The sequence below is a fragment of the Mesoplodon densirostris genome, chromosome 15 (genome assembly GCF_025265405.1).
Source record: "Mesoplodon densirostris isolate mMesDen1 chromosome 15, mMesDen1 primary haplotype, whole genome shotgun sequence".
In the NCBI taxonomy this organism is placed as follows: Eukaryota; Metazoa; Chordata; class Mammalia; order Artiodactyla; family Ziphiidae; genus Mesoplodon; species Mesoplodon densirostris.
The window spans coordinates 68,041,316-68,113,404 of NC_082675.1; the positions used below are offsets into that span (position 1 = coordinate 68,041,316).

Sequence of the window (72,089 nt, forward strand, 5' to 3'; positions counted from 1 at the left end):
ATGCTGTAGGTTAAGTGCTCTTCCTCCTGATATAATTGCTTTCAGGAGGAGTGGGTCACTGAAGAAACAAAATATTAATTCAGAAGGGTGAGTTTCAGGGTGTAGTTTAAGCAAATGAAAGTAATTCCTCAGATTAGTACAGAGCTTTATAGTTGACAAAAGTACCTTATGTCCAACACTTTATACACCTTTTAGAAAATTTCCCTTATACTTCCTCATCTTATCACCCCAAGTTCTCACTTCCTGTCACCTGGAATAATGTTACCCCACCTCTGTGTTTGAATCTGATCCATTCACTGAGGCCCACATCAAATGCCATTTGTGAACCTCACTTGGAAATACAAGCACATTCTCGTTGCTCAGAGCACCTTAGCTGCCCTTTCTGATGTGCTTAGAAGGCCCTTTGGGGGCTTCCCTTGTGGTGCAGTGGTTAAGAATCTGCCTGCCAATGCAGGGGACACGGGTTCGAGCCCTGGTCTGGGAAGATCCCACATGCTGTGGAGTAACTAAGCCTGTGTGCCACAACTACTGAGACTGTGCTCTAGAGCCTATGAGCCACAAATAATGAGCCTGTGTGCCACAACTACTGAAGCCCGTGTGCCTAGAGCCCGTGCTCTGCAACAAGAGAAGCCACTGCAGTGAGAAGCCCCCGCATCGCTCCGAAGAGTAGTCCCAGCTCACCACAACTAGAGAAAGCCCACGCACAGCAACGAAGACCCAGTGCAGCCAAAAATAAATAAATAAAATAAATTAATTAATTAAAAGAAAATAAGGGGAGAGATCCCCTTCCCTTTAAAAAAAAAAGGCCCTTTGGAAGCAGGAGGGTAATGAAAAGAAGGCTTAGCTCCAGACAGACAATGTGGTAGGAGAGGGATTTTCTCAGTCCTTGGGGTCTGACTCTTCTCCTTAGGGTTTAAGACAGTCCCTGGTTATAAGCCAAGATCACTGATACTGTCTTGGGCAGAGATGATACATATGCTCAGTAGGTAACTGATGTTTAGATGCTTTTTGTGAACAACATAATATTGAACAATGCTGGCATTATTTATAATTTGAAGGTGTGATTTGAAATTATACTTTGAAGGGAGAGAGTTAGAAATCAAGTTGTTAGTCAGAAATGGGTAGGGCAGGGGGAACTTATTAAGCAGTTGGCTGGTAGAGCCTCTTGAGGGCAGGGGCTCCCTGGTATAGTCACCATATCTGGTGCCTTCCATGGCACTTGGCATATAGTAGGCCATTTAAACCTGTTGACTTAGATGGTACTGGCATGAAAACAGACACATAGATCAATGGAACAGAATAGAGAGCCCAGAAATAAACCCACGTACTCGTGGTCAATTAATCTACAACAAAGTAGGCAAGAATATACAATGGAGGAAAGATAGTCTCTTTAATAAGTGGTGCTGGAAAAACTGGACAGCTACATGTAAAAGAATGAAATTAGAATATTTTCTAACACCATATACAAAAATAAACTCAAAATGGATTAAAGACTTACCTAAATGTAGGACCAGAAACCATAAAACTCCTAGAAGAAAACATAGGGAGAATACTCTTTGATATAAATCATAGCAATATTTTTTTGAATTTGTCTCCTAAAGCAAAGGAAACAAAAGCAAAAATAAACAAATGGGACCTAATTAAACTTAAAAGCTTTTGTATAACAAAGGAAACCATCCACAAAACAAAAAGAAAACCTACGGAATGGGAGAAAATATTTGCAAATGATATGACCAATAAAAGGTTAATATCCAAAATATATGAACAGCTCACACAACTCAACATCAAAAAACACAAACCAATTAAAAAGTGGACAGAAGACCTTAGTAGACATTTTTCCAAAGAAGATATACAGATGGGTAACATGCACATGAAAAGATGCTCAACATCGCTAATCATCAAAACCATATTGAGATATCCCCTCACACCTGTCAGAATGGGTAACATCAAAAGGACCACAAATAACAAATGTCAGCAAGGATGTGGAGAAAAGTGAACCCTCGTGCACTGTTGGAGGGAATGTAAATTGGTGCAGCCACTGTGGAAAACCGTATGGAAGTTCCTTAAAAAACTAAAACTAAATATAGAGCTACCATATGATCCAGCAATTCCACTCCTGGGTATATATCTGAAGAAAATGAAAATACTAATTCAGAAAGACACATGCACCTCAATGTTCACAGCAGCACAATTTACAACAGCCAAGATATGGAAGCAACCTAAGTGTCCATCAACAGATGAATGGATAAAGAAGATGTGATATATATATGTATATATATACCACACACACACAGCAGAATACTACTCAGCCGTAAAAATAATGAAACTTTGTCATTTGCAACAACATGGGTGGACTTAGAGGACATTATGCTAAGTGAAATAGGCAGAGAAAGACAAATACTGTATGAGATCACTTTTATGAAGAATCTAAAAAATAAACTAGTGAATATAACAAAACAGAAAGAGACACAGATATAGAGAACAAACCAGTGGTTACCGGTAGGGAGAGGGATGGGGGAGGGGAAATATACAAATAGGGGATTAAGAAGTACAAACTACTATGTATCAAATAAGCTACAAGGATATATAGTACAGCACAGGGAATATAGACAATATTTTATAATAACTATAAATGAAATATAACCTTTAAAAACTGTGAATCACTATGTTGTACACCTGAAACTTATATAATATTGTAAATCAACTATACCTCAATTAAAAAAAAACTGTTGACTTTAGTCCTTTTGTTCATTCACCTATTCTTTCCCTTTTGGGGAGAGGATGATCCTTGAAATGTAAGGCCCTTGAAGATAAGGTCTACCATCGACATTTGTGGTGGACCTATGTAAACATATAATTCATTCTCCAAAAACATTTGTTGAATGATTGGATGAATAGAGGGAGAGAATGTGAACTTTGGAGTCTGACAGTCCAGTGCTTAAATCCCATCTCTGAAAGGGAACCTCCTACACTGTGGTGGGAACGTAAATTGGTGCAGCCACTATGGAAAACAGTATGGATGTTCCTTAACATACTAAAAATAGACCTACCATATGACCCAGCAATCCCACTCCTGGGTGTATATCTAGAACAGATGAAAACTCTAATTTGAAAAGATACTTTCACTCCAGTGTTCATAGCAGCACTATTTACAATAGCCAAGATATGGAAGCAACCTAAATGTCCATCGACAGATGAATGGATAAAGAAGATGTGTTATATATAGACAATGGAATACTACTCAGTCATAAAAACAAATGAAATAATGTCATTTGCAGCAACATGGATGGTCCTAGAGATTGATTATAATACCAAGTGAAGTAAGTCAGACAAAGACAAATATCATATGATATGACTTGTGGAATCTACAAAAATGATGCAAATGAACGTATTTATAAAACAGAAATAGACTCACAGACATAGAAAACAAACTTATGGTTACCAAAGGGGAAAGGTTGGGGGAGGGAAAAATTGGGAATTTGGAATTAACAGATATACACTACTATATATAAAATAAACACCAAGGACCTGCTGTATAGCACAGGGAACTAAATTCAATATCTTGTAATAACCTATAATGGAAAAGAATCTAAAAAAGAATATGTATATATATATATTTGGCTGAATCACTGTAGTGTACACCTGAAACATTGTAAATCAACTCTACATCGATAAAAAATATAAATAAAAAATAAGTAAATCCATCTCTGGCACTCATTAGCTGTGTTTTCATGTAAATAAGGGAGATGGATAAACCCAACTTTATAGTTTAGTATTAGACACACTTAATAAGTTAGACACACTTAATAAGTGGCAACTGTTATTTATCCATCAAACAATGATCAAACCTGAACAATGTGCAAAGCACAACACAAGCAACTCCCCTTGACAACTTAAAATCATACATTCCTGTGCTTTGGTCTCATGAACCTGGCTGAGCTTTCATTTAGTCATTCACCCAACAGCTATTTATTGAACTCTTGCTGTGTGTCAGGTACTGTTCTAGGAGCAGTGGGGAGCCACTGGAGGGTTGTTACAAGACGTCTACTCAGATGAGTGTGTTACCAGGATCCCCCTGCTTTGCTGTGTGAAGAATGGCCTAGAGGCTGGCAGGATAGAATGATGGAGAACAAGAGAACGTTCCTTGCAGTTGTCTTTTTTTTTTTTTTAGAACTTTTTAATCATTATTATTATTTATTTTTATTTATTTCTTTTGTCTGTGTTGGGTCTTTGTCACTTCGCATGGGGTCTCTCTAGTTGCGGCGAGAGGGGGCTTCTCTTCATTGTGGTGCGTGGGCTTCTCATTGCGGTGGCTTCTCTTGTTGCAGAGCATGGGCTCTAGGTGTGCAGGCTTCAGTAGTTGTGGCATACGGGCTTCAGTAGTTGTGGCTCATGGGCTCTAGAGTGCAGGCTCAGTAGTTGTGGTGCATGGGCTTAGTTGCTCTGTAGCATATGGGATCTTCCCGGACCAGGGCTAGAACCCATGTCCCCTGCATTAACAGGCGGATTCTTTTTTTTTTTTTTTTTTTTTTTTTGCGGTATGCGGGCCTCTCACTGTTGTGGCCTCCCCCGTTGCGGAGCACAGGCTCCGGACGCGCAGGCTCCGGACGCGCAGGCTCAGCGGCCATGGCTCACGGGCCCAGCCGCTCCGCGGCATATGGGATCCTCCCAGACCGGGGCACGAACCCGTATCCCCTGCATCGGCAGGCGGACTCTCAACCACTTGTGCCACCAGGGAGGCCCCAGGCGGATTCTTAACCACTGCACCACCAGGGAAGCCCTTGCAGTTGTCTTAATGGAGAGAAGGCAGCTTAGGCTAGAGTAGAGGCAGTGGAGCTGGAGAGGAGATTTGAACTGTATACTGGAGGCTGAACAAAGAGGACTTGATGGGTTAGACATGGGTGGGGGTGAAGGAAAGGAAGGCATAGGTTTGTACCTCATGTAACGGGAAGAGTGGAGCTGCAGTTTCCTGACAGGGTGGACGCTGTGGGAGGAGGAGACTTAGAAAGGAGTTCTGACCATCACAATTTAGATGTGATATTTTTGAGATGCCTATTGGATATGGACAAGACTGGAGCTGTACACATCTATTGAAAAGTTGGTATAAAAGGTACTTAAAAACACAAGACTAGATGAGATCCCCTTAAAAGAGAAAGAGAAGAAAATAAGGGACTGAATTGTGAGAGGCTTCTATATTTAGCGATGGGGTAGAGAAGGAGCCCAGCCTGTGTGCTCGTGGTATTTAAGGGAGAGTGTTTAGTAGGAGGAGTGAACGTCTATATCAGTTGCTGCTGAGAGAACTGAGTAAGATGAAAACAGAGAAAGGACCACTGAAACTGGCATCGTGGAGATCCCTTGCGACTTGGTAAAGGATGTTGCAAGTCAGTAAAGGGCATGGGAATCCCAAGGGAATGGGTGGATGGACCAATGGGAGGTGTGGAAATGGCGCCAGTGTGGACCGCTCTCTCGAGTTTTCTGTGATGTTTAGTGATGTGGGCTGGAAGCTCAAGGCAGATGTGGAGCCTGGGGTGTTTTGCTTTGTTCAATGAAGAAAAAACCCTGAAGCATGTTTGTCAGTTGGCAAGGAGGATCAAGAAGAGGGAGAGGGCTTCCCTGGTGGCGCAGCGGTTGGGAGCCCGCCTGCCGATGCAGGGGACACGGGTTCGTGCCCCGGTCCGGGAAGATCCCACATGCCGTGGAGTGGCTGGGCCCGTGAGCCATGGCCGCTGAGCCTGCGCGTCCGGAGCCTGTGCTCCGCAACGGGAGAGGCCACGACAGTGAGAGGCCCGCATACCGCAAAAAAAAAAAAAAAAAAAAAAAAAAAAAATAGAAAAGAAGAGGGAGAGATGGATGCTTCAGAAGGAAGAGGCAATAACTGCATGAGCAAAGCCCCTGAGAAGGTGAGCGAGCGACAGATGCAGCCCACAGTCACAGTGTTGTGTTTTGAGAGGCTCTTCTGGAAAGATGGAGAAAATAGGTAGTGTCCATTTTGAGAGATTCTGGACATGAGAGTAAAAATTACTTGAGGGAAGTGAAATTTATGGACCATACCCCCCTAGCAGAATATGGGGACAACCACACGTGTGCGCACACACACACACACACACACACACACACCCTGTATAGACCTGTACAGTGCCTGGCACACACTAGGTGCGTAATCCCTTTCTTTAAACAAAACGTGATCTTGTAAGTAGAGGTCAGCCGCCTCCCACTGTAAAGTATTACAAGGAGATCTGATGCTTCTAGGCCTGAGGTGTAGGGAAGGGAGATGGAAACTTCTAGGAGGGGAAGAGTGGAAAAGGAGGAGCAAGAGTATGGGGCCAGGGAAAGAAAGCAGAAAGGGAGAAAGAGAAAAGATGGAGGAGGCAGGGAGAAAGGGGTGAGCAGCTGTGTCAGAGGCAGCCTGGGGCACCGGTGGCTTTGCCCTTGAACCAACTCAACTGCACGAGTCACAGGATACAGCTGTAACCAGCACAGGTGCGACGATGCAGCCCAGCCCGGCTCCTGCCCTGCGAGAAAGGAAGTGCTGTGACGGGCCTCGCTATAATTAGCAGCCGGTGGTAGCCTAGAAAGCTGCTTGCTCTGAGGTTGGTGAGTTCAGAGCCAGCACATGAGCGCAGGGGGGTGCAAATCGCCTGTGGGAACTCCGCGGGAGGCTGGCCTCCGAGTCAGTGTCTCTGCTGCCTTGGCTCTGAGAGCGCAGCCCTGCAGGCTGGTCGCGCTGGGCATGGCCCTGAAGCCCGCAAGGCTAATTGAAGATCGAGGCGTCCAGAATTCCTGGACTATCACTTCTCTGTCTGGGCAGATGTCCTTCACGTCTGGCATTCTCCGGCTCCTGGGGCAGCCCCAGCCAGTGGGAGTGGCACTGCCTTGGCAGACACGGGAGACTGGCCTTGGCAGACACAGAGGGCGATGCTTTCCCAAGGCCTCGTCTCCTTGGAGAGTCTTTCTAGTGCTTTGGCACATCCATGCTGTTCTCCCCCGTGCTGGCCCATCTTTGGCTCTACTGGTCATCTACTGTCCCACGTGGGGGCATCTTTTTAAAATCACTACAGTGAAATAGGGAGGGAACCCTTCCCAGAGCTTTTCTTTGCGTGTGTGTGTGTGTGTGTGTGTGTGTGTGAGTGAGTTTGGAATTTCGGAGGGAAAATGTAGAAGGCACAATTTGTTTTTGCTTCACTCTTCAGCAGTGAACCCAAATGTCCTCCTGCTGTTACTCTGTATCAGATTAAGTAAATCCAGCATGGGGCAGCCTCTATTTTCTCCTCCCAGCCCTGATGAGTGGTGTTCAAGGCAGAGCCCTGCCCTCTTTCTAAGGCAGGCGCTCCTTCCTCCAGCCTGCCACCTATGGAATCTTAAGAAAATTGTTTTGTATTGGGATATCATGTTAATCTCCTTGTAACTTTCCATCTCCAATCTTGGTTTTTTCCTGGGCATACCCCAGATCTAGTTGACTTTCCCCTCCAAATAGGAGCCTTTCCTTTCTAATTGTGAAACAAATCATTATTTCCTGCCTGTTTTATCTTTTCTAGACTCATCATCCCAATTACTTTGACCACACATTAATTCACCAAATATTTGTTTCTGACCAGCTGAGTGCCTTTACTAGGCTAGGGACTGGGATGTATCCATTAGCAAAATGCAGCCCTGGGAACTGGAGGAACTCACATTTTTGTTTAAAAGAACACTGTGGGCAAAATAGAAACATGTTGTAAAATTAGAATATGAGGTTATAAGAACCGTAATGGAGATTAAAAACTTCTATTGCCTCTTGAGGGCTCATCACACCCCAGTGCTAAGTGCACTGTGTACATTATCTTACTTAGAACTCAGGACAACATCATCTACTTATAGACAGGTCAGGGGCTCTCCCCAGATTCACAAGGCTGTTTAAGATGCCTGCCAAGCTTAAATAGAAGGGCAGATTCAGGGTTTCAAACCACAGAGACAAATGCAAAGTTTCACCCTCAAGTTCATATACCACAAACAAGGATTTGGACTCAGGTCATCTGGTTGCAGAGCGCATGTGCTTGACCACGATGCCATCTTGCTTTCCTGGAGGGCTGTGGGGATTACCGAGGAAGCATAGATGTAAGAGTGTCCTTAGCAGGGCTACTACCTCTGACCTGGGCTGCAGAGATGTTTTTATTTTTAAAGAATTTTATTTAATTAATTATTTAATAATCTTTATTGGAGTATAATTGCCTTACAATGGTGTGTTAATTTCTGCTGTATAATGAAGTGCATCAGCTCTACATATACATATATCCCCATATCTCTTCCCCCTTGCGTCTCCCTCCCTCCCACCCTCCCTATCCCACCCCTCTAGGTGGTCACAAAGCACCGAGCTGATGTCCCTGTGCTGTGTGGCTGCTTCCCTCTAGCTATGCAGAGATGTTTTTAGATACTCCCCCCCGCAGGAAGCCTGATATGCCAGCTCTGACCTTGCTGTGGTTCTTGGCACTGGACAGTCCGTTTCACGTTACTGACATCTCTGCTGCTCTGAATACATGCTTTCTTCCAGCTTTCTCTTCACACTGTAATAGGAGCTAGCGTGCAAACTCGAGGCCACCCCATGCACCTCCAACAACGATCCATTCTTAGAGGAATCGACTTGCAAAGCCATCCTGGGAGCTATTGGATTAAATGCTGTCGCTTGGAAGGCAGCCTTTGTCCTGGAGAGGATGGGTGGAGCTTTATGCCATCCTCTGGCAGCCTTGTTCAAACTGTGTGGGGAGACTGGATTGTCCTGGGCGCTTCTGTGACATGACTGCCTGACACCTGTTCATGGTGCCCACTGTGAGACGCACGGGGGGGAACCTGACAGCTGTCTCCGTTCACCCCGCCCTTCCCTGACGGGCCCTGAGCAGGCAGTTCTTGGCAGGGCTTGTCAGGGCTCTGCACGTTGGAGCATACCAACGAGTCCACATTCTCTTCCGTTCTCCTGGCTCCAAGCAGCTTTTCTGATGATTGCATCAGAGCATGACATGCAGGAATAATTACTATTATCATCATTATTTTTAACATCAATTGTTCACCATTGAGACCAGCGGGCATCTTCAGGGAACAGAATCAGACCTGTTTCCTCCCCCCTCCTCCCCCAGTCGGCTCTTCATTTAAATTAAACAGAGATTGCTCACCAAGAGGGGGTTAGGATGGTGGTGCTGGGGGGTGTTTGGTGCAGGAAGATATAATTCAATTTTTTTCTCTGTTTTTTGGGGGGCAGATATTAACCCTTGTATTTCTCCCTTCTGATTTGGATGATTTTTCTCTTTTAATAAAACCCCACAATAATCATTATATTATGTAGAAGTTGGACCTCTCAGGTGACATTTTTGTAATTATTTCATAGCTCTGGGCAAACCAAAATTCATTAAATTTGAATTCACATCTGCAAGAGATAGGGGAAAAATGCCTAAATGGTCTTGCGAGAGCCTGGGCTGATGGGGGTCAGAAACTTTGCTGCTCTGAATCTTGTTTGCTTTTCTCCTGAGCAAGTATCTCTCATGATTTCTTTGTTGATAAAGACATTTATGTCTCCCTCTGTTCCTTGTCTCCTTCCTGTGAACTGCTGTCCCCACCCCAAGCAACAGTTCTAGAGGAATCTTCCCAAATTAGCAGTCACACCATCCCCTTTCTCAAAACTCTTCACCCTTTCCCCACTGGGCTGCCCCCTCAGAGCTCAGGGTTTCTAAGTTTTTATGGATCTGCTTCCCTCCCATCTCTTTAGCATCACATTGTACTCTTTGGTCTCAAAAGCTCCATTTCCTCAACAGCCCACAGGCTCATCCTGCTTCCCTCTGTCTGGGGCCCTGGTCACGTCACTTCTCTTGCCTTCAGTCACCTCCCTGCCCCTCCACTCATCCACGCCACCCAGTGGCCGGGCCTGTCCTTCTGGAGGCCTTTCCTGGTGCCTCAGTGTTCTCAGCCTCCTTTGAACACCTCTGGTACTTATAGTGGGTGATGGGTGTGTTATGTCCACATTCCTCTGTTGAAGCTCTAACCCCCAGCAGAAAGTGACTGCATAGGAAGATAAGGTCTTTAAAGAGGCTATAAAGTGAAAACAAAGCCCTTAGGGTGGGCCCTCATCCAATCTGACTGGTGTCCTTACAAGAAGAGGAATTTTGGACACAAAGAGAGAACTCAGGGTGCGTGGGCACAGAAAGAAGATCATGTGAGGACACGGTGAGAAGGTGGCATGGGCAAGTCACGGAGACAGCGGCCACAGGAGACACCATCCCTGCCTCCAGCTCAGACTTCTAGCTTCCAGAACGATGAGACAGTAAAGCTCTGCTGTTCAGGCCACCCAGGCTGAAGTATCTGGTTGGGGCAGCCCGAGCGGACTAACACATGATGGGAGCTTGTATTACGGTCCTCGTTATTGTCTCTTCCCCTCCTTTTATGAGGATGTGCGTCCTTGCTCTTGTCCATGACTGTGGTGCCCTCCCTACGCTCCTGGGAGAAGTGGACAGGCTGGCTGTTGGACTTGGCCGTGTGACTCACTTGACCCATGTGTTTAGAGGGGACGCAGTGTGTGCTGTGTCCAGCAAGGGCTCTAAGGTCCACCGGGTGGTTGCCTCTTGCCCTTTTTCCTCACTGAAGGAACAGCATGTCCTGGATCGTTGCTGCTCCTTCGGCCTGGGCCCTGGAATGTGAAGACACATGGAATAGAGCCAGAGACACTCCCAGCAGTAGCTGGCATGGAACAGGAGTGAAATTAACTCTTGTTGGAAGATTTGGGGCTTGTTATTGTAGCAAAGCTACCACATAGTTTATACTACAATTTGTTCTTTAATAATAAGGAGTTGTTATTTCATGTGCCATATCATCTTTTCTGGGAAGGCTTCCTGAACCCCCAAGCCCCTCATACATGCTCTGTTATATCTCTATGCAATCACTCATCGTTACTGCACTCATGAATACAGTAAATATTTAATGAGCATCTACTTTGCACCAGGCATTGACCTGGTGTATTTCTCTCTTAACTCTCTTGTCTTCTCCACTAGACCACGAGCTGCTTTAGGTCAAGAACTTGTCCTTATTCACCACTGTATCCCAGTGCCTAGCGGGGCAACTGGCACATGGTATTACTCAATAAATATTTGTTAAATAAATAAATGACTCTGCATGAGTCTGGACAATTGGATTATAAGATCTTTCAAGGCTGGTGCTTGTTTTCTCCATCTTCTGTGCTCTTCCCCAAATCTGCCACAGAGCTGAGCATGGAGTAGTAGGTCATTAGGACCTAACTCACCTATTGGGACTGAGTCAGACTTGTCACTTCTTTGGGATCCTGAGTACTTATCGAATGGGAATATTTTGATACCCACAGAGATGGGTAATAATGTTTGTGAAGGCACATGATAAAGGGTGATAATGCACTATCCACACCTTCTCTATTTTTGCAGTTATGATCTGTCAGTGCTCTCCTGGAAATGGATAATTATAGCACTTGGGAGAACATAAATGTGTGTACTCTTGGAATGAAACTTTTCGTGATTCCAGGTAGGGAGGTACCACGTGGCCCTAGAGGATCAGAGGCCCAAACCTGCAGATTCCGGAGTGTGTATTTCTCTAGCCATCACTCTCAATGGGCTAGCAGCAGCCTCCCCCATTGAACTCCAAGGAATCCTGGGAGCAGAAACAGGAAATATGTTTGAAGGGAAGGGGAAGGCTAGTGGCCACTTCCATTGAGGAAAGCGTATGTTTAGTTTGAAGCTCAGCAATAGATTGGTTTCTTCCCCCTCATCACTGCCCCCACCCCCTACCAGCCTCTCCCCACCTCCTCTCCATCACCTGACCAAAAGACACAGGACACCTTCTATGGGACAGGACAGTGCAGAGGAAAGGAGCCTGAACCCAATTGGGACACTTGGGTTTGAGTTTTTTGGTTTTTTTTTTTTTTTTTTTTTTTTGCTGTACGCGGGCCTCTCACTGCTGTGGCCTCTCCCGTTGCGGAGCACAGGCTCCGGATACACAGGCTCCGCGGCCATGGCTCGCGGGCCCAGCCGCTCCGCGGCATGTGGGATCCTCCGGGATCGGGGCACGAACCCGTGTCCCCTGCATCGGCAGGCGGACTCTCAACCACTGCGCCACCAGGGAGGCCCTTGGGTTTGAGTTTAACTAGTTATTGCTTTATTAAATGAGCTGGACCTGGTGGGGTGCAAGCAGGAAGCTGCTTTATTCCAAGCAAAGCCTTTTCCCTCTACCAGTCTTCCCTTGATGGGGTCATGGGGAGGTCCAAGAGCTTTTGCCATCACTGTACAGAGTTCCAGTCAATGTGATATCAAAACTCTAAGCTCTCATCCAATTGAAACATTTTTCTCCCTCAGCCAGGGCCTATCTCAGCTTATAAAACCTGAGTATGGAAGCAGGATGCGGTCAGCCTCTTCTCTCTTCTTCTTCCCCCTGCTCCCTCACTTGGTTGTCATTTTTGGCCCCTCCAGGTTTGCAGGGAGGAGAGATTGTACGGTGGTCATTAGATGCTGGTGTCCTCTGATCATGCTGGGTTTTTCTCTCATAAGGTTTGTGTAACCAGCCTCCAAGATGGTCTCCAATGACGCCTACCTCCTGACGTTACATTCTTGTGTGGTACCACCTCCTTTCCTCCATTGTACCCTGGTTGGTCTGTGTGACCAATAGACTATGGCAGGAGTGATGGTGTCACTTTGGAGATTAGGTTACAAAATACACTGTGGCTTCTGTTTTGCCATCTCATTAGCTCTGCAAGAAGTGCGCTGTCTTGTGAGGAGCCCTGTCAAAGACCCATATGCTGAGGAACTTGAGCTTTCAGTCAACAACCAGTGAGGAACTGAGGCCTGTTTCCAACAGCCTCATGAGTCCATTTGGAAGTGGATCTTCCAGCCTCGTCAAACCACCAGATGAGATTGCAGCCCAGCTGACATCTTAACCCCAACCTTGTGAGAGACTCTGAGGCACAGCCATCCAGTTAAGCTTCTCCCAGTTTCCTGACCCTCAGAAACAGCATCAGATAATAGCGTTTGCTGTTTGAAGCCACCACATTTTGGATCTTCTTTCTCTGTTGGACTCCTGTCTCCCTCAGGTCCATCCCCATGGGTTCTGGTGATGTGCTGCTCTGTTGGGATCTTTTAGCCCATCCATAGAGGAATCTCTCTCCTGAGGACCTGGTCTGACTTTTCTCTTCAGGAGACCACTCCTGTCCATGAGAGCATGCATGCCTCCCTGCCCAGACAAACCCTAAAAGAGCAGGTTTTCCCCAGTGTGGCCCTGTTTGCACATCTCCACTACTTCACTCCTTCAGACTTTGTAGGATTCAAATTGTATTCTGGTCCCTGTGTCTCCCAAGCCATGGGAAACACATGTCAACCTCTTGGATTATTCTTTAAAGGTCCTCCCTTTCCCAGGTGGAAAGCCCCACCCCCTTCCCATAAGTGTGTGTGTGTGTGTGTGTGTGTGTGTGTGTGTGAATACACAGTACATCAACTGCAACACTCTCTATATAAGAAATTCACACCTCCGGTGAATTCTCCAGTGCTGGGTTGTGGCAGAACTTGTTTTTGTTCATTTCCCTTGTATGTCCTGCATGGATGGTCCAGCACCTTGTTCTGGAATATGGGAGCACATGGCCTATGTTAAAATGCCAATTTGTTTCAGTCAGGAAATGTATGGTTTTCAGATCTGGCACTATCTAACTGTGTGATTTTAGGAAAGTCATTTAACCTCTCTGAGCTACAATTGAGTGTGTATGTATGTGTATGTGTGGAATCCTGATGATCTCTTCCAGCTAGAAAATTATCTTCTGTTTTATCCTTGCTCTTAGTCTTTACCCTTCTTACAAGGGGACACATATCTTCTGAGTCATAGCATCTCACTCTGGGGCCTGTGGCAGACTAAACAATGGCCCCCCAAGATGTCCATATCCTAATCCTTGGCCCTGTGAATATGCTAATTTAGGTGGCAAAAACAAAGACTTTACAGATGTGATTAATTGAAGGATTGTGAGATAGAGAGAGTCACCTGGATTATCCAGGTGAGCCCAGTGTCATTGTAAAGGTCCTTACAAAAGGGAGGCAGGGGCTTCCCTGGTGGTGCAGTGGTTGACAGTCTGCCTGCCGATGCAGGGGACACAGGTTCGTGCCCCGGTCTGGAAAGATCCCACATGCCGCAGAGCGGCTGGGCCCGTGAGCCATGGCCGCTGAGCCTGCGCGTCCGGAGCCTGTGCTCCACAACGGGAGAGGCCGCAACAGTGAGAGGCCCGCGTACCGCAAAAAAAAAAAAAAAAAAAAGAGGGAGGCAGGAGGGTCAAAGGAGAGAAGGAGATGGAATGAGGGAAGCAGGGGTCAGAGTGATGTGAGGAGGAGGTCATGAGCCAAGAAACGCGGGAGGCCTCTAGATTCTGGAAAAGGCAAGGAAACCAATTTCCCCTGAAGCTTCTAGAAGAAATGCAGCCCAGCTGACACCCTGATTTTAGACAAAGTCTGACTTCCAGAACTATTAAGATAATAAATGCATGTTTTAAGCCTCTAAGTTTGTAGTAATTTACTACTGGAGCAGTAGGCAACTAATGCAGACCTGGATGAAGAAAGGGCCTATGGGTCTGTGTGTCTCTAGATTGACCGACCTCACAGGCTCAGGTTGCTCTGTTGATGTCACAGGTCCTGCTCCACTCATTCTTCTAGCTGAGTGACACTTTTCTCATCCAACTTCCTCTTTTAAATGTATGAGAGTCTGGTTTTGTTTTGAGGTATTGTTTGAAGTATTTTACAGATGGACCTGTGAGGGCACCAGAGGATATGGTGATGCTTTCCTAAAGTAGGTCATAAAACCATTACAGGGACACACAGGCATAATGGGGAATTTGTGTTGGTCAGGCCGTTCCCCCAAATTCTCCATGATCAGTTCTTGATGGGGCCTCATTACGGACAGGGTCATCTCCAAGAAGAGAGAGAAGGCAATGAAGGGATTGCTGGACTGACCTAGTTCTCACTAAAGAGGGGGTTGCTTGTTAGGGAAATAGCTGGAAACCCAGGGGAAAAATGCCATTGTGAAGTCTGCAACTGCCAAGTTAGCTGTTGCTAACTGGACTGTTGGGTTAGCTCTGCATATACTCCAGAATTTTAAAAAACAGTGTTCAAGAGGAAAATAAAACTAAGCCCAAGGCTTGAGACTCTAAAACGGCAGTGGTTCAAGGTAAAAAAATGATTCTAGTGAAGATAAAAAAGGCTACCCAGGCAGCTCTCTGGTAAGTTTTGATGGAAAAATATACCCCCTTCATCCCCAAATGTATAAAATATGGGGACAAATGACCACCAAAGGTAAATACAAAAAAAATGGTGTGTGAGAAAAGTATCAGGAGGACTAATGAGGAAAATAAGTGGAGCCTGTGAAAAATGCTGAGAATAAGAAAAATAGCTTATAGTTTGTGGAGCCTGATGAAGAATCAAGGATGAACAGGTGTTGGGCCAGGTAACATTATAATATCCAGTGTTGCCCTGATGTGGAGACTAGTGGCCAAATCAGAAAGGGATGGGCAAATAGGATTATAAGAAAAGTGAAAGCCTAGTGAATTGAGAAAGTAGTAAGGACATCTCCTAGTAGTTTTCAATTATATTCAAACCTCCAGGGCCAGGTGGATTATATCCTCAAGTAGTGGTTCCCAAAGTGTGGTCCCCAGACCAACAGCAGTAGAATCTCCTGGGAATTTCTCAGAATTGGAAATTCTTGGGTCTATCCTAGACCTACTGACTCAGGCACTCTGGGCCTGTGTTTTAATAAGCCTTCCAGGTGATTCTGACATGAGGGAATTCATAACCTGGACTCCACGGGTGGACTTCAGTGGGTCCCTTAACCCTGTGGTATAAGACACAAATATTTTTTTCAATGTTCATTGGCCGGGCGGTGGGAGGAAAATGGCTTTTATCAGATTTTCAGAAGGATTTGAGACCCCCAAAATTTCAGAATCATTCTTCTAGCATATTGAAAGAATTTATCGTTATCATTACAGACTACTGTTGGTGCTCCAAGAAACCGCAGAGAATCATATTTTGGCAAATAAAGTCTTTCTAGTTTTTTAAAAATCAGAATTAGATGGCTCCTGACAGCTACAGTTTGGTTAACTTTACACTGATTTCTGGCAAAAATCTAGAATGCTTTATTAGGTGGGTAGGGTGTGAACACTTAACAAGGAAAACAGCTGAGCTGTAAAGAGCCAGATTATACCAAATCATCCTTGTGCTGTTTCATTTCTGCTTTTAAAGAAAGTTCCTTATGTTTAAATACAGAAAAGTGTAAAAGAGAAAGCAAAGATGGCCCGTAATCCCACTGTAAGATAACTGAACTCCCCTCCCTCACCCATTGGCTTTCTTAAAGGTTTTGTGTATTCTTGTGGAAAAGAAAATTTATTTTATTTTTTTTCCTTCTTAAAAAAATACTTGGGCCTCCCTGGTGGCACAAGTGGTTGAGAGTCCGCCTGCCGATGCAGGGGATACGGGTTCGTGCCCCGGTCTGGGAGGATCCCATATGCCGCGGAGCGGCTGGGCCCGTGAGCCATGGCCGCTGAGCCTGCGCGTCCGGAGCCTGCGCGTCCGGAGCCTGTGCTCCGCAACGGGGGAGGCCACAACAGTGAGAGGCCCGCATACCGCAAAAAAAAAAAAAAAAAAAAAATACTTAACTTTTAATTGAAGTATAGTTGATTTACAGTATTGCATTAGTTCAGGTATACAGCCCAGTGATTCAGATATGTATATATATGTGTGTATGTGTGTGTGTGTGTATATATATAGTTTTCCAGATTCCTTTCCCATATAGGTTATTACAATATATTGAATATAGTTCCCTGTGCTATACAGTAGGACCTTGTTGTTTATCTATTTTATACATAGTAGTTTGTATACGTTAATCCCAAACTCCTAATTTGTCCCTCTCCACCCTTTCCCCTTTGGTAACCATAAGTTTGTTTTCTATGTTTGTGAGTCTATTTCTGTTTTGTGAGTAAGTTCATTTGTATCATATTTTAGATTCCACATATAAGTGATATCATATGATATTTGTCTTCCTCTGTCTGTTACTTCACTTAGTATGATAATCTCAAGGCCTATCCATGTTGCTGCAAATGGTATTATGTCATTCTTTTTTATGGCTGAGTAATATTCCATTGTATATATGTACCACTTCTTCTTTATCCATTCCTTTGTTGATGCACATTTAGGTTGCTTCCATGCCTTGACTATTGTAAATAGTGCTGCAATGAACATTGGCGTGCATGTGTCTTTTCAAATTATGGTTTCCTTTGAATATATGCCTGGGAGTGGGATTGCAGGATCATATGTCGCTCCATTTTTAGTTTTTTAAGGAACCTCCATACTGTTCTCTGCAGTGGATGTACCAGTTTACATTCCCCTCAGCAGTGTAGGAGGTTCACTTTTTCTCACACCCATTTATTATTTGTAGACTTTTTTGATGATAATCATTCTGACTGGTGTGAGGTGATATCTCACTGTAGTTTTGATTTGCATTTCTCTCATAATTAGCGATGTTGAGCATCTTTGGAAAAGGAAATTTACATGTAAATGGATTGCTCTCTTTCTGCAGGTACACTATTCTGTACTTTGCCTTAAAAAAATTAATTGTATATCTTAGAGATCTTTCCATGGTAATACTCATAGTGTTACCTCATTATCTTTAATGGTTGTATAGCCTTCCTTCATATCTTTTACTGTTTAGAGATATGTTTAAAAAATTGATATTATTTATGTTTGTTTTTTAATGTATTGCTAGCAATGATGCAATAAATAATGTTGTACATATATTTTATATGTACTTCCAAGTATATCCATAAGATAAATTCCTATAAGGAGAGTTACTCAATCAAAATGTACATGCATTTTAATATTTCAAAATGCCCTCCAATATGATTCTGTCACTTTATTCTCATTTGAACAGGACATGAGAATGCTTGTTTTTTCCCACATTATTGCTACTACTAGGTTTTAGCATTAAAAAATTGACAATCAAATAGGGGAAAAAACCCATCATATTCTTGTGTTTTATTTGCATTTATTCATTAATAAGCTTAAGCATTGTTCCAAAATTCTGTTCACCATTTATACTTTTCTTTTAATGAACTCCTCTTCATAGCATTTGTTCATTTTTAATATGTTGCTTAACCTTGTATTATTGATTTGAATGATATTTATAAGTAAAATTATCCTTTGTTCATTGTATGTTGCAAATATTTTTCCAGTTTTTGATTTGTCCGCTAAATTTGCTTAATGGCTTTTTCTTCTGCCACATTGATTTTAAAAAAATACATAGTCAAGTTTATTGTTCTTTTATGGTCTCTGAGCTCATGGTTTTTAAAATGCAAATGGTGCTTCTATAACAGTAGGTTAGGGAAACTCTACAAAACCCCTTAAATAAGGACTTCATCCATGTTTTATAAAATTTGCCATGATATCCTTGTGGACAGAATGGAAAAATGAGAGTTGGATGATGTATATACATCAAAGTGCCTTTATAGTATACTGAATGAAGAGTGCTGATTAATGGACCCATGTCAGCTTGGATACCCTTGGCCTTGATGAAGACATAATTCTCATATTTCACACAGAAGAAAGGTCAAGATGGGATATTTAATTTCCTGGATAACAAAGTCAAGATTCAAGAAGATCTTGACAGCCCAGAACAATGAGTTTAAAACTAACACAACAAATGTAAAAGAGATAAATCAAAGATTTGTATTTTTCTAAAAGTTTGAGTATATGAGGACAGATGGGAAAGGCCGAGATAGCAGATACTCACGTAAATAATATCACAACAGTGACACAGCTCAGTGTGAGTTAATGGTGTACTAAGAATACCAAGAAGGTCAGGGTGGTCTTAGGTTCTTTCTGGATTATCCAACATTTTTTTTTGTTGCTGTTGTTGCAGCTTCTTTTATTTTGGGTTTTATGTATATATATATATATATATATATATATATATATATATATATATATATACACACACACACACACATATATATTTTTAACATCTTTATTGGAGTACAATCGCTTTACAATGGTGTGATAGTTTCTGCTTTATAACAAAGTGAATCAGCTATACATATACATATATCCCTATATTTCTTCCCTCTTGCATCTCCCTTCCACCCACCCTCCCTATCCCACCCCCATAGGTGGTCACAAAGCACTGAGCTGATCCCCCTGTGCTATGTGGCTGCTTCCCATTAGCTAGCTATTTTACATTTGGTAGTGTATATATGTCCAGGCCACTCTCTCACTTTGTCCCAGCTTACTATTCCACCTCCCCATGTCCTCAAGTCCATTCTCTTGTAGGTCTGCATCTTTATTCCTGTCTTGCCCCTAGGTTCTTCATGACCTCTTATTTATTTATTTATTTATTTTTAGATTCCATATATATGCAGTAGTGTACAGTATTTGTTTTTCTCTTTCTGACTTACTTCACTCTGTATGAGAGACTCTAGGTCCATACAGCTCACTACAAATAACTCAATTTTGTTTCTTTTTATGGCTGAGTAATATTCCATTGTATATATGTGCCACATCTTCTTTATCCATTCATCTGTTGATGGACACTTAGGTTGCTTCCATGTCCTGGCTACTGTAAATAGAGCTGCAGTGAACATTGTGGTACATGACTCTTTTTGAATTAAGGTTTTCTCAGGGTATATGCCTTGTAGTGGGATTGTTGGGTCATATGGTAGTTCTATTTTTAGTTTTTTAAGGAACCTCCATACTGTTCTCCATAGTGGCTGTATCCATTAACATTCCCACCAGCAGTGCAAGAGTGTTCCCTTTTCTCCATACCCTCTCCAGCATTTATTGTTTGTAGATTTTTTGATGATGGCCATTCTGACCGGTGTGAGATGATATCCCACTGTAGTTTTGATTTGCATTTCTCTAATGATTAATGATGTTGAGCATTCTTTCATGTGTTTGTTGGCAATCTGTATATCTTCTTTGGAGAAATGTCTATTTAGGTCTTCTGCCCATTTTTGGATTGGGTTTTTTGTATTTTTGATATTGAGCTGCATGAGCTGCTTGTAAATGTTGTAGATTAATCCTTTGTCAGTTGCTTCATTTGCAAATATTTTCTCCCATGCTGAGGGTTGTATTTTCGTCTTGTTTATAGTTTCCTTTGCTGTGCAAAAGATTTTAAGGTTCCTTAGGTCTCATTTGTTTATTTTTTTTTATTGCCAGTACTCTAGGAGGTGGGTCAAAAAGGATCTTGCTGTGCTTTATGTCATAGAGTGTTCTGCCTATGTTTTCCACTAAGAGTTTCATAGTGTCTGGCCTTACGTTTAGGTCTTGAATCCATTTTGAGTTTATTTTTGTGTATGGTGTTAGGGAGTGTTCTAATTTCATTCTTTTACATGTAGCTGTCCAGTTTTCCCAGCACCAATTATTGAAGAGGCTGTCTTTTCTCCATTGTATATTCTTGCCTCCTTTATCAAAGATAAGGTGACCATATGTGCGTGGGTTTATCTCTGGGCGTTCTATCCTGTTCCATTGATCTATATTTCTGTTTTTGTGCCAGTACCATACTGTCTTGATTACTGTACCTTTGTCATATAGTCTGAAGTCAGGGAGCCTGATTCCTCCAGCTCCATTTTTTGTTCTCAAGATTGCTTTGGCTATTCGGGGTCTTTTGTGTTTCCATTCAAATTGTGAAATTTTTTGTTCTAGTTCTGTGAAAAATGCCATAGGTAGTTTGATAGGGATTCCACTGAATCTGTAGATTGCTTTGGGTAGTAGAGTCATTTTCACAATGTTGATTTTTCCAATCCAAGAAAATGGTATATCTCTCCATCTGTTTTTATCATCTTTAATTTCTTTCATCAGTGTCTTATGATTTTCTGCATACAGGTCTTTTGTCTCCTTAAGTGTTTATTCCTAGATATTTTATTCCTTTTGTTGCAATGGTAAATGGGAGTGTTTCCTTAATATCACTTTCAGATTTTTCATCATTAGTGTATAGAAATGCAAGATATTTGCATTAATTTTTGTATCCTGCTACTTTACCAAATTCATTAATTAGCTCTAGTAGTTTTCTGATAGCATCTTTAGGATTCTCTATATATAGTATCAAGTCATCTGCAAACAATAACAGCTCTAGTTCTTCTTTTCCAATTTGGATTCCTTTTATTTCTTTTTCTTCTCTGATTGCTGTGGCTACAACTTCCAAAACTGTGTTGAATAATAGTGGTGAGAATGGGCAACCTTGTCTTGTTCCTGATCTTAGTGGAAATGGTTTTAGCTTTTCACCATTGAGGATGATGTTGGCTGTGGGTTTGTCATATATGGCCTTTATTATGTTGAGTTAATTTCCCTCTATGCCTACTTTCTGGAGGGTTTTTATCATAATGGGTGTTGAATTTTGTCGAAAGCTTTCTCTGCATCTATTGAAATGACCATATGGTTTTTATCCATCAGTTTGTTAATATGGTGTATCATATTGATTGATTTGCATATATTGAAGAATCCTTGCATTCCTGGGATAAACCCCACTTGATCATGGTGTATGATCCTTTTAATGTGCTGTTGGATTCCATTTGCTAGTATTGTGTTGAGGATTTTTGCGTTTATGTTCATCAGTGATATTGGCCTGTAGTTTTCTTTCTTTGTGACATCTTTGTCTGCTTTTGGTATCAGGGTGATGGTGGCCTTGTAGAATAAGTTTGGGTGTTTTCCTCCCTCTGCTATATTTTGGAAGAGTTTGAGAAATATAGGTATTAATTCCTCTCTAAAAGTTTGATAGAATTCACCTGTGAAGCCATCTGGTCCTGAGCTTTTGTTTATTGGAAGATTTTTAATCACAGCTTCAATTTCAGTGCTTGTGATTGGTCTGTTCATATTTTCTATTTTTTCCTGGTTCAGTCTTGGATGGTTGTGAGTTTCTAAGAATGTGTCCATTTCTTCCAGGTTGTCCATTTTATTTGCATAAAGTTGCTTGTAGTAATCTCTCACGATCCTTTGTATTTCTGCAGTGTCAGTTATTACTTCTCTTTTTTCATTTCTAATTCTATTGATTTGAATCTTCTTCCTTTTTTTCTTGATGAGTCTGGCTAATGGTTTATCAATTTTGTTTATCTTTCAAAGAACCAGCTTTTAGTTTTATTGATCTTTGCTATCGTTTCCTTCATTTCTTTTTCATTTATTTCTGATCTGATTTTTATGATTTCTTTCCTTCTGCCAACTTTGGGGTTTTTTTGTTCTTCTTTCTCTAATTGTTTTAGGTGTAAAGTTAGGTTGTTAATTTGAGATGTTTCTTGTTCCTTAAGGTACAATTGTATTGCTATAAACTTCTCTCTTAGAACTGCTTTTGCTGCATCCCATATGTTTTGGGTTGTCGTGTTTTCATTGTCATTTGTTTCTAGGTATTTTTTTTTTTTTTTTTTGCGGTATGCGGGCCTCTCACTGTTGTGGCCTCCCCCGTTGCGGAGCACAGGCTCCGGACGCGCAGGCTCCGGACGCGCAGGCTCAGCGGCCATGGCTCACGGGCCCAGCCGCTCCGCGGCATATGGGATCCTCCCAGACCGGGGCACGAACCCGTATCCCCTGCATCGGCAGGCGGACTCTCAACCACTTGCGCCACCAGGGAGGCCCTAGGTATTTTTTGATTTCCTCTTTGATTTTTTCAGTGATCTCTTGGTTATTAAGTATTGTATTGTTTAGCCTCCATTTGTTTGTATTTTTTACAGATTTTTTTCCCGTAACTGATATCTAGTCTCAAAGCATTGTGTTCCGAAAAGATACTTGATACGATTTCAATTTTCTTAAATTTACCAAGGCTTGATTTGTGACCCAAGATGTGGTCTATCCTGGATAATGTTCCATGAGCACTTGAGAAGAAAGTGTATTCTGTTGTTTTTGGATGGAATGTCCTATAAATATCAATTAAGTCCATCTTGTTTAATGTATCATTTAAAGCTTGTGTTTCCTTATTTATTTTCATTTTGGATGATCTGTCCATTGGTGAAAGTGGGGTGTTAAAGTCCCCTACTATGATTGTGTTACTGTCGATTTCCCCTTTTATGGCTGTTAGTATTTGCTTTATGTATTGAGGTGGTCCTATGTTGGGTGCATAAATATTTACAATTGTTATATCTTCTTCTTGGATTGATCCCTTGATCAGTATATAGTGTTCCTCTTTGTCTCTTGTAATAGTCTTTGTTTTAAAGTCTGTTTTGTCTGATATGTGAATTGCTACTCCAGCTTTCTTTTGATTTCCATTTGCATGGAATATCTTTTTCCACCCCGTCACTTTCAGTCTGTATGTGTCCCTAGGTCTGAAGTGTGTTTCTTATAGACAACATATATATGGGTCTTGTTTTTGTGTCCATTCAGCCAGTCTATGTCTTTTGGTTGGAGCATTTAATCCACTTACATTTACGGTAATTATCGATATGTATGTTCCTATTACCATTTTCTTAATTTTGGGGGGTTTGTTATTGTAGGTCTTTCTCTTCTCTTTTGTTTCCTGCCTTGAGAAGTTTCTTTTACATTTGTTGTAAAGCTGGTTTGGTGGTGCTGAATTCTCTTAGCTTTTGCTTGTCTGTAAAGCTTTTAATTTCTCCATCAAATCTGAATGAGATCTTTGCTGGCTAGAGTAATATTGGTTGTAGGTTTTTCCCCTTCATCACTTTTAATATGTCCTGCCACTCCCTTCTGGGTTGCAGAGTTTCTGCTGAAAGATCAGCTGTTAAACTTGTGGAGATTCCTTTGTATGTTATTTGTTGTTTTTCCCTTGCTGCGTTTAATTTTTTTTTGTATTTAATTGTTGATAGTTTGATTTATATGTGTCTTGGCGTGTTTCTCCTCTGATTTATCCTGTATGGAACTCTCTGTGCTTCCTGGGCTTGATTATTTCCTTTACCATATTAGCGATGTTTTCAACTATAATTTCTTCAAATATGTTCTCAGTTTCTTTCTTTTCCTCTTCTTCTTCTGGGGCCCCTATAATTCAAATGTTGAAGCATTTAATGTTGTCCCACAGGTCTCTAAGTCTGTCTTCAATTCTTTTCATTCTTTTTTCTTTATTCTGCTCTGCAGTAGTTATTTCCAGTATTTTATCTTCCAGGTCAGTTATCCGTTCTTCTGCCTCAGTTATTCTGCTACTGATCCCTTCTAGAGAATTTTTCACATTTATTGTGTTGTTCATCATTGTTTGTTTACTCTTTAGTTCTTCTAGGTCCTTGTTAAACTTTTTTTTTATTTTCTCCATTCTATTTCCACGATTTTGGATCATCTTTACTACCATTATTCTCAATTGTTTTTCAGGTAGCCTGCCTATTTCCTCTTCATTTATTAGGTCTGGTGGGTTTTTACATTGCTCCTTCATCTGCTGTGTGTTTCTCTGTCTTCTCATTTTGCTTAGCTTACTGTGTTTGGGGTCTCCTTTCTGCAGGCTGCATGTTCATAATTTCCATTGTTTTTGGTGTCTGTCCCCAGTGGCTAAGGTTGGTTCAGTGTGTTGTGTAGGCTTCCTGGTGGAGGGGACTAGTTCCTGTGTTCTGGTGGATGAGGCTGGATCTTGTCTTTCTAGTGGGCAGGTCCACGTCTGATCATGTGTTTTGGGGTGTCTGTGGCCTTATTATGATTTTAGGTAGCCTCTGTGCTAATTGATGGCGTTGTGTTCCTGTCTTGCTAGTTGTTTGGCGTAGGGTGTCCAGCACTGTAGCTTGCTGGTCATTAAGTGGAGCTGGGTCTTGGCGTTGAGATGGAGATATCTGGGAGATTTTCACTGTTTGATATTACTTGGAGCTGGGAGGTCTCTGGTGGACCAGTGTGCTGAACTTGGCTTTCCCACCTCAGAGGCACAGCCCTGACGCCTGGCCAGAGCACCAAGAGCCTGTTATCCACACGGCTCAGGATAAAAGGTAGAAAACAGGAAAGAAAGAAAAAAAAGATAAAATAAAATAAAAAGTTATTAAAATAGAAAATTAAAAATAATTATTAAAAAATTTAAAAGGTAATAAAAAGAAAGAAAGAAGAGAGCAACCAAACCAAAAAACAAGTCCAACAATGATAACAAGCTCTAAAAATTATGCTAAAAAAACAAAAACAAAAAAACAGAACCCTAGGACAAATGGTACCAGCAAAGCTATATAGACAAAATCACACAGAGAAGCATACACATACACACTCACAAAAGGAGAAAAAGGGGAAAATATATATATATAAATCATTGCTCCCAAAGTCCACCTCCTCAATTTGGGATGACTTGTTGTCTCTTCAGGTCTTCCACAGGGTACATCAAGTTGATTGTGGAGATTTAATCCGCTGCTCCCGAGGCTGCTGTGAGAGATTTCCCTTTCTCTTCTTTGTTCGCACAGCTCCCCGGGTTCAGCTTTGGATTTGGACCCGCCTCTGCGTGTAGGTCGCCTGAGGGCGTCTGTTCTTCGCTCAGACAGGACGGGGTTAAAGGAGCAGGTGGTTCGGGGACTCTGGCTCACTCAGGCCTGGGGGAGGGAGGGGTACGTAGGCGTGGTGAGCCTGCGGCGGCAGGGGACAGCGTGACGTTGCACCAGCCTGAGGCGCACCGTGCGTTCTCCCGGGGAAGTTGTCCCTGGGTCACGGGACAGTGGCGGGCTGCATAGGCTCCCCGGAAAGGGGGCATGGACAGTGACCTGCGCTCGCACACAGGCTTCTTGGTGGCGGCAGCAGCAGCCTTAGCATCTCATGTCTGTCTCTGGGGTCCGCACTGATAGCTGCGGCTCGTGCCCGTCTCTGGAGCTCCTTTAAGCGGTGCTCTTAATCCCCTCTCCTCGCGCACCAGGAAACAAAGAGGCAAGAAAAAGTCTCTTGTCTCTTCGGCAGGTCCAGACTTTTTCCTGGACTCCCTCCTGGCCAGCCGTGGTGCACTAACCCCTTCAGGCTGTGTTCACGCCGCCAACCCCAGTCTTCTCCCTGGAATCTGACCTCTGAAACTGGAGGCTCAGCTCCCAGCTTCCACCTGCCCCGGCGGTTGAGCAGACAAGCCTCTCGGGCTGGTGAGTCCTCTGTGCAGGAATCTCACTGCTTTGCCCTCTGCATCCCTGTTGCTGCGCTCTCCTCCGTGGCTCCGAAGCTTCCCCCCTCCGCCACCCGCAGTCTCCTCCCGCGAAGGGGCTTCCTAGTGCTCCCTTCCACTGGTGCAGGTCCCGTTCCTATTCTTTTGTCTCTGTTTATTCTTTTTTCTTTTGCCCTACCCAGGTATGTGGGGGAGTTTCTTGCCTTTTGGGAGGTCTGAGGTCTTCTGCCAGTGTTCAGTAGGTGTTTTATAGGAGTTGTTCCACATGTAGATGTATTTCTGATGTATCTGTGGGGAGGAAGGTGATCTCCATGTCTTACTCTTCTGCCATCTTGAATCCTCTCCCTATCAACATTTTTTTAACTCTAAATTTTGAAATAATTATAGACTTACAGAAATTTTCAAAAAGAATACAGAGAGGTCCCATCTACATTTTCATCTAGATTTTTCCAATGGTAACATCCTACATAAATACAGTACATATTGAAAGCAGAAAATTGACATTTGTATACTTTATATGCCTTATGTTTCACCAGTTTTAATATTCACTCATTTGTGTGTATGTGTAATTCCATGAAATTTTATCAAGTGTATAGACTCATGTATTCATAATGATTTCTAATTAGTATGTTAAGTACGAATAGATTTATCTGTGGAAAAAATGTGTTCCTCTATTTCAAACAAATCAAGCCCAGGATTTTACAAAGGTGATTTACCTCAGACAGAAGCGTGCATGGGGTGAACTTGCACAAAGTACTCTAATTGTACCTTAATCATACTATATGGTACATTCCTAAAGCTATATTTCAGCTGTATATTGACACATTATAGAATTGAAGGGAACAGGGACATCAAGCAATGATTTTCAAAGCTCCTGTGAGGACCTGTCACACAATAAAGGGGTTAGGCTTATTCCATGTCAGTAGAGTGGCTGTTAAGAGAGGTTGGAGACAGTTACAAGAAACAGCCTCCTTGAGACTTTGACTCAAGGAAATTTTTTCCAGGAAGGAAAGCTGTGAAACAGTGGAATTTGGCTGCCATGGGAGCAATAGGCAGGAGTTTTCAAACAAAGGCAGAGTGACCACATGTCAAGAGGGGCTTATAGGGGATTCTTAAAGTCTGGATTAAAAGACCACTAAAGTTCTTCCCAACTCAGGCTCTGGGATTTTATATTATATTCTAGAGTATATTATATTCTAGACTATTCTGGAACATTCTAGGATCCTAGAGTGTATTCTATATACTCTTCCCGGAGGAGGCAAGGGAGAGAGAAGAGGTGGAAGGAAGTGCTAGTGGTCCTAGGGGCACTCATGTAGTAAAGAAATAACCGAAAGCAGTTATGAAGGTATATCTTCAAATGCTATCTCTGTTGAACTCTTCCCATCAGCTTTGTAAAGAGCGTGATTGTATTCAGCTACCTATTAATTATGAAGACATAGAGGTTTGATAGTTATTTCTGTTACTCTTTGTCATTCTCTCTTCTTTGCCTTTGTCTCTTTTCTATTGATAAATTGGTGATACTTGTTTTACTCTAAAGAATGCTTATCTAGCAGGCTCCTGATACTGTTTTGACTGCTTTGCTTCTAGTCTAGCTTGAATAGACCTAGGTTATTGGCTGGTGAGTTTACAGTTCTTTAAGTCACAAATGTTTGTAGATGGTAAGGATCTAAGGAGCCTGGGAGGTACTGAGAGGTAGCTGCTGTCATGCTCTGAGACATGGTGTAATTAGGAACCTGTGTCAGAGTGGAAGCCTGTCCCATGGAGCTGTAAAGGAGAACATCTGCTCCAAAACCATTTACAGGGAAAGAAACGTCATGTATATCTGTTTGGGTTCCATCCAATTTAATAAAATGGGACACTCAAACACAGGGACTTAAGCAAATGGAGATCTATTTATTTTTCACATAACAAGAATTTGAGAGGTAGTGATTGCCAGCTTTAGTTCAGTGGCTCTATTATGTTAGGGCTGTGTGTCTGCAGTTTTCTTGCCTTTTTCCTCATGGTTACCTGAGGGCTGCTGCAGCTCCAGTCAACATATCTGTATTCAAGGAAGGAAGAAGGGGGAAGAGACAAGGGGAAAGGAGGAGAGGGAAATTGGAAGGGTTGACATAAATTTTTCAGGAAATTCATGAAAATGCCCTCCCAATGTCTTCCCTCATATCTTACAGACCAGAATTTTCTCTTCTACCCACAGTTTGGGGTTACACAATTTGACTGAGCCATTTGTGTGATGCTTTAATAATACCATGAGAGGAACCAAGAGAGGGGGAATGGAGAGTTTTCTAGAATGTGCAGATGGTTCAAGGATATTAACCTGGGAAATGGACTATGGATCTCCATTATAACTCCAAATGGACTATAGCTTGCCATTTATTTGTAGCATCCTCCTTATATACTCATTTATGTCTGAGATTAAGAGAAAGCGTGTAGGGGTATTGGATTCTGATAACTCTCCACTGAACTGAAATGATCTGCAGTATAGGATAGGAAATTGGTCCTAAAAACTCTTCTTGTGATTTTGCTGCAGCCATTCTCTGGAAAATGATCAGTTTAGAGCAATTTCTTCATCCTCTCTCTGTTTGTTTGTTTTTGTTTTTTGTTTTTTGTAAACATGGTGAGATGACGTTCTGGGCTGTTGCATTCTGGAGCCCAACTATGTTTCAGGAGATTGTTCTTCTCCATTTGAGAGTTGTATTTCAGTAATTGAGACCAGAGCTTGACTCTTTGGGTCTACAATGTGACTAAATTAAATCAGGGATTTAATGGAAAGAACAATAAAAGCCCAAATTCTGTTACTATGCTATTTTCTTAATATGTCTGAGCAGGCAGATCTTTTAAGTGGTGATATGAAACAGGCACTATATTCTTGGGCTCTTAAGTGCTGGTTTTAGAAAATGTGTCTGGCAACATAACGCTGATTGTTTAAGGGGACTTTGAGCATCTGATGAAGGAGGTTTGAATTAGCCCCTTTTTATAAATGAGGCAAACCAAGGGTCAGGAGAGTTGACGAACTTGCCCGAAGTTTCTCGATTCGAGCTGAGATTCATGGACCTTCCTCTTCATTAGGAGGATGCCCTATGCTACTGCTAAACTCCACAAAGTGAGTAAAATAGGGTGCATGTAGGTAAAGAAATGAGGCCCAGATTGAAAAATTGTTCTGGAGGCCCGAGGTCACTGTGGTTTGGTGTTGGTGTTCTGCCCTTGTGACTTAGTGTATGTGTGTGATGGAGTGATTTAGACGAGAATCCTTGAGCTTAGTCTTCCAGTGGATGTGGGTGCTGCCTGTCTGCTACTGCATCCCAGTGCAAAGAGGACACTAGCCTCACATGTTTGTCCTCCTGGATGTCCACCAGGTCTTGACAAGCCCTTGCCCTGTGACCACTATTACACATCTGGCTACTAGGGGCACACAGACCCCACTGACCTGGCCTTGCAGAGGGAAGACACAGCCCTGTTCTCTCTTAGCTCCCCAACCCCGAGAAGAGACTGAACATTTCCAAACAAGCTTTCACTAAGGCGGCGGGGTCAGGGTGAGGGTTTAAAAAGATGGGGAAGCTTAGAACGAGAGATGCCTTTAGCAGTAGCACTTCGGACCACAGATGGGCTTGGCTGGCACAGCCTCATTTTTCTTCATTTCCATCATGTCTAAGGGACTCTGTCCAAGGCTCCTATTCCAAAGTCTGTCCTTGGAAGTTTCTCCTTTCCCTTCTCCCTTGTGGGTGCCTGTCCTGCCCATTGTGGAGGTTCTGCAGGTGGGATGGAGGAACATGGGCCAGGGCAAGTATGTATGTATTCACTTCACAATCAAAGGCTTTTCTTCATGGATGGCAAAAGCTGGATTTCCCATATCTTTAAAATGCCATGATTTTGAGGGGATATTGATAAAATAAGAATAAAGGGCACAGAAATGTTTTTATTTACATTCTTGTTTTCATCTCCAACTCTCTAGTATCAAACTTGACATTGCTCAAAACATACTATTATATATTATGTATATGCATATACATGCGTATATATCCACACACATGCACACATGTATTTTATGCATATACACACATATCTCTGTGTTTGGGATGTAGTTGCTTAGAATACTGGAGTAATGGATTGAGCATACTTTTATCCATTTGCTTTCAATTTAAGCAATTTAGCTTATAATAATAGGTATTACCATGAGTCATAAAAACAGACAAACTCTTGGACACAGTCCTCCTTGGGAAATGATACCAAGGAAATCATTTAAAAGAAAAAGAAAGTTATAAAACATATTGCTGTGGTTTTTTTGTTTAACATACAGGTTTTTTTTTTTTCACTTACAGTGTATAAGTCCTTTTCACACGTATTATCTTATTTCATCTTCACAACAACCCTCCAGGACAGGTGGTTTTATTTTTCCTCCTTATTTTAGAAATGAGGGAACAGGCTTAGAGAGGTGGTGTGGTTTCTTTAAGGTTGCACAGTGAGAATGAGAGGGAGAGTTGGGAAACTTTTGCTTAGTTTGGAAAGCAGAGAAAGCTAACCCAGAAAGATAGGACGCTGGTCAAAAAGATCCACAACAAAGCATTTGGATGTGCATGTGCTTTGGAAGAGGAAATGGGAAATCCAGGTCTTTAGCTCCAAGTTCAATGTTTTCTTTACCACACCATCACCACTCCCCAGTGAAAGGACTTTTTAGTAACCTGTGGTTTGCCAATTTGATGAACATCATGGAGGCTTTACACACTCTAACTACAGAAACTATGGAACAGGATAGAAAGTGTTTATGGCATAATTTAAGTTACAAAATAAAACAAAAAGTTATATCCATAGTATAATATAGATGTGTAATATATATATCACACATCTATACAAGGATAAAACATGGGAAGGGAATATGGAGAAATAAAAACAGATGTCACTAAGGGGATTATAATAAATTTTCATAGTATTTTATCCTTAATATAGATAGACTTAACAATAAATTTTAAAAATCCAATTACTAATAAAAATAAGCATTTATTGAGTGCAAGGATTGGGCCTGAGTGCTTTTTCATGCCAAATTCTATGTAATCACAACTCCATGAGGTAAATATTATTATAATTTCTACTTTGTAGATGAGAACCTTATGTTTTTCAGATGATTGAATAACTTCTCCAAGGTTAAATAGCTAGAAGTCATGACGGGGGCACTTGCATTTAAGCTCGGTTGCCTCCAACCCCAAATACCAACAGTCCTTCAGTGTGTGTCCCGCAAAGGGGACAGTCAGTCCTTAAATCATCCACTTCATCTTACGTGTTGATGTGTCTACACAGACTCTTTTTTGTCTCATCATGGCTGAACTTTAGTTGATTGACAGGCACTAGCCATTCACAGGGTGTCTAATTAGGAACTCTCTGTGGACCATCCACACATACTAGATGTAATGCATTGAGGAAGTAGAGATTTACAGCCTCCTTAGCAGAACAAGGGTCCAGAATAGCGGAGGCTGCTGTGAAGGGTGATTCTCAGCATCTGAGCATGCTGCCAGCTCTGGGTCCTCTATAGGTTTATCTGCAGCCCTGAGCAGAATTTTAGCTTAGGTGGTAAAAATTTAGCTTAGGTCTTTAAAAATCCATGGGATGTGGAGGCATGGGGAGCTGCATCTCCCATCCCAAGCAACAGTGCTAGCCCCAGGCTTTTTCCTCAATCTCCAGGAACAAAGCCAGTATTTTATTGCTTTTGGTCTGAATTCGTAGGATAAATACCTCAGTTCTCAGCTGTACTTTGTTCAGGCTTTAACTCTTTGCTGTGCAGAAAAGAAAAGTCGTCCTCTCTCGGCAGGAGGGGGCAACCTGAGTTTCTTGGTTCTAATTGGGCTAGGATTTTTTCCCCGAGACTTGAGTAATGAGTGCATTGTAGAAATATCCTTTTTAGTTGCAGTTTACAGTGTTGCTGGTCTGTGGGAGCAGATTGCTCCTTGAAGGAGAGATTTCCAGAAGGCTTTAGAGGATAGAACACAGAGCTGTTCTTTTCCATAGCCCCCATAAAAGAGCTCCCAGGTCTCTCTCCTTCGTATGACGGAGTTTTTAATCTGCAGGCTTCAGACACCTTACTCCTTACTTTTCCCAGTTTCTCTTTCAAAGCACATGTACTTTCAAGTGCTTTGTTTTGGATCTTTGTGTCCTGTCTTTCCTGGTTGCGTTTCCCTGCTTTCCAAACTAAGCGAAATAGCATCGCCCTCCTCTGTCACGGCCCCCTTTCTTTTACTGCCCTCAGTTATTTTAAATCTTGCGATGTGTTCTTATTCTGGGACTTTTATTCTTTGGTGTGAAATTGGGCCAGTATTAATGTTCCTTAACACGATGCATAGCATTCCTCATCTGCAAAGCACTTCACAAAGATTAACTATTGAATCCTCTCAGCATCTCTTATCCTGTGGGGACAGTGAATAGTTGGCTAACAATAGGAAAGAGAAGGAAAATGATTCTTCCTCTTTCCATAAGTGTCTTTGAGCTTCAAAGCCTATTTCCCACCATTAGCTAGGATACAGAACAGGGGAGAGAGAGGCGAGGAGAGATTTTGAGAGGAAATCCCTTTGTCATCTCATGAAATTCTCCATCAAGGACTTTGGTGCACGTTCGTTACGGGATAAACTCTGAGAAGCCAACTTTGTTTAAGGACTTGAGTATGAGCTTAATTCTAATCCTAGTTTTCCTTCTGAGGTAGAACTGTAGAACGTTAGAGGATCTTGGAGATACAGTCATTCTGTGAATTGACTTGACAGATGCAACAACTAAGGCAGAGAAATGTCAGATTATCTCAAGGTCACACAGGGCAAGACTGGTTTGTTCCCTGGACTGCCCTTATTAGGTAAGATGCCCAGTCACCTTGAAGGTCTTATGAGAGTGTATTAATTGATTGTGTTACTGGCTAGTGCTGGGCTTAGATTTGGGGCTGTGCTCTGCGTCTGTCTATTGTTCCTGAGTGAGGCGAAGTGACTTGCCGCAGCCAGTGCAGATGGTGTGTGGAAGAAAGATGGAAGAACCACTCTTGTGCAAAAAGGCTGTCTTAGTACATTTGGAGAAAATGGGATATAGAATACATCATTTATCTTTGAAGAGAGTCAACAGATATTTGATTTAAACAAACACTCCATTATGGTGTTCAGTGTAGCAATTCTATAATTATAAGTTTTATGGCAACTCCCATTAGTAAGCCATTTTCATCCCTCTCCGAGCTGTCTGAAAGACTGTAAATTGGGTGGAAATTTTCACGGCTGAACCCTGGCTGGTAGAGAATGGATGGCTTCTGGGAGCACAGGGAAGGAAAGAAAATCTCACAAGCTGCCTCTAAGTTATAGTTGAATGGGAAAAAATGTAAGCGTACTCCTTTTCCACTTTGCAAAAGAGTTGAATGTTTCTCTTCTCTGTATTGTGAAAAACAAGGCAGAAAGACCTCATTTTCAAAGCTGTATAGTCACTAAGAAATGGGGGAAAAATGCTTTCCTGAGTCACTTCTAAGCATGCCGTGGATGGGGCTGCTCATGATTTCAGCATCTATCTACCTTTCCACGTTTACATTTTACATTCTCCTCTGCTCTGGCTTGATCATTGTGTTCTTGAAATCCTAGGTTCCTGGAGTTAGATAAAGGATTTGAAACCCTTACTTGGAGGAGAGAGGCTTGGCATGCATCCTAGTTTGTGGACCTAGCCTCAAAGGTTAAGTGGATCAAACTGGTTTTGTACAAGGTTGATACAGTGCCACATGCCAACAGGTGACAAACACATTTTTAAGACACATAGTTCTAGAACACGATTCTAGACATTTAAAAATCTTCCCTTACTGTGTCTTGAAATGTAACTTTTATTACTTAATCATGAGCAAACTTCTTGCTCTCAACTCAGTCACATGACTGTCTTCTCTACATGTCTTGTTTTTGACTCTGAACCCCCTCACTCCATCCTCCCATGGATCTTGATTCCAAGTCATCTTTCAAGGCTTACCTCAGTTTCTTGGTTTCCTCTATTCCCTCGAGCCTCTCCTGATTATCTTAAGCTATAAGTATGTCTCCATTCTCAAAATTACTTGCCATACTGCCAGATTAAAATACTTACTTATAAATGTTTTATATGGTTCACAAATTGTTTCATATGCATTGCCTGTCTCCCTACCTAGATTATATGTGCTTTGGGAGCAGCGATCATCTTCTGTTATGTAGCCAGCCTTAATATTCAGGAGAATTTTAAGACATAGTAACTGCTTAATCAAGAGGTGTTGAGCTGTAACATAGTATGTATGGTAATGTTTTCTTCCCCTTATAGGCTGTGAGGTCTTTAAGGATAAATCTTTTAGTATTTCATCTTTCTGTGCCTTACACTCATTTGATGCTTAATAAATATTTGTTAAATGAATAATTTGTCATTACCTGAGAGGCCATTTGTCTTTAGTTTCCCTCTAAATCTCCAGGTGCTCAACACTCTTAGAGACATTGATGACTTTAGTTCTTTTTTTTTTTTTTTTTTTTTTTTTTTGCGATATGCGGGCCTCTCACTGTTGTGGCCTCTCCCGTTGCGGAGCACAGGCTCCAGACGCGCAGGCTCAGCGGCCATGGCTCACGGGCCCAGCTGCTCCGTGGCATGTGGGATCCTCCTGGACTGGGGCACGAACCCGTGTCCCCTGCATCGGCAGGCAGACTCTCAACCACTGCGCCACCAGGGAAGCCCTTTTTAAAAAATATTTATCTATTTGGCTGCCCCGGGTCTTTGTGGTGTGCAAGATCTTTAGTTGTGGCATGCAGGATCTTCTTTTATCAGTTGTAGCATACAGGATCTTTAGTTGTGGCTTGTGGGATCTAGTTCCCTGACCAGGGATCGAACCTGGGCCCCCTGCATTGGCAGTGTGGAATCTTAACCGCTGGACCACCAGGGAAGTCTCGATGACTTTACTTCTGATGGATCATCTTCATCGCTCCTGCTAATTATTTGTAGTGATCATAGGTGCTTGGGATTATTTTTGGATGCTGTTCTTTTCCTCTAATACCCATGTTTTGGCAAAAGTTGTTTCTGTGGAAGGTGCCCATTGTGCTATTTTTTCTTCATCCTTCACACACAAAGACACAAATTTGAAAAATAGTATTATTGCCCTACTATGCACCCTACTTCCTTGTGATATTACTTTTAGTGTCCTTAAACTTTATTTGGAAGGAAATGGAGATAATAACATTGAAGAAAATATTCTCAAAACACTGACCTGTATAACCTGAAGTAAAAATTCCCATAGTCATCCCCCGCCTCCATTCCTTCTCTGATGCTATGGATCCCTGACTGTACAGTTGTGCGGTGCTGTCAGGGTGGCCTTCCTGCATCAGTTTTCTTTATCATGAGGGATCATGGATCACTTTGCCAGAGAACCTCAAATCCCAGCTGTTCTGTTGGCCTAGTAAACCTTTCTTAAAAAATTATTTCCTTACTTAAACTCATCAGTATTATTTCCTAAAGTAATAATAAATTTATTTTTGAGTTGGATTCTGTTATCACCCTATAACTACCCTTCATAATGAAATTATTAACATATGATAATTTACATAGTTCCTCAGACATACTAAATGTTCTGAAATATGCAAATTGGAAGAGATATTTCATTTATCTCTTCATTGAACAGACATGTACTCAACATCTCCTCTGTGATATTTTGTGAAACACTGAAAAAGGATGCATCTTATCTCTGCTTCCTGGAGACTTGAAATCTAGAGGGTGATCGGAATGATATCTAAGTTGAGGATCTAAGACCTGAAATAGAGGCAGAGGCTGCACTTCTGAGCTCTGGCGTCTCAGAGACAAGAACCATTTGTTATGATTTTGAGTAATCTGAGAAGCCTTTCATAAGAGGAAGCTTTTAAATGACATCTTGTTGGTTGAGTAGATGAAGAAAGGGATGGGGTGGGAGTTGGGGAAGATTACCGTAGGCCAAGGAAAGAGCTGGAACAAAAGACAATGGATATAAGTGCACGTGTAGTTGAGGGAGAGGAAGGCTGCAGCCTGGGGAGGGATGTTGGGGGCTGCTCTTTGGGTATATGAGGGATAACAAAACAAAACAAAAGATTAAGACACTCTTTTCCAAAGTAAGAAGTGATACTCATTCCTCTATTTTATTTCTTTCTGCTGAAATGATTAATATGGCAATATAATTAGCATTGTTCCTATAGATGAACCAAAAGTGCTGATGCCAATGCTAAGAGAAAGAAGGTGTTAGGAAATACAGCAGTGAATCACCGGTGATGGCACTCTGATGGACTGGATGAGCCTGGGAGGCAGATACTCAGTTAATCACTGGAGGTTTTCTTAACAGACAGAAAAGTCTTCATGGAATAACAAATATTGCAAAAACTTGAAGTCAGTGGTCCTGAGGTCTGAACTTGCTATGTGACTCTGGGGAAATCATTTCATCTTTCTAGGTCTTAACATCTTCATCTGAAAAATGAAAGAGTCGGACAAGAAAGCCTTTAAGTTTTTTTTGGCTCATCCTATGATGCTCTTGGCCAGTGTTTTTCAAGCTTCCTCTCACATCTGCTTCATTCAGGAGCCTCACTCCTGAGAGTCAGTATTAGGAGGTAATTGTACTTTCTACTAAGACCCTTCTGCTGCCCCATTTCCTCCAAGGATTCTTCTGCAGGTAGTCCATGCTGAGGGAATTTGCAAAGTCTTTCCAGACTGATCCAGCCTGCACTGATCTCACTTTCCAACTCTAGAGTATTGATTCCTGGAGGACAAAGACCTATTTTTAAGGTTTTCTTATTTTTTCAGTACTGAACCCCATGGAATGTTGGACTTAACTCATTTCAAGAAATCTTTGTTGAGACTTCCTGGGTGTCACATACTGGGGACACAGAGACAAAATTTTCCCTTAAGGAGCATTGCCCATTTAGTAGGACATCCATGCAAATGAAACAAATACCTGTCAATTTGTCAATTGATGGAATGGACATTTCATAGTTTTTCAAACTTGATGCCCTAAATATTTACCAATTTTCCCTACTATCCCATTAAATAACAGTTCTCCAATATCTTTGAAGGATTATAAGGCGAGGGATGAGCAAAGATCATACAAGTCATTGTCAATTTATTGAGCACCCACAAAGCAAAGGATAACTTGTGAAATCCTGGTATGAGTACCCTCCTGATGAATTGGCCATAGATCATATTCATATTTAGTTGATTTCTAGAACTTTAGGGTGGAGTGCCTTGTTTTACCTTTTTCCCCTCCTCTGGCTTCTCTAATTTTTGTCTGTTTTCTCTCCTTCTCCACATTTCCCTCCATTTCCCTACTCTTTGACCAGTTACTTCCCTCATCCTCTTAAATATACCTTTATTGAGGGTTAACTATGTGTCAGGCACAGATCATTATTTTACCTAGATCATTATATAATCCCAACAATAATATTTTTATGGAGAAGGAAACTGAGGCTCAGTGATACTAAGTCATTAGGCCAAGGTCACATAATAAAGAGCAGTCTCTAAGAGGAACCTAGATCAGTGCGATATATCAAAATCCAGCCTATACAACTTCCTCGCAAAGCAGCTTTCTTTCGTCAGTTAAGTGTGCCTGAAACTTTTCAGACAACCTCTAGAAAGTTAAGATGACTGTGTCTTCTTTTATAACAGATACAATTATTTGAGAAACCAGTGACTAAAACTTGCAAAGTCTGCAGGAAAAACCTTCTGGGCCCTTTGGAGATTTTTGCCAAGTACCAAACATCTCTTCAAAAAAAAGAAACAGCAATTATGATAAAAGAGACTGGAAAATAAGAGGAATAAACAATGTAGTGATTGTACTGGAAAAACCATAGCCCATCTTATATTTCCATTTTATAATGATCCCTAATCTTTCCAGGCTTTTGGAGCCTGCATGTTATCTTAAAACACTTTTTGAACTTTGGCATTTTCATCGCCTTTACAAGAACAGCCATAATGAAGGGAAGACTCTCTTAGCTGCCATGAGTGGAACAATTAATTGTGTTTACCTGCTGATGTTCCAAACCACTTCCTGCTTAGAAACAGAGGGGTGAACCACCTTTGTCGTAAGGATTTTTAAAAAATATTATTTTCCTGGAAGCTGCTTAGAACGTTGTACTTTCGATTTTTTTCTCAGTTGAGCTGAGCTTGAAAATAATAATGTCAATTCAGAGTGAAATATAATTCTTATTGTCACTTTAGTTTTATATTATCTACTTACCCAGTCGTGGTTTGGAATCAATCTTGGAATCATACCCAAGTTAAACTAGTTATTGGACCCCACTGAATTCGATATTAATGATTTGATTGGGAGACCTAGGGAACTAATTCATTGTCTTTTTCCTTATTTCATGAGGCTCTCACATCTGGCAGTAAAATTTCCCTTAAATCAGAGGAAAGAATGACTTGTCAGCTAGCTCCCTTTGAGACTTGATCTAGAACCCTTCTGATTTTAGAATTCTATTGCTTAGTGTTTTCGTCATTTATCGCTGCACAATCTTAGTCCAGGGCAATAAAAAGAGGAACAGCTGTCTTCACAATCCTGATCCCAGACCTCTGCAGAGTGGTAACATCAACCACTATGGAAGATGCTGAGAGGTTCCAATAGAGTGCCCAGAAAAGGATGAAGGGGAAACACATCTGTTATAAATTGTGCTAACGTTGTGATTTAAAGTAATATCATGTCCCTTGAAGGACCTAAAATTGTGCTGAATTATATCATGACCTACAAATATTTGTTCATTATTTACTATGTGCCAGGTGTAAACTAGCTACTAAGGATCCAAAACTATAAGGCACAGTCCTTGTCTTCTAAGAGTTTCCTTATCCAACCAGAAACTGGGGAGCATAGAAGTTTTCTTTCTTTTTTTTGTTTTTTTAATTAAATTTATTTATTTATTTTTGGCTGTGTTGGATCTTTGTTGCTGCGTGCGGACTTTCTCTAGTTGCGGTGAGTGGGGGCTACTCTTCGTTGTGGTGCGCGGGCTTAGTTGTGGTGCACCACATTGCGGTGGCTTCTCTTGTTGCAGAGCACAGGCTCTAGGTTCATGGGATTTGGTAGTTGTGGTGTGCAGGCTTCAGCAGTTGTGGCTCGCAGACTCTAGAGCGCAGACTCAGTAGTTGTGTCACACGGGCTTAGTTGCTCCGTGGCATGTGGGATCTTCCCAGACCAGGGCTCGAACCCATGTCCCCTGCATTGGCAGGTGGATTGTCAATCACTGCACCATCAGGGAAGCCCTAGAAGTTTTCTAATGAATTAGAATTGTAAGGGAAAGGTGTTGATTGCATTTCTTTGTTAGTGAAAATAATAAATTCAGATTTGAAAGAGTCAATTGTCCACTATTAGTAGTTTTTTGGCTATTAGGTAATACCTTGGAATGGAGTTGATAGTTCACATAATATGTATATTTTAAATTTATAAGAAAGTGCCAAACTTTCCCAAAGTGGTTGTCTCATTTCACACTTCCACCTGCAATGTGTGGGAATTCTAGTTGCTCCAAATTGTTGCCAACACTTGGTATTATTAATATTTTTAATTTTAACCATTCTAGTGCTAGTAGGTGTGCAGAGGTATTTTATTGTGGTTTTATTTTACATTTCTAGATGACTATTGATATTGAGCACCTTCTCATGTGGTCACTGACTATTTAAATCACTTATTTTGTAAAGTGTCATTTACCCATTCTAAGTTCTATTGTTTGATTTATTACTTATCAAATTGAGAGTTTTGAAATATATTCTGGATACACGTCCTTTGACATATATATGAATTGTGAATATTTTCTCCCAGTCTGTGGCTTACTTTTTCATTTTATCAGTGGTGTCTTTCATCAAATGAAAGTGTTTAAATTTGATAAAGTTCATTTTATCACTTTTTCCTTTTATGCTTTATGCTTTTCATAACCTATCTGAGATGCCTTCAAGGTCACAGAGATTTCTACTATGTTTTCTTCTAGAAGTTTTACCTTTTATGTTTAGATGTATGGTACATTTTGAATTAACTTTTGTGTATGGTGTGAGATAAGGGTTAAGGTTAATTTTTATCCATATAAATATCCAATTGTTTCAGCACCAGTTGTTGAAAAGACTATCCTTTCCTTCACTGAATTTCCTTGGTGCCTTTGTGAAAATCAAATGACCATATATGTATGTTTCTATTTTTTGGATTCTTTATTCTAGTCTATGGATCTATATATCTGATTTTATGACAACACACACTATCTTGAGTACTGTAGATTTATAGTAAGTCTTGGTATCAGGTAATACAAATTCTCTAATCTTTAAAAAATTTTCCTTTAAAAAGATTGTTTTGATATTTATGGTTCTTTGCATTTTAGAATCAGCTTGGTCAATTTCTATAAAATGTCTGCTAGCATCTTGATTGGGATAACATTAAATCTGTATATTAATTTGTGGAGAATTTGCACCTTAACAGTATTGAATCTTACAATCCCTAAGTATGGCATCTCTCTCCACTTATTTAAATCTTTTTAGTTTCTTTCAGCAATGCTTTATCAGTTTTAGCTACAGATTTTATACATATTTTGTTAAATTTATTCATAAATATTTTGTGTTTGGGGATGATACTATATATTGTTTTTAAATTTCATTTTTCAATTGCTCACTGCTAGTGTATAGAATACATTGAATTTTGTATAGTGACCATATGTCCTGAGACCTTGCTAAATTCACCTTTTAGCACTTGTCACAGCTCCTTTTTCTAGGTTCCCTAAGAATTTCTATGTACGTGATCATGCTGCTTGCAAATAGATACTTTTTTTTTTTTTTTTTTTTTTGTGGTACGCGGGCCTCTCACTGCTGTGGCCTCTCCCGTTGCGGAGCACAGGCTCCAGACGTGCAGGCTCAGCGGCCACGGCTCACGGGCCCAGCCGCTCCGCGGCACGTGGGATCCTCCCGGACCGAGGCACGAACCCGTGTCCCCCGCATTGGCAGGTGGACTCTCAACCACTGCAAATCTTTTTTTTTTTTTTTAGTTTTTGGTTACACCCCGCGGCTTGTGGGATCTTAGCTCTCCAAGCAGGGATTGAACCCGAGCCTCTTACATTGGAAGGTAGAATCCTAACCACTGGATGGCCAAGGAAGTCCCAGCTCTCAAATCTTAATTCTCCATAGGGTTCTTCCCTTCTTGTTTGATGTGCTTCTTTCAGCAATATCATTTAGTGTCATAGCTTTAACTGCCAACTATATCTTCCAACTGCCAGATGTACTTCTTCAACCCAGGCTCCTCTCTGGAGTTCTGAACCCATATCTTTCTATTGTCTATCAGATATCTCATCCTTGAAGTTCTATAAGGCTTCCACCCTTCTGTGTACAATCTTCTTTTTTCAGATATACTCCTCTGGTTGTATCCCATTTCAGTAAATGGTACCACTATTTAATCCCTTGTCCAACAGAGAACCTGGTTTCAACTTTAAATCTTCCCTTGCCTTCATCTGATTCTACCTATTTATTTGATCTATTTAAAGTTTTTCAAATCCACTTCCTTTTAAAAAATTGTGCTTTATTATGAAGTATACAGTACATAAAGAATATAGTATAAAAATGTATAATGAGTGTGTATATATCTATATCTATATATCTATATCTATATCTAGTTTAAGGAATAATCCAACACTCAGGTTAAGAAGTACAGCATTACCACTGTCTTAGAGACTCCCCTTTATTGTTGCATTCACCTTCCTTTCCCCCACTAGAGGTAACCACTGTCTTAATTTTTGTGTTAATCATTCCCTTGCTTTTCTTTATAATTATATCACCTAGTTAAGTATTATTAAACAACACATTATTTAGTTTTGACACACTGAGTAGCAAGAACAAACACAACTGTGCAAGGAAAAAGCAGCAGATGAAGTTTCTCAGTAGAAGACAGACTGAACAGTTTCAGATTCCCTAAGAAATTTGAGAGCTGATAGGTGTTCCTTTTGGGAGAGTGAATGAGCAAAGTCGTGAGAGATTCCTTGAAACCCAAGGCTCACCCTAGTTGGGCTCTTTTGTGGTCAGGTACTATATATCCAGCAGGAGTATAGGCATGGGAAGTGGGCTGCTGTGTATTTTTGCTTCAAAGATCTCCAGAGTTTATCTTAAGCTCTCAGGCCTAGGTCAAAGCAGAACATTTCTGTGGAACAAAATGAGTGTCCTAAGATGGCCAGGCAGCAAGTATGGTGGGGAGAGCAAGGATTTCATCAGCACGTGTTCAAGACAAGACAGGTCCAGATTAGAATCTGGACCAGACTCATTCGGGCATTCTGTTCTTAAGAGCATAGCACAGTGGCAGTGGGCATCCTTGTGCTGTCAATCTCCTGAGTCACTCTTCTCTGATCTGCTCTTGTTGCCTTCTCTGTCTGGTGCACAACAGTCATTCTGGGATCTCTCTTCATTGTCTTCCTGGGAATTCCCTTCACTTCTTCCTTTCTTGCATTTACTGCTCTCTTGATTTATTCTATGGTACTCTATTGGTACCATCTAGTCACATCTTGAGAAAGACAACATGGGAGGTAAAGTTTTTAAGCCATTTCTTGTATTTAAACATCTTTATTTTCCATATGTGATTTTCATATGTGATTGATAATTTATTTCTGATTGATAGTTTAGCTATCAATTGATAGTTTAGCTATGGGTAGTTTAGCTATTGATAGTTTAGCTATGGGTAGACAATTCTAAGTTGGAGATAATTTTCCTTCATAATTTTTAAGGCTTTGCTACAGCATCTTCTTGTTTCTAGTGTTGCTGTTGAAAAGTCTGAAGCCATGCTCATCTCTTAGAGATTGTATGTAACTTGCCTTTCTCTCTGGAGACTTGTAGAAGCTTTCCCTCAATCACAGTGCCCTGGTCTAGTTTCACTATTGTGTTAGAAATTCAGTGGGCCTTTTGGATCAGGTAAATCAATGTATTTTCAGTTCTGGAAAGTTTTCTTGAATTATTCTATTGATAAGTTTCTCCTCTATATTTTCTCTCTTATTTTCCTTCATTTCATCTTTTCACTCTAATGTCTGACACATGCTTGGAACATGATAGATATTCCATAAGTGTTTGTTACAGAATTAGCCATTAGTGTTATTGCTAACATTTCTTTTTTTTTTTTTTTAATTTTACAAATTTAATCAGTTATACATATACATATGTTCCCATATCCCCTCCCTTTTGCTTCTCCCTCCCACCCTCCCTATCCCACCCCTCCAGGCGGTCACAAAGAACCGAGCTGATCTCCCTGTGCTATGCGGCTGCTTCCCACTAGCTATCTACCTTACGTTTGGTAGTGTATATATGTCCATGCCGCTCTTTCACTTTGTCACAAAGCACATATTTTTGAAATATTCATTTTTGCTGGCTTTATATTGCTACCAAGAGATGAGACTTGAGTACATTTACTGAACCTTAACTGTGCACTTGGAGATCTATCTATCTATCTGTCTATCTATCTGTCTCACAGATTACAGTCCCTGACCTCTCAGAGTTCATCATTTAACAGAAGAAACAAATTTTAACAGATAATTATTCCTTATTTACAACAAAAGTTTAAACAAAATTGTACATATGAATTGGCAAATGGATCTTTAGGCAGTAGACATTAGAATCTCTTGTTCTTTTTAGATTGATCATAGCTGTAAGCCAGCTTTATATAAGGAAATGCTTCTTAAAATTTAAAGTACATTCAAACTGCCTGGACATATTTTCAATATTCAAATTCTGAATCAGTAGGTCTAGAGTGGGACCTGAGATCCTGCATTTCTAAGAGTCTTGTAGGTGTTGCCAATGCTGTTGGTCAAAGCCCACACTGAGAATAACAAGGCTCTAAGACACATTTTTTTTTACCTTTAAAGTCATCTATGTTTAGTAGATAAGTCTTTTGTCTACCTTCTTCTTGATTTTTCCTGGGAGCACTTTCTTAATAAATCTTCATCTCAGAGTCAGCTTCTAGGTACTGAACCTAAGACATCAGCACCCCTCTTTCTTGTCACCCAAATACTAATTGGTTAAAGTAACTGGTGGCATTAGCTTTTGTCCCTCTCACACCATAAACAACTCTAATTCTCAATTTCTTCCAATAAAACTTTTGGTGAATTCATATTTTAATCAATGAATATTATATTCACCATTTAATGTTCAGTGTTCTATAAATGAATTTAGTAATAATGAAATAAATCTATTGTTTCTTCCTTCTCCCTTACACACGCTGCATGAATTTGTTTTAATTATTTTAAGAAATTGTTAGTTATACAGTTATTGTCTATTCAGATACTAAACTTTTTCTGTCAGGATTTTGACTGTGGTTCTTATGTCTAGGTGGCCATCAATGAAAGATCAATCTGACAGTGACGAAGCTCTTAGGGAGGGCAAACAAGGATTATTGTTCATAGAGGTGGACGTGTTCTGATGTAGAGTCAGTATTAGTGATGGGCATCTAGCCTTGAGAAGAGTGTTGACTCTTCCCAAGCACCTTGGAGGAGGAGGATGCAAAACTATTGATTTCAGCCCTTACTGAGATTGCTTTCTCTCCTTGGTATAAAAAATGACCAAATGTGAGATACTCTAGCTCAAAATTGGGAAAAACTACTAGTGAATTTATCTCTAGAAAAATTGTTTGCTCTGATTCCTAGTCCTTGAAGAACACCACCCAGTCTAGGATCAACTAAGTATTAGGTGATTAAGGATATTATTTTTCTGAAATTGATTTTAATCCACCCTGTAGCAGAAAACCTATTTACTTAGATGACTTTTGCTTTGGAGGACACAGCTACTTGGCTGAAGTCTTGGGAGTGAGATGTAAGTGAGAAATGATGTGCAATCACTTTCAACAAGGCCAGTGTCAGCATCATAGAGTATCTCAGCTGGTCCAGGTATACATGTGGTGCAGAGCTAGGAGACATTTCCTAGTTCCGATGATCTGGTTACATTCACTGAGTAGCCCCTCGGATAAACAAAGACAATAGAAACTCTGTCCACAATTTGGGCTGAAGAGACACACAGACCCTTCTGTTGGATGTGGGAGAGGAATGGGGGTATGGGGATATAGAGGGTGAGGGACATTGGGCAAAGAAGGTCAGAGAGGAAGAGCTGTTGGTTATGGTGGGTGGTTATTAAAGCTATCCCTACCCAGGTACCTTCATGGTACCTGTGGGCCCAGGGACTCTCACTGTGTACAAGTTGAATGGAAAAAGTTGACAGCATTATGGGGTTCCAGAAAGACATGCTGTGCCTGTACCCCCAACCTCCCATTTTAAGTACACATAAGTCAGAGCAAAGAGCATCATGGACTACATCTGGGTTTGAGGAGACCAGACTGGTGGGAACATCATGGCTCCATGGCAGAGATGTGTCTGAAAGCCAGGAGAACCTTTTGCCTGCAAATTCCTGGCCCAGCTTATTTACACTCACAGGTGGAGGAAGCAGAGTACAAGGAGGAACAGTGACCTGGAGGTGTGACCCCAGAGGTGACCTCTGGTTCTGGATGAGGGAAGGCAGAGGAGTAGGAAAGGCTCGGGGTGGGAAAGCCTAGATGGTGACTCTGGGGAGTCTCACTGTGAGTGAACCTGGACTTTCCAAGAATCCATGGGCTGAGAAGAGGGAAGGAGAGAGAAGGAGTGACAGGGGAATTCAGGAAATTGCTAGGTGAGACCGTCTGCTCAGGGGAGCTGGGAGGGGGCTGCTGTGAGCCATGAACAGGAGGAAGCCCAAGCAGGACATTTCTTTGATCAGAGTTCAAGTGCTTTTTGAAATGGAAGATGGAATGGGGTGACCTTGAAAGAAGAAAAATAACTCAAGTGTATAGGCTAAAGGAAAAAAAAAAAAACAGAGGGATAACTGAAGGGAGTATGAGAACAGAATAAGCTTTGGAAAACTAGCTATGCTTTAAACTCATGCCAAACTGACTTCATTAATATGAACATGGATGTGTGTAATTTATAAAATCCATATTGTACAACTCAAGATTCTGTCACACTGTCATAAAATATATGTGTACTGGAATGGCCTCAGCCAGCATGCAGTGGATCTGTTTAGGAAGAAGAGGGAGGGGAAAAGCTGTGGTTCTAAGAGGTTCTAAAGGCCTCAATTTAATGAACAAAAAATTCAATAAATAGTACTTACCAGATGTCCATCCCTGTGCAATATGGAAATTCAAAGGTCTCTGCTCTCAAAAGATGTTGTCTGGTAGAGATTCATAGTTACCATGTGTCAGGATGATCAAAGGAGAGGGAGAAGGAATCCATGTCACAGGCTGGTGATACCTTGGAGATTAGGGACTATTGACAAGACATTTTCTTGGGCATATTCTTTGCATATCTGGAAACATTTTTTAAAATTAATTTTTATTAGAGTATGATTGCTTTACAATGTTGTATTAGTTTCTGCTGTACAGCAAAGTGAATCAGTTATATATATACATATATCCCCTCTTTTTTTAGATTTCCTTCCCATTTAGGTCACCACAGAGCATTGAGTAGAGTTCCCTGTGCTATACAGTAGCTTCTCATTAGTTATCTATTTTATACATAGTAGTGTATATATGTCAATCCCAATCTCCCAATTCATCCCACCCTGCTGCTTCCCCTCTTGGTATACATAAGTTTGTTCTCTACATCTGTGTCTCTATTTCTGCTTTGCAAATAAGTTCACCTGTACCATTTTCTAGATTCCACATATAAGTGATAGTATATGATATTTGGGAAGCATTATTATTATTATTATTATTATTATTATTTTGGTGGTACGCGGACCTCTCACTGTTGGGGCCTCTCCCGTTGCGGAGCACAGGCTCCGGACGCGCAGGCTCGGCGGCCATGGCTCACGGGCCCAACGGCTCTGCGGCATGTGGGATCTTCCCGGACCGGGGCACGAACCCGTGTCCCCTGCAACGGCAAGCTGACTCTCAACCACTGTGCCACCAGGGAAGCCCGGGAAGCATTATTTTTAATGAAATATTTCAGACATATAGGATAAAATAATGGATATCCATGTGCCCACCACCCAAATTAAGAAACAAATATCAAAAACACAGATGAAGTCCCTTATGTTTGAAATTCCTGAGATATTTCAGTCTTTAAAATCCTAGCTAAGCAAACTTCTTATAGGACCTGTCTTGGTTTGGGCTGCTATCACAAAATACCATAGACTGTGTGGCTTACAAACAACAGAAATTTATTTCTCACAGTTCTGGAGGCAGGGAAGTCCAAGATCAAGGTGCCTGTAGATTCAGGGTCTAGTGAGGGCCTTCTTCCAGGTTCAGGGTGCCTGTCCCCTCTTCTCATTGTGTCCCCACATGGTGGAAGGGGTGAGGGAGCTCTTTGAGGTTTCTTTTAGAAGGGCACTAATCCCATTCTTGAGGGCTCCACCTTCATGACCTAATCACCTCCAAAGGCCCCACTTCCCAATACCATCTCATTAAAGATTCTTTCAACGTATGACTTTTGTGGGGAGGGGGACACAGACATTCAGTCTGTATCAGGACTTTTTTTTTTTTTTTTTTTTTTTTGCGGTATGCGGGCCTCTCACTGTTGTGGCCTCTCCCGTTGTGGAGCACAGGCTCCGGACACGCAGGCTCAGCGGCCATGGCTCACGGGCCCAGCCACTCCACAGCATGTGGGATCTTCCCAGACCGGGGCACAAACCCATGTCCCCTGCATCGGCAGACGGACTCTCAACCACTGCGCCACCAGGGAAGCCCCTGTATCAGGACTTTAACACTCGCAGGACCCTGGGATGAATTAGGACGGTGATGGGTGAGGCTATGAAGTAAGGATTAGTCCCAAGAATGCCCACCTGGAGAAACCTCCCTTTTAAAGTGAAGTCTTGCTCTTCCGGCTCAGAACTTGGTGATCAGGAGACCTCCTGCTGAACGCCCAGGCTTGGGACTTGATTTCTCTCTGAATCTGAGGGCTTAGAATAATCCAGGGTAGAAATAAGAGCGTAAAGGAGCACTTAGTCACCCTATAAGCAAGTCTAAGATGCTCATCTATGTTAGAACACAGGAAATTCTGAAAGGAACAATTGTCTCTCTTTGAAGAAACTGTCAGTGGAAAGCTTTTAAAAATAATTTCCTTGCAAAATGCATAATGCTCTTACGCAGAACTCTCTGACACTGCTATTTAGCAGCCTCTTCCATTTGTATGAGCTCTGGGATATTAAACATTCCTTGTGCAGACTCAGAAAATAGCTTGCTTATCACACCGTGCCTGTAGTGCGTTTTAGGCACCTGTCCTGGCCCAGTGGAGCTGCAGGCAAGGCCGGTTCAGTGTGACGTGTGTGTTGCTGAGATCAGGGCCTTTAGAAGTCCTGGAGCTTGAGAGTTTATAAAGGAGTGGATGGATTAGCAGGATCTTTCTCCCCAGCAATCTGTCTGCCTTTCCTTCTGGGAGTTCTGGTAGCTTAAAAGTTCTGTTAGGTCCTCAGGGCCTCAGAGATTCCAGTGGAGGGGAGCAATGATCCTGGATCATGTTCTCCCAGTTTTGGCTATTGTAATCTGCAGCAGGAATGCAGCTAGAAGGTTCCAGAAAGATCCAGGCACTCTGAGGACCAGCAGTTGGTTTGATCATTTGTCTAAATTCGACAAAACTATGGAGACAGTAACAGCAGCCTACCATCCTTGAGCACATATAATGGACTGAGCCATTTCTACACATTATTGTATTGATTTTCATAACAAACCCAATGAAGAAGGCTTTATTTTCCCCATTTTAGAAATGAAGAAGAGGCTAAATAACTAGCTTAACATCATACAGTCCAGAACTAGCAGGGTTGGGTTTGAACCTAGGTCAGTCTGGTCTCAGCGTCTGTGCTCTTTTTACGTTCCAACGATTCCCAAATTGGTGTGGGTAAGAATCACCTACTGTGTGATTGAAATAATCAGAAAATTGGTCCTTACCATCTTGGGATTGATTTATCTAGACAAGGGTGGGGCTGCTTTTTTAACACATTTTTTTAATATTTATTTTTTTATTTATTCATTTGGCTGTATAAGTTCTTAGTTGTGGCACGTGGGATCTTTGTTGTGGCATGTGGGATCTTTCACTGCGGTGCACAGGCTTTTTGTTGCAGTGCATGGGCTTCTCTCTAGTTGCAGCCACAGGCTCAGTAGTTGCAGCATGTGGACTTAGTTGCCCCGCAGCATGTGGGATCTTAGTTCCCCAACCAGGGATCGAACCTGTGTCCCCTGTATTGGAAGGAGGATTCTTAACCACTGAACCACCAGGGAAGTCCCTTTTAACACACATTTTAAACACACTCCATGAGTGGCTTTGACGCAGGTGGTTAGGATGCCACATTGAGAAACACTGGAATGTAGGTCTTCCAGTGGCCAAGCCAATTTCTGGACATCTGTAGCCACGCAGCAAGGGGAGAAATACAGAGAGTGGAATGTTAGTTCAAATGAGTTAATTTCCTTGTTGTGGAGAACTGCGAGGGATGGACTTCAGCTCGCCCAGTGGTTTGGGCTCCAGGGTGAGGTCCACACAATTACAGGACATCAGCCTGGGCCTCTGGGTCAGCTGAAGTAAACCTTGAAGCCCAGGTATTTCCTAGAATGTCTCTGTTGTCCACTTAGGGTCAGAAATTCTTCAGGGCAGTCAGTGAGGTCAGGGTCTCTTTGGCCTTCCTGTCTGTATTATAATTGGTTAGAACTGAACTGATTTGGGGCAGGATATGTGACCCCATTTCTTTGCAGGACACTCCCAATGGCACATGATTCAGTCCTTACTGGGGAGCCGTTGAGTCCAGTGCTGCTTTAGCACGAGTCCTGCAAAGGAGGATGGTTCCAATCAATCCTACTGGGTCTGGCACAAAGTAAATTGTCGATCAATACTTATTGAATGATTGCTCCTTGAGAAACCATTCTAGCAGGTCACGGTCCCTACCAGCCTTCGTCACAAGCAGGTAGGAAGTCAAATTGGCAAGTGTCTCCCTCTTCCCTTCCTCTTTCCTCCTCTCTTTGCTGCCCCATTTCTGGGGTTCACTGAGTTAGGATGAAAAAACTCTCTTCAACTTGACACACTTAAATTCAGCCAATTTCATCCTGGCATGTGGAAGATATGGCTGCAAAGCCATTGATTGAGAAGATCCCAGAGACACAGAAAACTTCCCATCAAAGCCGGCTGACGTGTCAAATTACCCCAGGGCCTAAAGACAAAGGATTTGTTAGTTACTTCAAGATAAAAGGTTAATGATTTACTGTGCTCTCCTGGGGAGGTTCACATTTTATAGGTGAGGGTGTGAGAAAAAGAGAAGATAGTCTAACAAAAGCATTTCAGGAAGTGATGGCCACCAGGTAGCTGGCGGGAATTGACAGGGAAAAAAGCCCATGATTGAGCCATTCAGATTTGAGACTCAGGGAGGATTAACCTGTAACTTTTCCTGTCTTGTGCCTTGCTACAAATGCCCTGCAACTCTGGGCACACTTCGATGGCTCAGCATTCCTGAGTCTCCAGGTGAGCTGAGCTTGGATGTGTGTGAGCTGAGCTTGGATGTGTTTGAGCTGAGCTGAGTGTCTGGATGCTGGCTGCATCCATCACCTCTGCGGTCATCTTCCGAGGGAGATTCCTGGCTGCGCTGGGCTCTCCTCCTCAGAGTGGCTTCTCTGTGGCACTCAGGTCATGTGGGTCCCCACTTGATACCTTGGAGGTCATCTGCATAATTGTTTTTTTTTTTAATTTTGAAGCTTTATTACTGTGTAGGACCATAGAAAGGGCAATTATAATAATATGTGACAATAGGAACCAAAACATAGGCACCAATCCTCAACGTAATTTTTAATCATCTTTTTTTCTTCTTCTTCTTTCTTACCTTGTTTTTTTAAATTGAAATATAGTTGATTTACAATGTTGTGTTAATTACTGCTGTACAGCAAAGTGATTCAGTTATACATATATATGTACATTCTTTTTAAAATTTCTTTTCCATTATGGTTTATCATAGTATATTGAATATAGCTCTCTGTGCTACACAGTAGGACCTTGTTGTTTATCCTTTCTATATATAAAAGCTTACATCTGCTAACCCCAGCCTCCCACTCCATCCCTCTCCAACCCTCTCATGCTTGGCAACTACCGGTCTGCTCTCTATGTCTGTGATTCTGTTTCTGTTTCATAGATAGGTTCATTTGTGTCATATTTTGGATTCCACATATAAGTGGTATCACATGGTATTTGTCTTTCTCTGCCTGACTTACTTCACTTAGTATGATAATCTCTAGCTGCATCCATGCTGCTGAAAATGGCATTATTTTATTCTTTTCATGGCTGAGTAGTATTCCATTGTATATATGTACCACATCTTCCTTAACCATTCATCTGTTGATGGACACTTAGGCTGTTTCCATGTCTTGGCTATTGTGAATACTGCTGCTGTGAACATAGGGGTGCATGTATCTTTTTGAATTATAGTTTTGTCCATCTGAGCAATTCTTTTTTACAACTTTATTGGAGTATAATTGCTTCACAATGGTGTGTTAGTGAATCTTTATAACAAAGTGAATCAGTTATACATATACATCTGTTCCCATATCCCTTCCCTCTTGCGTCTCCCTCCCTCCCACCCTCCCTATCCCACCCCTTCCTATCCCACCCCTCCAGGCGGTCACAAAGCACCGAGCTGATCTCCCTGTGCTATGCGGCTGCTTCCCACTAGCTATCTACCTTACGTTTGGTAGTGTATATATGTCCATGCCGCTCTCTCGCTTTGTCACAGCTTACCCTTCCCCCTCCCCATATCCTCAAGTCCATTCTCAAGTAGGTCTGTGTCTTTATTCCTGTTTTACCCCTAGGTTCTTCATGACATTTTTTTCCCTTAAATTCCATATATATGTGTTAGCATACGGTATTTGTCTTTCTCTTTCTGTCTTACTTCACCATCTGAGCAATTTTTAATGTACTAGGACAGGGGCCGATTTTGCCCCCCCAACCCTGAGGGAATAATTAACGATGTCTGAAAGACATTTTTTGCGGTCATAAGTGGGATGGTGGCATTGTTGCTATTGGGATGCCAAGGGTAGAAGCCATAGATACTGCTAAATTTCCAACAATGTACAGGGCAGTCTCACCCAGCAAAGAATTATCCAATCCAAACACCAATAGCTAAGGCTGAGAAGACTTGTACCAGTGGAAGCCTATTGGGAGATAAGTACACATTTCATAAGGGTGGCGGGGACAGGTGAGTGGCTGCAATTAGGGCTGGTGTGGGATTCTGCCTCCTCAGCTAGGGATTTCAGGAGTGGTTCCAAACCCTAGCTGTGATCCATAAATTCACTGATGGGAAGTGGCCTTGCTCAAGGAGAGGGAGGACAAACTAGAGTCCAACCCACCCTTTTCTCATTTTCCCCAGGCTCCCCGTCTCCTTCCCCCAACCCCTCGCAAGGAAGAGATGTATGCCTGCCATGGGGCCCCAATTTTCCCAAACTAAATGAAAGGGCTGTGGACAGGCTGTGCATGGGGCTGGGGACGGCCACCTTCTGGTAGACAGAGCCTTTCCTGGAGCAGGTCCTTAGCCTGCAAGGTCCATGGAGAGTGAAGAGGGAGGGGTTCAGGGCCCAGCTCTGTTTTTTGTCCACAGCTTCTAGGACAGGTTGACACACATGGGGCACTCATTAAACCTCTCTTGAATGCATGAATGAAAGGGTGCCCTATTGAGCTTGAATAATTCTTAGACGTTTCTTACCCCAGACTTGAGGGTGTTTCCTGGTTAAGAGGATGCAGGTGGCTGATGGAGCCAACAGGAGGCGGCCCTCATTTTCTCTCCTGTCTGGGCCTCCGTTAGCACCGAGCCCCTCCCCTTGTTCACTATGATGTGGTGGTGACTCACGGGCTTTGGGACTGGGTGGACTCATGCCCGCATCCTGGCTCTGCTGTTTCCAGGTGGTATAAGTTTGGCCAAGTGGCTTAACCTTGGTGAGCTTGTTTCCTCATGGGTAACATAGAGATAATAGCAGTTTGCTACTTAGTTCATAAAGTTTTAGAGGATTACATGAAATAATGCATGAGGAGTAGAGATTTTCCCAAGAAGCTTGTAGTTAGAGGGTCAGATAGAAAAGTAAACAAGCAAAAATAGAATCATGTAAGTGTCATAGAAACATACATGAGATAACATATGAAAACACTTAGCATAATGCCTGGCCCTTGGGAGGGATTCAATAACAAGAATTCCGTTCTCCTTATGAAAAATGCCATGGGACTTCAGAAGAGGGACTACATGAGAGTAAAGCTGGGTGTACACTTTGAGTTCTAGAAGGAGGAGGTTAAACAAGTTTATATTTGATGACCTCTATTTACTCCACAGAACAGAGATACATGTCATTTCCAGAGGGAGGAAAGGAAATGGGGACAAGGTTTGGACTGGAGAGGGTGGGAAGTGTTTGGGAAGCTGATGTGGGAAACAGGAAAATGTATCGAGTGGGAATGAGAATGCACAAGAGAAGACACAGCTAAGACTGAATTTATTTACTAAAAGTAAATAGGCTAAGACTTTTTTTTTTTTCTGGGTTTCTCCTACAGTATGGAAGAGTCAGACCTCCTTCAAGTGTGGGCTCATGGGCTGTCAGGAAGGCAGGGACGTTGATGGCATTGATGAGAGCACAGGTGAAGCACTGGGGTCCAAGGTGGTGAAAAGGGATGTGAATCCAGGAGGTGGGCGCAGACTAGGAAGAGGAACTGAGGGACTGGTGTTATGAGGAAAAAGGGAGAGAGAAGACACAGCAGAAGGGCAAGAAACTGGGCTCGGACAAGAGCATCTGAGTTTGCTATTTTGCAGGAGCAGGGGTTCTGGGTGATGAGAAATTCTACAGTGAGCATGTGTTGATGGGTTCCTAGGAGGGGTAGAGGTCCTTGGAGAAGAAGAGGCTGAATTCAGTGCACACTGACTTTGGGTGGTGGGGGGAGGTGAGGTGGGCTGGAAATGGAGTCACGCGGAAAATCCTTGGCATTTGTTATGGTTTGAATTGTGTCCCGCTGTGAAAGATATGCTGAAGTCCTGACCCCCAAGAACCTCAGCATGTGACCTTATTTGGAAATAGGGTCCCTGCAGATGTTAAGGTGAGATCACACTGGAGTAGGGTAGTCCCGTCATCCATAGGACTCATGTCCTTATAAGAGAGGGAAAACGACATGTAAAAACAGAGACGCACAGGGAGAGAGAAGATGATGCCACATGATCACAGAGGCAGAGACTGGAGTGAGGCATTTACAAACCAATGAACACCAAGATCGCCAGCCAACACCAGGAACGGGAAGAGGCGAGGAAGGATCCTCCCCTACAGGTTTCAGAGGGAGCATGGTCCTGCCAACACCTTGATTTCCGATGTTGGCCTCCAGCACTGTGAGAGGGTAAATTTCTGTTGTTTTAAGTCACCTAGTTTGTGATGCTTCGTTATGACAGTCCTAGGGCGATAATGTACACTCCTGTCTCCTGGTCCAAGGTTACCCGTCCTTTAAAGGTCCACTCAACTTCCAGTGCCTCCAGCAAGGCTTTCCATTCCTCTGGTCATACTGACCTCCCCTGGCTTCCTTCTCTGATTTCCAGCTACACTGGAAATCTGGTACAATTATGCATGAAATCAGCATGTAATTCTGATATGTTTTATGATTTCCTTCAAGTTGATTGAAGATTTATCTTTACCTTGTCTGTAAGCTCCTTACCTTTCTGAATTTCTGACACAGCCTCAGGCAGTGCTGGGTTTCTGGTAGGCACTCATCCATTACTCATGAATCTCTTGCTGGCAGTTTCAGAATAGTGTCTAAACTTGATCCTCATCTAGGTCACTTGCAGTGTGATTTTCTGGGGTACCACTATCCTGCTGGAGTTTGGGTACTGATGGGCTCTCTCGACTCATTATGGAAAACTGTAAAATGCACATCATCCAAAAAGTCATAAGGCATTTTTTAAATCATGAGAACAGTTCAAACACAGGAATGCCCAACTGAAGGAAACCCCCAATACCAAAATACATGCACAGCTGATTAAATGATGGGAAGGGGAGGGAGAATATTTTATTAACCCAAAGTTTTTTTTTTTTAATTACAGTTTTAAATTGCGTAATAAGGCTTGGAACATTTTTTCTTTTTAAATAACTTTTATAACTATTTTCCTGTTCACACCTGTCACAATAGAATTTAATTTATACAGCTTTCTGGGGACATGTACACTGATTAAATTAGTTACACTGAGGCTGAACAAAACTTAAAAAAACAAAGAGGCACCACCCTTCTATGAAAGGAATGCTGTGAATACATAAGTGACTGTCTGTGCAGAAAACACCTTTTGAAGTTTATTTAAGAGGTGAGAGAGTAACATTGACATATATACACTACCAAATGTAAAATAAATAGCTAGTGGGAAGCAGTTGCATAGCACAGGGAGATCAGCTCGGTGCTTTGTGACTGCCTGGAGGGGTGGGATAGGGGTGGTGGGAGGGAGATGCAAGAGGGAGGGGATATGGGGATATGTATATGTATAGCTGATTCACTTTGTTATACAGCAGAAACTAACACACCATTGTAAAGCGATTATACCCCAATAAAGATGTTAAAAAAAAAAAAAAAGATGGACTGTTTCTGGGTAAGGGAGCTCCAGAAGTAGAAGCAGGGGGAGGGAAGAAAGGGAGACTTTTCACTTTGTACTATTTTATTTTGAGTTTTTTTTTTAAAAATCATGTGTGCTTATCAGAGAGAGAAAGGGAGGGAGGAAGGAACAGAGGAAGAGAAGAGGAAGGAAGGAAACAGGAAGAAGAAATAAAGGTAGCTCAGACGGGGGGACAATTAGAAAGCAAAGACAGGGTCCTTGGAAGGATGATCTGGGCTTGGATACGGGGTAGTAGCCTTCACTCAGATGTAGTCAGGGACAAGCACACACACACACACGCACACACACAGATACACACCTTTAATGATCAAGTCTTCTATCTTCAGAAGCCATATTCTCATAAAGCTTTTCCTGGGGTGAGATGATGCTCTCCTTCTTGATGTCAGTCCAAGTACCCAGGCAGGGTTTCTCTGCTGGCTTAATTGCTCTTGTCTGCATCCCAATGCCTCTCCCTGGGGAGCTTCAGTTACCTTGGTTCCTCTGAGAACCACAGACCTCTCTTTGGCCCTCTTCCCCTATGAGAGTCCTTTCCTCAGTCATTTCCTCTGCTTGGAGATTTCAGACTCTGCTTTTCTTTCTTTTTGTAGTGAATTGCATGCAGCAGATATTGGGGACACTGGAAGCAGTGGGCTCCAGTCTCCCCATGTCACATAGCCACACATAGCTATACCCAGGTCACAAAGATGGCATTGCTGGGGCTAGACTGTAGGGCTCCTAACCCCTACCCAGTGCTCCTTCCACAATCCCACAGCCTGACACTCAGATTACACACCTCGTGCTACATCAGAGACGTGGGCAGAACAGGGAACCTTGGCAGAAATGCCGTGGAGAGCGTGTTTGCGATCCAGACAGCAGCAGAACTGAGTTACTGACAAGAGTCCCTTGAGTAGATCATTACCTTGAATGTATTGGTTGACTCTGTTAAAGGAACAGTTTCTGAATGACTCACTCATCAGTGGTTTGGTCCTTAACACTCTCTAGACTGTGATTCATCGCTGCATTCATCCCAGCCAGCCCAATGCCTGACACATGGTAGGCTTATCACAAATTTGTGTCGAGTGAGTGCACTGACTTACCGTTTATATAGAAGGGAGACATCCAGTCCTTTACTGTAGTTTTACAACTAAACTGAACTCATTTGGAAGAAGATTCTCGATAAAAAGAACTGTGTCAGGGGAAGAGGGAAGGCTGAAATAGAGGCTGTGTGAACCCATCTCCTGGTGCCTGTGTGTGTGCGTGCGTGCAGTGAAAGTGAGAGTAAGGGAACTTGGATTGGCTGCATGCTCTTTGGCCCTCAGGGATGGTGGGGTCACAGCCACCTCCCCCCTGCCCCCAACCCCGGCCTGGGTGGCATGGCACCGCTGGGGGAAAGAATGCAGCTTTGGGGGAAGTGGGTGGACGGACAGCAGGGCTGTGTGTTCTGAGCCAACTTGTGGTAGAAAAGAACACCAGCTGGGACATGAAACAGTCCAGGAACTGAGAACCTGTGCTAAAAGGCATGGAAATTGGAAGACAGGGAGAGGGCACATGTTGGAGATACACAGGGACACAGATGCACTGAGCTGCAAGACTGTGTGTGGGGTTAGCCACTTCCCTCCCTCCTGACTCCTCTCCGCCCCACGCCCTTTCACATACAGCTCAGAGCAGCTGAAGCAAAGATCTCCTTCTACTGAGATTCTGAAGAGTCTGTTACAGAACAGAGTCTCTGGACCAAATTCATAGCCTGAGTTCCTTGGCCATCAAGACTCTTAGGTACGTAATCGTTTTCTTGACTCAGTGAGAATTTTAGAGAAAACCATTGTCCCCTCCCCCAGAGAAACAGAAACAAAGGATACCCAGACTCCACGTGGGAGGGAAGCTGTTCTCTCTAGTCATATGCCCTCTCCAGGGACCCTTATAATCTGAGCCTGAAGAAAGCTTTGCGTCCACCTGGTCTAACTTTCGTATTTACAAACAAAGACATTGAGGGGCAAAGAAAGGATCGTGACTTACTCAGGGTCACAAAACCAGCAAGAAGTGGAAACAGTGCTCAAACTGGGTCTTCCTGTTTGAAATTGCATAAGTTTTCCAGTCCAGCAGTGATCTCACTATGGCTTCTGCAGGGATCTAGGGGTTCACAGTCTATCTAAACCCTCACTGACACCAATGCTGGGCTACAAAGGATGATCACCAGGGCCCTTAGCAGAGGAACAGATTGGGCTAAGGTTTCCTTTGGGCTCTTTCCCTTGCTTTTTTCCAATCCCTCTTTCATTTCTTGTTATCTGGCTTCCTCTCTCTCTCTCTCTTGCTGTCCCTGGTGTCTGAATACCCAGAGGCTACCCACCTGGCCAGCCTTCCTTCTTTGAAGTGTTCAGAGGCCAAAGCACCATTTCTTCCTCTGCAACTTGGATCTTGGATCAGAACTTTTATTTCTCCCCAGCTGAGCAACTCTCAGCTATGTGGTTGGGTGGATTCTGTGACTGGAGGAATTCACTGGGTGGCATGAGTGTTGCGTACTTAACCCTATCAGAGTCAAGCCCATTAACCCAGCTGACTCACTCACGGCAACACTGTCTGCCTTGCTGATGTGCCCTTTCTAAGCAGCTCCGCTCTTATGTCAGAAGAGCCGAGAGGGAGAAGACAGCTACTTGGCCAAGTGATCCAATCCTGATGTGGTTGATGTTGATTCAGGAGTTAGGGGAGCAAGGAGCTCTAGGTCCTTTAGTGCCCACTGAGCCTCTAGTGTTCCCTAGTTATGCCCACCTACTTCATATGTATACACTGCTAACAGTCCTTCACTGAGCAGAGTAATGAGTGCTGCAGACACATTGCCTCATTCGGTTCTCAGCCTGGGGTACAGGCATTATCCCCCATCTTGCAGATAAGGGCAGAGACTTAGAAGAAGGATCAAGTTACTGTTAGTAGGGGAGCCACGATTTATTTATTTGAAGTATAGTTAATTTACAATGTTGTGTTAATTTCTGCTGTACAGAAAGGGATTCAGTTATACATGTATGTACATTCTTTTTTATATTCTTTTCCATTATGGTTTATCCCAGGATATTGAATATGGTTGCCTATGCTATACTGTAAGATCTTGTTGTGTATCTATTCTATATGTAATAGTTTGCATCTGCTAACCCAAACTCCCACTCCATCCCTCTCCCATCCCCCCTCTTCCTTGGCAACCACAAGTCTGTTCTTTATATCTGTGAGTCTATTTCTGTTTCATAGATAAGTTCACTCGTGTCATATTTTAGATTCCACATGTGATATCATATGATATTTGTCTTTCTCTTTCTGTCTTACTTCACTTAGTATGATAATCTCTAGGTCTATCCCTGTTGCTGCAAATGGCATTATTTCATTCTTTTTTTTAGGACTGAGTAGTATTCCGTTGTATATATGTACCACATCTCTTTATCCGTTCCTGAATGTCGATGGACACTCAGGTTGTTTCCATGTCTTGGCCATTGTAAATAGTGCTGAGGAGCCACGATTTCAACTGAAGTCTCTCTGCTCTGAAGTCTTCCATGCTTCCTAAGGCTCTGCCTTCCCATGTCTAGTGCTTTTTTGCCCTGCCTGTTCCTGGATTCCCATAAGAAGTTCTACTTTTTAAAATCACCAGCTGTGACATTCACTCTCTGGGGATGAATTGACATAAGCTTTCTTATTCTAACAGAAACATGAGCAAGGGAGAGGCCATCTGATCTCAGTGTGTGGGCAGCATTGATGCTTAATACTGAGTTATGAGATCATCATCATCTTGCCTGACCTTCCTGCAGTGCTGGAGGGGGAATTTGTGGCTTCATTAGGAAAATTGTTCCAGAAATGTTCAGCATTGTTCTCGTCTGTGGTGAAGAGAATGGCTGAGGGGAATACCTACCCAGACTGGCCCTGGAAGGCAAGTTGCTGGGTCAACCCGACATGATGTCTGGGACTGATGGAAGTCACCCAAGAGGGTAGTTCTGCCTCACTCTCCATGGACAAGGCCCTGGGGCACGCTCAGAAGCTCAACAGGAGAAACCCTTGTGGAGCTTGTGGCACTGTGTGAAGAACACAGGCTGAGAATCCAGAGACCTGGATTCCTCCAGATCACTGGAAATGCCCCCTCTTGGGCCCCAGTTAGACTATATGGTCTTTCCATCTCTCACATGTCCAGGTTTCTGTGAGAAGGTAGCTCTGGTCTTTCTTATCTGTGATATCACAGAAAAGATATCACAGATAAGAAAGATTAGATTCGATGCCACATATAAGACTGGTCTACCTTTCTTATCACAGATTTAAAAAAATATTGGAGTCAGCGTCTACCTCTCCCTGTAGGGTTCTCCTCAGTAGGTTAAACATTCTCACGTGCTCTTCTTTCTAGACCCAGACCCTTTGCTCTCAAGTACCAGAATTGATCAAACCCTTCAGATAGGGGTTGGCTTGATGGAGAGATTAGAGTGGGACTTTCTTTGACTTGGGTGCTATTCTTCAATAACACCATCTTCTCTGAAGTGTCCCCCAGGTGACCTGCTGAATCAGGGCCAAATTATTCTACTTACGCCAGTTATAACACAAGATGATCCGTGATGCAGAGCACATAGTTTACATGGTGATATTTATTAAGAGGCCAGCTAAACTGGGCATGACTACTGTTCTGCTTGGGGACTGTTGGCTAATTTGACAAATCCTTTACTCTCTTCAAAGGCTTTAAAAAACAAATCCTTTCTTTCAGTTACTGACAAGGAGCTAGTCCCCGTTCTAGCTTTGGGAGAAGTGGAAAGAAAGTCTGAGAAACAGTAGAAAATGAAGCTATGTTTAGACAATCCAACCCCATGGAAACCCAGGGAATATCTATTAGGATCCACCTGGTAGGTCATCCTATTACAGCCTGCCTGATATCAGTCCTAACTCTACCATCTGACAGATACCAGAGGCCCCTGCACAGATAAAGGTAAACCTGTTTTTCAATAGGGCAGAATTCTTAATTGTGGGGTTAGTGCCTTGAACACTCAGAAGCTGCCCTGGCTGACCAGACCACAGCTCCAGGACAAAAAGCCATCAGTTCAGGAAAACTTTGTCATGTCAGAATGGCATTCAGAGCCTCCATTTAATAAAACTTTATTTATGGGCATAGAAATTTGAATTCTATGTAATTTTGATACGTTATAAAATATTCATCTTTTGCTTTAAAAAACTATTTAAAAATGTAAAAACTATACTTAGCTCTTGGGACGTAGATAGTGGGTCGAATTTGGCCTGTGGTTCGCCAATCCCTGATTTAACTAACAGTAATGGACACCTGGCTGATATCTCCAGGCACCACCACAGACTGTTAGCTTCTCCCTTTCTGGGACTTCTCTCCTTCTTGAGCCAATTTAGATCAGGTCCAGTAGGCCCCACCAATGATAGGAGCTGGAGTTACTATTGTGGCTATAGGCCTAGTTGTACCGTAGTTTCTCCCAATTCCTCAGAGAACTTGTAGACTTTGTGGAATTACCTTTTTCCCCTCCAGAGCTGGCTGGGTGCATGGATTAATTTCCTATTGTTGCCATAATAAATGACCGAAGATTTAGCAGCTTAAAATAACACAGATTTATTATCTCATAGTTTTGTGTGTCAGAAGTCCAGATTTAGGCCATGTTGAGTTGGGTTTCTACCACTTGCAATGGAAAGAATTCTGGCTGGTGTGGTGACGTATAACATAACTACCCTATATTCTGTTTGTAAGGCCTCTACCACTAGACTGTAAGTTCTTTAAGAGCAGTAATTGGGTCCCTTACATTTATCTCCCACAGTGATGGCCACTTCATAAGGGTATGAATTATGAGGCATTGTGGTACAGCAGGCAAGAGAGCCTGCTGTGGGGGGGAGGGAAGAGAGACCATCTGAGTACAAAAAGGAGATGGAGAAGCACAATGGGTGCCAAAGAACCAGTATAGGAATACATGTGCTCACAGATGGAGTCTGAGAAACAGAAAACTCAGGAGGAAGAGGAGGCAAATGTGGCTCTTGCTCCACTATCGCTCCCATTCCCATCCTTGTCTGTCTGACTGTCTCATCAACAGTAATGGACACTTGGCTATAATATCTAGGCACCCTTAGATTTTTAGCTCCTACGTTCCTGGATCTTCTCTACTTACTGAGCCAATTCAGACCAGATTAGAGAGGCACCACCAGCAATAGGAACTGTTCTAGGCCTAGTCAACGTGCACCCCCCACCCCCATGTCTACCTCATACACAGCAAGCCCCTGACTTACCAAGACAGTAATGCTCACCCAGATCAGCACTTCTGCCCACCATTCCCCCCCACCCCATCCCCGCTCTGGGGGGCAGGAAGGTTTATGAAATGGTTTCTGTGGCTGAGGTGGGGAGGGTGGGAGGTAGGGGAGGAAATGTCTTCTTGGTTTGATACATTTGAGCAGATAAGGCTTCTCCGTTCACACTCTGACATTGGCTCTGGTGCCCAGTGGTTAATAGCTGGACTCCAGGGTCAAGTCCTATTTTTTTTTTTTTTTTCGGTATGCGGGCCTCTCACTGTTGTGGCCTCTCCCGTTGCAGAGCACAGGCTCCGGACGCGCAGGCTCCGGACGCGCAGGCTCAGCGGCCATGGCTCACGGGCCCAGCCGCTCCGCGGCATATGGGATCCTCCCAGACCGGGGCACGAACCCGTATCCCCTGCATCGGCAGGCGGACTCTCAACCACTGCGCCACCAGGGAGGCCCTCAAGTCCTATTTTTGCCCTTAATCTCTGTGAGACCTTGGTCTCAACATCATTATTTGCATAATGAGTAAAATAATATTACTGATATCATAGGGTTACTTATGAAGATTAACTACTGTAAAACACCATTAAATAATGTAAAACATGAAATAATATAAAATATGTAAAGTTCTTATAACATACCTGGGACTCAGTGAGCACTCAATAAGTATAACCCATTCTTATTTTTTTTTACTGTTATATATTTTTATTATTCTTTTCCAAAATCAACCAAACTCTCCGGTGGGCCCAGCTCCCAAAATGTTTTGTTGTTTATCAGCTCTAAGGATGTATTTGATAACAAGGTGAAGAATAAATCTAAAATTTCGGTTAACTGTAACAGACAATTCTGGTCTATGGGGGCAACTTTTGCACAGAGCCTGTGACTGTAAAGGGACAAGGCTGTCTTGTAGATGTGGCTCATATGGAGAACTCTGACAAGTCACAGTGGATTCTGAAAGATGGACTTCAAACTTACAAAAGAAGGATAATTAAATCAGGGGTTTTATGGGAAATTATTACTGTCTTAGTTTCTGGGTGTCAAGAAAGAAGATCAAAAATAATTTCCAATGTGAATAGGAATTCTTGTCATCCATTTGAGGAAAAGGTTTTATCTTCTCTTGTATATAGTAGTCATTTTAAGATGAATTATTAGCTTTTACACTTTAATCTGATGTCACATATTCCATCTTTATTGCTTTGATTTAATATTCTATCTTAAGCATGTTTCCAGTGAGAAATAATGGAAGAAATATTGCTGGGTAGGAGATTTCAAGATGTCCAAAGGGTGAATATGAAGGAATTATAAAAAATGAATTTCTGATGGTTTTTTTTTGAAGAATTTAGAATTTTTAGAGTTCTTTTCTCTAGAGCAGGATAGATGCAATTTTGGAAAGTTAGATCATTGGACACAGCTCTGTGATCACATTAGTTGAAAGGAATTTCCACATCCTTGAATTCCTTCAAATACTATGCCAGTCTGACACATCCTGTGACTTCTCTCTATATTCTTTTTATATCTGAGCTTTATTTTTCTTTTTAGATTCTGAACTCTTTAAGAGAAGGAAATATATAAATATATATGTATACATACACACACACACACACACACACACACACACACACACACACACACGTGCCCATCTTTCCCAATAGCTAACCAAGGATTTTGTATGTAACAAAAGCACTTGATAAATGGGTGGGTTTGTGGAAGTTAAGCATAGTGGAAAGAGTGATTCCAGAATTCTATACAAGATCATGGTCACCGTCCATGGTCAGGGTCTCATGTCATCTACTTACTAAGTGAATGACCTTGGGTCTCAGTTTTCTGATCATCCTGAAGCTGGGTGATATCACTGACTTTCTAGGAAAACTTAAAATTCCATACATGATAGAGCCGGTTATCTGGCATGAAATAAGCCCCAAGTTACACAAGACTTTAAAATAATGACCATTTACAGTAATATGGATTTTAAAAGAACTTATGAAGAATTTTCATTTTCTCCCCATTGCCCACCAACTGGGGAAATCATCTTCTATTTTTTTGAGAGTTTAAGCCTTCAATTGATCATACCTTCAAAGCAAAATTTATGTGTCTTTTGCATCATGGAGTGTTAGAGTTGGAGAGGCTATTTAAGGTTATTTAAGGCTATTTTGCCTAAACCCTGCTCCTAATGTGGAAACTGAATCTGATTTCATGGAAGGAGGCCAGTGGGCCTGGACCTTACAGGGAGAGTGGAATTGGCTAAGTGGAGAACGGGGAGGCAGAGATGATGTTGGTTCTAGCAGGAGCATGGAAGCGATGGTGGGGAGGGGTATAGGGATGAGCTAAAGGGAAGAAGGAACTTACTAGGTGGGTTTTAGAAATAATGAGAAGACAAGGCTGACTTGTGAGCAAGGGGACCTGCATTTCATAAGCCAGGCACTATGCCAGGTGCTTTACTGAATGTTCACAACAATTCCATTATGTCCTTGATGCTCTTCATCCATTTTACAGATGAGGCAGCTGTTCATAAAAGTTAACTTGTCATTGCTATGTAGCCAGTGTGTTTCCCCATTTATTATTCTGTGAAGGCTCACAAAGGAGAACAAGTCAGTGACATTAGACAGGAAGGGATGTTGGGGCCATTTTATAAAGGCTTTGATGTCAGGCTAAGGAGGAGAGGCTCATCTTAGAGACAATGGAAAGACATTCCAAGTTTTCAGTTTCAGACTTGGGGAAATGAGGTTTATGATACAATAAAAGAGGTGAGTTAGGAAGCTTTAACCCAACAGCTGTAAATTCCTCAGTTCATCTTTGAAATGTGAGCTTTTCACTTCAGTTCCTGTCAATCCTAATTTGTTTATTAGGTGTACCCTTTCTCCAGGGGGAATGGAGAAAGGCAGAGTGTCTAAGACTCCACCCATCTACACTGGCACTTATTAAAGGTATTGTAATGAAGAGCAGGAAGTTTTCCCAGTTTGCTGCGGGCAGAATCCAGAGCAGAGGAGGGCATGCTAATGCTTTCTTAGCAACATGGAACAATTGTGCCCAAGATAGCATTAGAAGCACTCGTTCTGAATTTTTCATATCTTCTCCATTCCAGTTTTATCCCCTCAAGTCATGGATTAGCCCTAGGACTGGAAAGTTTTTAGCCCACCATCAATTTCTTGGCTGTTGAGGAATAGGGATGTCATTGATATTATTATATTATTGCCCATAATAAGTTTAATATGAAATGGAATTATGTGACAGGACTCGACAGCTGTCCATTGCCTTGAAAATTAATATCTCACCTTCACCTTGGTGTTTTTATTTAATAAGTGTTTTACCTCATCATTTGTCTTTTCAGCAGCACTGTTATCCATCCCACCGTGCAATTAGAGCAGCTGACTGCTTCATTAGCCACGAATCCATCTTGGCATGGTCTCCCTTCCCCTTTCATACTGTGGGCCTGTTGAGTTCCAGATCTCCTGGCACTGCCCCCGAACAGCCAGGGTGACCCTCTGTCAAAGTCATTGGCAGTGGGCTTCTCTTTCTAATTCAATCATGTTGACCCTGGACTGCCCAGAGATGTCCAACACAAAGACCCTGGAAGCATGAGTGTTGACAAATTGTTGGGACTTTCTTGGCTGCTTGCTGCTCTATTAAAACCCACCCTCTTTTTTAAATTTCTTTTGCTGTAGAGTGTTATTCTCAGCCAGGTGACCAGAAGAGGGAAGAAATGACTCCAAAAATTTTTAATCTCCACTCATGAGTAGGTGAGTTAATGTATTAAACTTTCAAGGTAACACAACGCAAGCCCCCTTTTTTCATCTCTTCTTCCCATAGAGAATTTAGAGCCACGAGGAATGTCACAGACCATTGTGGTCCAAGCACGAGCAGTTCTGATTCAGTAAATCTGGAGTGGGGTTAAGTACACGTGTCTTGAAAAAGATTCAGTTGATTCTCAGAGGTCACAAATATTACTCTTGTGAGAGAATGATTGAGGTTCTAAAGCTGCACTGTAGAATACCACAGCCACTTGTCACATGGGGCAATTTAAACTTAAATGAATTAAATTTGAATAAAATTGAAAATATAGTTCCTCAGTCATACTAGCCACATTTCAAAGCTCAAGCCACATGTGGTTAGTGGCTACCATATTCAACAACTTTTCATTATGGAAAGTTCTGTAGGACAGTGTTGCTATAAAGCAGGAATTCAATATTTTTTGTTGTTTATTCTAAGTGGAGAAGCAGTGCCTTGGGAAGCAGAGCAGGATGAAAAGTCAGACAGAGGTCTTAGGACCTACTGTCCCTGAGTGGGAAAGCACCGGTCAGTGGGTATTTCCCTGGTGCCCAGAATATCAGTCCACTCAGGTTAGATTGTAACTTCTAGCCTGTCTGTGTTTTCATCAGGTTTTTAGCAATTAGAACACATGCCATCATTTTTATTAAACATCTTTTTTGGAGTAAAATTCCTTTACAGTGTTGTGTTAGTTTCTGCTGTATAACAAAGTGAATCAGCTATATGCGTACATATATCCCCATATGCCCTCCCTCTTGAGTCTCCCTCCCACCCTCCCTATCCCATCCCTCTAAGTGATCGCAAAGCACCAAGCTGATCTCCCTGTGCCATGCAGCTGCTTCCCACTAGCTATCTATTTTACATTTGATAGTGTATATATGTCAATGTTACTCTCTCACTTTGTCCCAGTTTACCCTTCCCCCTCCCTGTGTCCTCAAGTCCATTCTCTATATATGTGTCTTTATTCCTGTTCTGCCTCAGGTTCATCAGAACCTTTTTTTTTTTTAAGATTCCATATATGTGTGCTAGCATACGGTATTTGTTTTTCTCTTTCTGACTTACTTCACTCTGCATGACAGACTCTAGGTTCATCCAGCTCACTACAAATAACTCAATTTCATTTATTTTTATGGCTGAGTAATATTCCATTGTATAAATGTGCCACGTCTTCTTTATCCATTCATCTGTCGATGGACACTTAGGTTGCTTCCATGTCCTGGCTATTGTAAATAGTGCTGCAATGAACATTGTGGTACATGACTCTTTTTGAATTATGGTTTTCTCAGGGTATATGCCCAGTAGTGGAATTGCTAGGTCATATGGTAGTTCTATTTTTAGTTTTTAAGGAACCTCCATACTGTTCTCCATAATGGCTGTATCAATTTTACAGGTAGGTTTCCCCCTCAGCCCAGTCCTGCCTTCCCCACTGCCATACAGACGTCTCTCCTGAATACATTTGCAATAAACTTTCTGCATGAAACTCGGTCTCAAAGTTTATCTCCAAGTACCGAATCTAAGATAGCTATGCTCACACACAAAATCACATGGCCTAAACAGACTGCACTGGAACAAATAACGGGAGAAGTTTCTTTTCTTGGGTCCATCTCTTTAAGAAAGTTCTCCATTTAATCAAACCTACCTGCCCTCTTAAAATCTAGAGGAGTAATTCTCCCTCCATGTCTCATTCTGAATCTATGAGGCTACACAGATTATTGAATAAACCCACTGCATAGTATCCTGCTTTATGTGATTTATGTGTGTGGGTTTACCTCTGGGGTTTCTCTCCTGTTCCATTGATCTATATTTTGGTTTTTGTGCCAGTACCATATTGTCTTGATTACTGCAACTTTGTAGTATAGTCTGAAGTCAGGGAGACTGATTCCTCCAGCTCTGTTTTTTTCCCTCAAGATTGGCTATTTGGGGTCTTTTGCATCTCCTTACAAATTTTAAGGTTTTTTGTTCTAGTTCTGTAAAGAATGCAATTGGTAATTTGATAGGGATTGCACTGAATCTGTAGATCGCTTTAGGTAGTATAGTCATTTTCACAATATTGATTCTTCCAATCCAAGAACATGGTATATCTCTCCATCTGTTTGTGTCATCTTTGATTTCTTTCATCAGTGTCTTATAGTTTTCTGAGTACAGGTCTTTTACCTCCTTAGGTAGGTTTATTCCTAGGTATTTTATTCTTTTTCTTGCAGTGGTGAATGGGATTGTTTCCTTAATTTCTATTTCTGATCTTTCATTTTTAGTGGATAGGAATGCAAGAGATTTCTGTGCATTAATTTTGTATCCTGCAACTTTACCAAATTCATTGATGAGCTCTAGTAGTTTTCTGGTGGCGTCTTTAGGATTATCTATGTATAGTATCGTGTCACCTGCAAACAGTGACAGTTTTACTTCCTCTTTTCCAATTTGTATTCCTTTTATTTCTTTTTCTTCTCAGACTGCCATGGCTAGGACTTCCAACACTATGTTGAATAATAGTGGTGTGAGTGGAAGTCCTTGTCTTATTCCTGATCTTAGAGGAAATGCTTTCAATATTTCATCATTGAGAATGATGTTTGCTGTGGGTTTGTCAGATATGGCATTTATTATGTTAAGGTAGTTTCCCTCTATGCCCACTTTCTGGAGAGTTTTTATCATGAATGGGTGTTGAATTTTGTCAAAAACTTTTTCTGCCTCTATTGAAATGATCATATGGTTTTTATTCTTCAATTTGTTAATATGGTGTATCACATTGACTGATTTCCATATATTGAAGAATCCTTGCAGCCCTGAGATAATCTCCACTTGATCATGGTATATGATCCTTTTAATGTGCTGTTGGATTCTGTTTGCTAATATTTTGTTGAGGGTTTTTGCATCTATATTCATCAGTGATATTGGTCTGTAATTTTCTTTTTTTTTTGTAGTATCATTGTCTGGTTTTGGTATCAGGATGATGGTGGCTTCATAGAATGAGTTTGTGAGTGTTCCTTCCTCTGCAATTTTTTGGAAGAGTTTGAGAAGGCTGGGTGTTAGCTCTTCTCTAAATGTTTGATAGAATTCACCTGTGAAGCCATCCAGTCCTGGACTTTTGTTTGTTGGAAGATTTTTAATCAGAGTTTCAATATCATTACTTGTGATTGGTCTGTTCATATTTTCTATTTCTTCCTGATGCAGTCTTGACAGGTTGTGCATTTCTAAGAATTTGTCCATTTCTTCCAGGTTGTCCATTTTATTGGCATAAAGTTGCTTGTAGTAATCTCTCATGATCTTTTGTATTTCTGCAGTGTCAGTTGTTACTTCTCCTTTTTCATTTCTAATTCTGTTGATTTGAGTCTTCTCCCTTTTTTTCTTGATGAGTCTGGCTAATGGTTTATCAACATTGTTTATCTTCTCAAAGAACTATCTTTTAGTTTTATTGATCTTTGCTATTGTTTCCTTCCTTTCTTTTTCATTTATTTCTGATCTTATCTTTATGATTTCTTTCCTTCTAACTTTGGGGGTTTTTCTGTTCTTCTTTCTCTAATTGCTTTAGGTGTAAGGTTAGGTTGTTTATTTGAGATTTTTCTTGTTACTTGATGTAGGATTGTATTGCTATAAACTTCCCTCTTAGAACTGCTTTTGCTGCATCCCATAGGTTTTGGGTCGTCGTGTTTTCATTGTCATTTGTTTCTAGGTATTTTTTTATTTCCTCTTTGATTTTTTCAGTGATCTCTTGGTTATTTAGTAGTGTATTATTTAGCCTCCATGTGTTTGTATTTTTTTACAGCTTTTTTTTCCTGTAATTGATATCTAGTCTCATACCCTTGTGGTCAGAAAAGATACTTGATACGATTTCTATTTTCTTAAATTTACCAAGGCTTGATTTGGGCCCAAGTTTGGTCTATCCTGGAGAATGTTCCATGAGCACTTGAGAAGAAAGTGTATTCTGTTGTTTTTGAATGGAATGTCCTATAAATATCAATTAAGTCCATCTTGTTTAATGTGTCATTTAAAGCTCGTGCTTCCTTATTTATTTCATTTTGTTATTGATTCCTTCTAGAGTATTTTTAATTTCAGTAATTGTGTTGTTCATCACTATTTGTTTGCTCATTAATTCTTCTAGATCCTTGTTAAATGTTTCTTGTATTTTCTCCATTCTCTTTCTGAGATTTTGGATCATCTTTACTATCATTACTCTGAATTATTTTTCAGGTAGGTTGCCTATTTCATCTTCATTTATTTGGTCTTGTAGGTTTTTACCTTGCTCCTTCATCTGTAAGAGTTTTTTGTTGTTGTTTCTTTTTTTTTTTTTTTTTTTTTTTTTTTTTTTTTTTTTTACGGGTGGTGCTGTATTCCTGTCTTACTGGTTGTTTGGCCTGAGATGTCCAACAGTGGAGTTTGCAGGCAGTTAGATAGAGCTGGGTCTTGGTGCTGAGATGAGGACCTCTGGGAGGCCTCACTCTAATTGATACCACAGGAGCTTAGGCCTGACCTCCAGCCTGGGAACCAAGATCCAACAAGCCGGTCACTGGGGGTTCCTCCCATCCCCTTAGGTGTCCATGGTCCCCCACCGGTGCCTGATAGGTGCCCTAGTTGTGAGGAGACATGAATTCCGTGTCCTCCTAGTACTGCTTTGGATAGTTTTAAGGATAACTCTCAGAAGGTAAGGGTGGAGTATAGAGCTGAAAACAGGAATGGTGGGAAGTCTGTGTATCAGTCTCCTGTGTGTCCTCCTTCACCCTAAGCAGCCTGGAAATGATTGTTCCTTTACCTGCTGGTCTTGGAGAGTCTCCTGGAGACATGGAGGGTGGCTGCAGCACATACAGGGGAGCTTCTTCTACCAGATGAAGCCTGTGCTGGCGGCTGCCATTGTGGAGGCTCCTGCCTCTCGCCTCATATCGGTTTTTAAAACAGGTTACCTCTGCAAGGAAGTCTCTGGCTCCTTTCTCAGGAGAGCATTTACAGCACCCACTGCAGTCTTGGCCCCCGCATGGATTTCCATAGGGCTTCTTCTCTTCCTTCTCTGTTTTATGATGATGATTATTACAAGCTGAATTTCTCCAAGGCCCCCCGCATGACCTGACATGTGCTGACCCTCCCCAACCTCTTCTGCTCACTCTCTCCCTGTCTCACTCTCGAATACATGCCATCTTACAGTGACATACTATTTCCAATAAAGCTTACATTCTACTACTCAGTTTTCTGGTTTACAAAGTAGCTTCATGTCCATTAACTTAAATGAATGGGGGAATGCCACCTCACTATGGTGACAATGATGTCTCCCCTCCATGGCTCTGGTCTCACTGGACAGCTTTGCCCTGGTGCCAGCTTCCACCAGGTGACCATAGCGGCTGGGATGGGATAACACTGCCTCTCTCCTTTGCACCTACAGCCCAGAGCTGGTAGTGGTTCACTGCTCTTGCCAACCTCTGGGCTGCCTCACCATTCCCTGCCTGGCTTCTTAGCTCTCCCATCGCCAGTGTGACCAGTATCCTGCATTAAATTCTCTCTGTCTGAATTATCTTAGAGTAGTAGTTTCTGTTTTCTTGATTGGGTCCTGAGTGAAACAAATATGATCTGTGTAAACAATGATAATCCATGCAAAATAAGTGTGTGTGCAGTATATGTGTGTGCATGATTATGTGAGTATGGAGAATACCATGAAAGGGTAAGTACTAGGTTGTTAACATGGACTGTGGGTGTGGGGGTGAGTGCCTGTGAGGGTAGAGGGGATGCAGAGGGGAAGAATGAAACTAAGCTGAAAAGGAAAAAAGACTGCATTAAGAATGCATGATCTGGGACTTCCCTGGTGGCACAGTGGTTAAGAATCCGCCTGCTAATGCAGGGGACATGGGTTCTAGCCCTGGTCTGGGAAGATCCCACATGCTGCGGAGCAACAAAGCCTGTGTGCAACAACTACTGAGCCTGTGCTCTGCACCCTGCAAGCCACAACTACTGAGCCCACATGCCACAACTACTGAAGCCTGCACACCTAGAGCCCGTGCTCTGCAACAAGAGAAGCCACCGCAAGAGAAGCCCGCACACCGCGACGAAGAGTAGCCCCCGCTCACCTCAACTAGAGAAAGCCCGCACACAGCAACGAAGACCCAATGCAGCCAAATATAAAAAAATGAATAAATAAATAAATTTATATTAAAAAAAGGAATGCATGATTTGGTAACACATATGCATTCATGTAAAGTCATGTGTGCATATGTTTGCAAAAGAGATAATATAACTAGTAGGAGTGATTTACTGACCTGTCCATAGGTCAGCGAGTGGTGGAGCTGGAACCCCAACCTAGACCTCTGACTCCAAATTTGGGTTCAGCATACTGGTTGAGAACCCAGATTCTGGAGCCAGACCACCAGTGTCCATGACTGTGGCCCCCTCACTTACCACCTGTGTGCCCTTGGCAAGGTGCCCTCATTGGCAAAACAGGGATGATGATAGTGACTACTTCTTAGAGCTATTGAAAGAATTAAATGAGTTAATATTTCCAAAACAGTTAGTTCTGTGTTTGGCACATGATAGGTCCAACATCAGTGTCAAAGGGGTGTTTT

At 42.0% G+C, this 72,089-nt stretch overlaps 1 non-coding gene across 1 annotated transcript; it reads right to left on the reverse strand.

Moving 5' to 3' along the window:
* Positions 1-34,827: 34,827 nt before the first annotated feature.
* Positions 34,828-34,900, reverse strand: TRNAG-GCC (transfer RNA glycine (anticodon GCC)). The gene has a single exon. It is a non-coding gene; the product is annotated as a tRNA-Gly (tRNA).
* Positions 34,901-72,089: the final 37,189 nt, after the last annotated feature.